At 40.9% G+C, this 72,089-nt stretch overlaps 1 protein-coding gene across 14 annotated transcripts; it reads right to left on the bottom strand.

Annotated features, from left to right (window-relative positions):
• Nucleotides 1-24,718: 24,718 nt before the first annotated feature.
• On the bottom strand, nucleotides 24,719-54,761 carry LOC148041259 (uncharacterized). 14 transcript variants are annotated; one of them, XM_087678637.1, is made up of 6 exons: nucleotides 52,237-54,761; nucleotides 52,010-52,119; nucleotides 27,447-28,587; nucleotides 26,958-27,364; nucleotides 26,711-26,839; nucleotides 24,719-25,087 (listed from the first exon to the last, which is right to left on the bottom strand). In XM_087678637.1, the coding sequence occupies exon 1, from the start codon at nucleotides 54,627-54,629 to the stop codon at nucleotides 52,476-52,478; it is 2,154 nt and encodes a 717-aa protein (XP_087534763.1). In that variant the 5' UTR covers nucleotides 54,630-54,761; the 3' UTR covers nucleotides 24,719-25,087; nucleotides 26,711-26,839; nucleotides 26,958-27,364; nucleotides 27,447-28,587; nucleotides 52,010-52,119; nucleotides 52,237-52,475. The 14 variants fall into 14 exon arrangements, with proteins under 14 accessions (XP_087534763.1, XP_087534851.1, XP_087534859.1 ...); XM_087678733.1 differs by lacking the exon at nucleotides 24,719-25,087 and having other exon boundaries at nucleotides 25,140-26,839; nucleotides 52,237-52,602; nucleotides 52,688-54,761; XM_087678648.1 differs by lacking the exon at nucleotides 24,719-25,087 and adding an exon at nucleotides 51,541-51,677 and having other exon boundaries at nucleotides 25,141-26,839.
• Between the last annotated feature and the right edge of the window lie 17,328 nt (nucleotides 54,762-72,089).

Raw genomic sequence — 72,089 nt, 5'->3', positions numbered from 1 at the left:
AAACCTGCATTTCACCAAACTATTGATTGAACCCGTTTTGTTGGTTATCGCCAACACGTCCCATACCACGGTCTCTCGAAGAAAATCTACCACGTTCCCTTCCTGAACTCGAGTAAAATGCTTGCACCTGTTCACCATTTCTTTCAAACGAATCACCTTGCATATTGATCTCTTCAGTAATCATGAGAGAGATCAACTCATCAAAATCTAAAAATGGCTTTCGTACATATACTGAAGTAACAAATGATTTCCATGCCTTCTCATTATTAATGCCACTCAGAGTTGATGAAACCAAATCATCATCATCCGACATTGCATCAATCGCTGCTAAAGCATCTGCAATGCTTCTCACCTTCACACATACTTATTGACAGACATTTTCCCTTTCTTCAAGACATTCAACTCTTGCTTGAATTGAATCTTTCGTGCCTTTGTATTTACTGAAAATATGCTCTCAAACATTGTCCAAGCTGCATGTGAAGTTTCTGCATTCTTGATATGTCCCAGCATAGTATTATCAATGACTGCAGATAGCCACTACATCACATTTTTGTCTTTCGCATTCCACTCTTTCCATGCTTTTAACTCATCTGCAGTTGGAGGGATACCCAGCTCTCGCTCCTTTTCTTCACTTGAAACAAACTCATAAAGACCCTTTCCAATGAGGAAGTTCATCACACGAAACTTCCATGAAGGGTAGTTGTTCTTGTCGAGCTTCTCAATAATGGAATTTCCACTATTCTTTGCCATTATCACAAACAAGGATATAACACAGCAAGCTAGTCTTCTGCAATCTTTCACAACACATGCATAGCAATACACCAAGCAACCTTTTTCACTAATTGCTCAATAGTACATGTAATCTGCAACCTGTTTGCAGATAAACCTTATGTTTGCTTTCTACAAACACCTCAAAAATTACAGATTCGCAATCAACAATATGCGCACTCACTTTTGGTCAATACAGCCGAAATCACAGTGCACCCTGAAACTGTCGTTCGCAACCTTGCGGCTCTAAAACGGGGCCTAAAACGGCCTCAGACGTCCAAAATAACAGCGGAATGGTCCTAAAGGGCTTATCTGCAGAATATTCAGTGATTTGCTTGCACACCAAATCTCATAGCAATCTGAGATTTTTGCTCAACCTATTTCCGGTGCCTCCACAGACACTATCCAAGAGAGAGAGTGGAAGAATGGGAGAGCTTATTACCTATTTCTTGCTTGCTCAAACTTTGCTTCTTCTCCTTCACTTCAACCTTCAAAATCAGCCTCTCTCAGTGGTGCGGCTTTGATACCATGTCAAGAATCGCGTGATAGGAGGATTTACTTGAGCTGCTGTGCAAAACATACACTGTATACACAAGAGGAAGCTCACTCAAAAACACAAGAAGAGAGATGGAGGACAAAACGTTTTCTTGCTGATTTTTCTTATTCTTCCACACACTATACAATATACACAAAGTATAGATAAGATACAACATAAAGGAAAGTGGCCTTCTAAGTCAAACAATGCATAACCGACTACACTAATCGACTGGCATTATATATTTGCCAGCTATAGGTAGGTGTAACAAACTAAATATAATAAGTGATAAGTCAATGGCCATGTGAGTATCATAATGACCACCAACATGCTAAGTGTAGACGCGTGGACCTATCTAGCCAGGCGGTCCATCATCAATGCCCGCAAGTATTGAGCTTGACATCTCAACAGAATAGACTCTTTCTTTCTACTTTGGCTTTTGTCTTTGGCTCTACTATGGCCATATAATAGGGAGAGCAATACATCCATGCCTCTATCTCACGATCAGAGGTAATTTCAAAAGTCATTTGTAATCTTAGTAGGAGGTATTCACCCATCAACAATAACTTGACATCTTTCGGGAGCTGGCTTCCAATGCCCACTATTGTCGAGATGTGCGAGATCTAGAGCATGGCAAATACGGAAGCTATGGAGGTTGAAAGAGGAGGAAGAAACTCATGAATACATTGACCTTGACAAAGAAAAATTGTCATACAAGTGAATTAGGTTCCAAGATTGAGACTTGGACTCATAAATACAATCTTGTGTATGTGCAGTGACATTGACACTTTACTAGAAAGAAAAAAATACTGTCATTGCATTAGAAAAAGAGTGCAAGTACAATGCTTTATAGGAATTGAGTGGTGGTACTTTCTCCTACTGTGCATATGGGATTCTAGTCATGAGTTCTCACTGCTCCTCACAAAGGGACTGAAGCAGTTGTGATTGCAAATATCTCAACACCCCTCCTCAATCACAACCAAAAGTACAAAGTGTATAGAGGCTTTAGTGAAAGCAACACCTGCAAAGTGTGGACACACCATAAACATGGCAAAAAAACACCAAAGGCTACTATCGTAGAAAAGGCTAAGTGTGGGTACCACAAACATGATGGACATCCAGAGACTGTAGCAGGGGCCTCACAAAGTGTACAGAGGCTTTAGTACAAGGATAAATGAGGAGTTTACAAGTTTATGTTTGAGGCATTAGGGCTAAGAAATACACAGCTAGAAAAGTCTGTCTGAATAGAAGGACTGATGAGGTTTGTCCTTCTCCTGGTGGTCTTCTTCTTCTTCTTCTTCCTTTGCTCCATTTTCTTCTTCTTCTTTGACTACAACTAGATAGGCCTTTTGGGACCTTTTTCTTGCGTGGCAAGACTTCTCTGTGTGTCCGGTCCTTTTGCAGAAGTCATAGAAGAGTTGATCCTTCTTGCCTTTGTACTTATTGCAAATATATAATGCATGCTCATCTCTAGAGGTACTTGGTTCTTCCTTAGTTTTCAGCTTCTTTTCCCCTTCTAACAGTGATGCCTGGATATCAACAAGTTCAAGATTTGGCATGTTGATTAAAGTTGTTGATACATTATTATATTCAGGAGGCAAACTCTTAAGTAGAACATTGATTTAAACATCTTCTTCCATTTTAATGTTGATTTCTGCAAGTTGGGTTAAAAGTCCTTTCATGTAATTTAGATGTGTGGTAAGTAATGTGTTGGACTTCATTTCAAGCCTGAAAAACTCAATCAGGAAACCATATTTTCATGATTTAGACTATGCACCGAACAAGGTGTCAAGTCTCTTCCATGTATCCTGTGAGGTCTCACAGTTATCCACATGGTGGATATAGCTATCGTCTAGCTCCAGTTTGATAATGGTCTAAAGTTGAGCTCTGAGGTGATAGAGAGGAGCTCCATGAGCAAGGCTATAGTTCTCTAGAAGAAAGCTTGTCAAGATCTTGTCTGATTGAAGAGATCTAAGAGCCTGAAGCAGGATAGGTGGAGGGTGGCTATAGCTGCCACAAGGTCGAATGGAGAAGGAGGAGTAGAAGATGAGCTCCTAGACTTAACTTGAGCTCGACTGAGCTCAAGCTCACCCAGATGAGAGTACAATAGAGCTGGAGGAGCAGTGCCATGCCCAACTGGGCTCTGATACCATGTCGAGATGTGCGGGATCTAGAGCATGGTAGATGCGAAAGCTATGGAGGTTGAAAGAGGAAGAAGAAACGCATGAATACATTGACCTTGACAAAGACAAATTGTCACACAAGTAAATTAGGTTCCAAGATTGAGACTTGGACTCATAAATACAATCTTGTGTATGGGCAGTAACATTGACACTTTACTAGAAAGAAAAGAGTACTATCATTGCATTAGAAAAAGAGTACAAGTATAATGTTTTATAGGAATTGAGTGGTGGTACTTTCTCCTACTGTGCATATGGGATTCTGGTCCTGAGCCCTCACTGCTCCTCACAAAGGGACTGAAGTAGGTGTGATTGCAAATATCTCAACAACTATTAGGGATTGTGTTGTAGGTTTCTTTGGAAAATTTTTCTTGATAGTATCGTCTTCAGCTAATGTTCCATCCTCTGCTTCATTGGGAGAGTCAAAGGAGACTTCTATGGAGGTGGATCTATTTCCTTTCCACAAACCATAGAGCTTCAACACCACTTCGTTGGGTCCCCTGGTTAGGGTTACTTTAAACTAATATGCCTTACTCGTGCTTCAAATAGCCATGGTCTTCCAAGTAACAGAGGTTAGGATATTCTATAAGATTTGGGCTTTACCACTAGGTATGTCATCCAATAATCTCATCCCGTGAGAGTGGATTTCAAAGCCAAGATTTAAGTACAAAAGATGCCGAGAGATGTAAAAGAGTAAGTTTTCATAGAAAAAGAAACGATTGCGAATCACGGATCTGGAGCTTTTCTAAATGCATTTCGACGCCAGGAATCCAAGGCAAGTGTTCATTTGATAATCAGAGTCTATTTGACCTCCTATTTAATGGCCGCAAGGTTTGGTATTATGAAGCAGCTGCTTAAACTGGAAGCCAGAAAGCATGTGACAGATGTCTTAATAGATTTTGATGCCAAAAAATTACATGTCTAGTTGGATCACAATTCCGAGCTCATTTGCTCCCTCGATCGAGTTAAAACCACTCAAAATGAACTAGTTATTTGAGGGGTTAAGTATAAAGCTTGATTAAGAAGAGAAAATTCATGAAAAATGAAATATTATCGGGGGCACTATTTTTTCAATACCTCCTCAAATCTTCCAAAAATGGCATTTTCGGACTTGTCACTATTCCCTTCTTGCTCTTGGGCCTAAGATCCACAAATTTTTCACTCTACATTGCTCTAATTCTCGCGATGAATAATATAGTATTCACAAGATTAAAAATTAGTATTTCTCTCTGCTCTCTCTCTCTCTCTCTCTCTCTCTCTCTCTCTCTCTCTCTCTCTCTCTCTCTCTCTCTCTCTCTCTCTCTCTCACCATAAACGTGGTTCTTATGCGCTGACAGAATGAAAAATGGATGGCAATTCGCGATGGAATGCAAGAGATAGATCAAGGAAGCGTCAACAATTATAAACGAGCCTCAGCGGCTTCCCGTTCTCGAATTACAAAGCATGTGCAATTTTATGAGTAAGTGGGCTTCCACTTCATTTTATTAAAATTGTCAACATAAACAGTAAGTCTTAATCATTTACACATTTTATTCAAAATATGCAAATATTAAAGTGTCAATTTTATGAGTTCCATTATGGAAAATTGTGCTCCCATTGAGAAAAATAGAGTGTAATAATAAATCTCAATATTCTTAAGTGTTCCACATCAAAAAAATGTACAAATTTTAGAATTTTAATTATAAATCATTGTTTAAAAAAAAGAGAAATTTAAGTTTTAATTGAGAAAAAAATAGATATTGAGCGTGAAAAATTAGGGCTATTTTTGTGCAAGTATAATGGAGGTAAGCTATGAGTATTTGCCTCAACTTACCTCCATTCATATGTTTTAGTGTATATTTATTACTTACATTATGAAAAAATATACATGGAAACATCCCTTAACCTACTCATCGTAAGCAAAACCCTAGAGAGAGAGGGGATTTTATGTGTTGAATATGGTTCAAAATCTGAAAAAAAAATTACACTTTTCATGTAGTCTTCGATCTTATTTTAAATTAAGAGGTATAGTGGTGGGAGTAGTCAGACAATACTGCCTTATCATTGCAGCAAAGTTATTAGTGAAAGAAAATTATGGAAAGAATATTTTAGCACATTCACAATACTGATTTCGTTTAAGTAAAATGTTTGTGCACTCAACGTCATCCATTTTGTATTGCATTGCATCAACATAGTATAAAGAGAACTATCTCTTGTGGTGGATGTATACCAGTTAGTTTTAAACTATTGACCCACAATGAGTGCGAGGCTCCCTATGATGTAGATTTAGTATAATCACTTCCTTAGGAAACTAATTTGGTGAGACATATATACTCTCTTGGAACAAATATTATAAAGAGTGGACTTTGTACATACGTGTTATATATTGAGATGGTACGTCCTACGACATCCTGGGGTGAATCCCTAGGGTGTAGAAGAGCTGTAGTGGGGCCACAACGATAAGCTAGGGGTGCTCCCTTTGTTTGTGTTACAAGGTGCTAGTCACCTATTGAGATGGCAAGCTCAACATGTGCAGACATTGATGATGGATCGCATGGGTAGATGGGTTTGCATGTCTACACTTACCACGTTGGTGGTCATTATGATACTCACATTACCACTAACTTATTACTTATTATATTTAGTTTGTTACAACTAGCAAAGATATGGCATCAGTTGATTAGTGTAGTCTATTATGCATTGTTTAACCACACTAATCCACTTTTCTTTATGTTGTATCTTATCTATACTTTTCTTTATGTTGTATCTTACCACACCACTAAGAGGCTAATTTTGAAGGTTGAAGTGAAGGAAAAGAAGCAAGGTTTGAGCAAGCAAGCAATGAGTAAAAAGCTCTCTCATTCTTCCACTCTTTCTCTTGGATAGTGCCTATGGAGGCACCGAAAGCAAGGTAGAGTGAAAATCTCAGATTACTATGAGATTTGGTGTGCGAGCAAAGCACTGTATATTCTGCAAATAATCCCTTTAAGACAATCCCATAGTTTTTTTGGGCATCTGAGACGATTTCAGACCTCATTTCAAGGTGCATTGTGATTTTGACTGTATTGACCGAAAGTGGGTGCACATGTTACAGATTTCAAACCAAGAAGCAAACATAAGGTTTATCTACAAACAGGTTTCAAATTACATGTATTCTCGATCAATCAATGAAAAATATTTCTTAGTGTATTGATGTGCACTTATGAAAGGTTGCAGAAGACTAGCTTGTTGTGTTGTATCATTTTTATGATAACGTCAGAGAACAATGGAAATCCCATTATTCAGAAGCTCGACAAGAACAACTACTCTTCATGGAAGTTCCGTATAACAAACTTCCTCGTTGGAAAGGGCCTTTATGAGTTTATTTCAGGTGAAGAAAAGGAGCCAGAGCTAGGATTGCAAATGAATTAAAGGCATGGAAAGAATGGAATGCAAAAGATAAAAAGGTGATGTACTGGCTATCTACATTCATTGATAATACTATATTGGGACATATTAGGAATGCAAAAACTTCACATGTAGCTTGGATAATTTTTGAGAGCATGTTTTCAGTAAATACAAAGGCATGAAAGATTCAACTCAAGCAAGAGTTGAATACCTTGAAGAAAGGAAAAATATCTGTCAATGAGTATGTTTTGAAGATGAGAAGCATTGCAATGCTTTAGCAGTGATTGATGCAATGCCTGATAATGATGATTTGGTTTCATCCACTTTGAGTGGCCTTAATAATGAGAATGCATGAAAATCATTTGTCACTTCAATATACGTACGAAGCCATTTTTGGATTTTGATGAGCTAGTCTCTCATGATTACCAAAGAGATCAATATGCAAGGTGACTCGTTTGAAAGAAATGGTAAATAGGTCAAAGCATTTTACTCAAGTTCAAGAAGGGAACATGGTAGATCCTCTTCAAGAGGCTGTGGTATGGAACGTGCTGGTGATAACTAGCAAAATAGGTTCAATTAGCAATTTAGTAAAATGTAGGTTTCAGAAGGCCAAGGAAACTTTAGAGGCAAGGGGAACTCTAGAGGAAGAGGCGGATGGCAAAACAGAGGTTCTAGAAATTCTGCTATTGTTTGTCATTATTGTAGCAAAACAAGTCATATTGCAGCCCGTTGTTATGCTAAGAAGGATGATATTCACAATGGTAAATTGCAACAAAGAAACTATACATCATTTTCATGATAAAATGAAAACAAAAATGAGCATTTATTTGTTATGCAACATATGATGAATGTAATTATAGGAAAGAGGACACATGATGATGTATAGTATGTTAATTCAAGTGCATCTAATTGTATGACATGTCATGTTGAATGGTTTGGAGAGATGCAGGACTTACAAAATCTAGGTTATGTGCAAACGAGTGATAATTCACATACCACCCAATTTCACACATTGGAAAGGTTTCCTTGTCCTTGCATGATGGCTAGACAAAAGATCTGACAATGTATTACATATGCCTTCAATTACAAAGAATCTAGTGTCTATTGGCCAAATGGTAGAGCAAGGGTTGCATGTCTGGTTCAATGTAAAAGGTTGTTTTGTAGAAGACTTTAATGATTAGTAAAAGTTGGTCACAAAAGGAATTAGAGTTGGCCACATGTTCACTTTAGATGCTAAAATTTTTGCAATGGATGCTACTATGTATACTAAAGGAAAAGGAGTGGTGCAAACATTGAAATATGGCATAAACGTATTGGACATGCAAATATGTAAATGCTGAAATTAATGCAGTCCAGAGGATTGGGGTTATAGGCTTACATTCCTTTAGAGTTACAGAATTTCATAAAGCTTGTGAAGCATGCTAGTTTGGTAATAAGCAGGCAAGGCAACCCTTCTCACATGATAGAGAAGTGAGCAGAAATATACTTGATGGAGTACATAAATATGTGTGGGAGCCTACACAGAATATATCTCTTAGTGGCAGCAAATACTGTCACATTTATTGATGATTATTCAAGAAAGCTATGGGTATATTTCATGAAGGAAAAGAGTGATATATTTGAGCACTTCAAATCTTTCAAGGCAGTTGTTAAAACAAAAACAAGCTTGAAAGTGAAGTGCTTGAGATCAGATGGAGGGGGAAAGTACCTCTCTAATGAGTTTAGTAGCTTCTTGAAGACTCATGGGATAGAGGCAATTTACTTGTAGGTATACTCCACAGTAAAATGGGGTTGCAGAAGAAACAAAAAATAGGCATATTGCAAAAGTTGCATGGGCATTAATGGCTAAAAAGGATATACCAAAATATTTTTTGTATGAAGTTGTCCATACTGCTGTCTATATTATGAACACAACTCCCACAGCTGCAGTTCATGGGATGACTCCCAAAGAATGCTTTACTAGCAAGAAGCCTGATGTATCACACTTGAAGGTATTTGGCTGTGTTGCATATATTCATGTGCCATATGAGCTATGGAAGAAGCTTGATCCAAAGGCTAAAAAATATATTTTTATTGGATACCCTTTAGAGCAGAAAGGGTATCGTTGTTATAACCCTATCATCACATGTGAGTTCAGAGTGAGCATGGATGTTATTTTTTATGAGATGAGCAGTTGATATGCACTTGCTGGTGATGTATTAGATTATGATAATGATCATGATAGCTATGTGTAGAAAAAAAAGCGAGAATCACGGAGTCTTAGTGGACCAGAAACATCGTCTGGTACTACATCTACAATGAGCCCTTGGTCTGGGAGACTAAGGAGTAGCCCCACATCTTTAGGTGGATCTATAAGTGTTGCAGGCAAAGAAAAAGAAAAGAAAAAAATGTTGAATGGTAATGATGTATCTCCTAGTCATGTGGGATTTGATGGAGATTCTAGTGGTTCAGAGAGTTGGATGATAAGCTTAATATTCCTTCAGGACACCAGGTATACAAAGAGCTCATAGTAATATAAAGGCTCCATTGAGTGATCCAATGGTACGCAAGTCTAACAAGGTCAAATACCCTATCAAAAGATTTGGTTTTGAAGGTTATGTAGCTCACCATTATGCGAATATGGTGAAACTAGTTGAGGATGTTGAGCCCACTTATTTTGAGGATGCTGCTGGTCATATTGGGATGCAGCAATGGATGAGAAGATGGCTGCATTAGAAGCCAATAAGACTTGGGATTCAGTACCCTTGCCTAAGGGTAAGAAAGCTATTGGTTGTAAGTGGGTTTACAAAGTCAAGCATAATACAAATGGTTCCATTAGCAGGTATAAGGCTAGGCTGGTTGCAAAAGGCTATGCTCAAACATATGGCATAGATTATAAAGAGACATTCAGTCCAATTGCTAGGATGGAAACTGTTAGATACGTGATTTCCTTGGCAGTAGTCAAAGGTTGGAGTTTGCAGCAAATGGATGTTAAGAATGCCTTCTTGCATGGTGAATTGCAATAAGAAGTGTAATTGGAGCAGCCATTAGGTTATGAGGATTTAGAGCATCCCACATATGTGTGCAAGTTAAAGAAGAAGCTCTATGGGCTGAAGCAAGCACCTAGAACATGGTCTGACAAGATTGGAGAGTATCTTGTCAATATTTGATTTTGCAAAAGTTCTTAAGCTTACTTGGAGTTGCAGAGATAGAGTTGAGCTTAAGGGGGAGTGTTGAGATGGCAAGCTCAATACGTGTGGACATTGATGATGGACCGCTTGACTAGATGGGTCTGCACGTCTACACTTAGCACATTGATGGTCATTATGATACTCACATGGCCACTGACTTATCACTTATTATATTTAGTTTATTACACCTACTTACAATTGGCAAAGATATAGCGTCAGTCGATTAGTGTAGTCTGTTATGCACTGTTTGACTTAGTAGACTACTTTTCTTTATATCGTATCTTATCTATACTTTGTGTACATTGTATAGTATGTGGAAAAAGAAGAAAAAATCAGCAAGGAAACGTTTTGGCCTCCATCTCTCTTTTTGTTTTCTTAAGTGAGCTTCCTCTTGTGTATACAATGTGTGTTTGGCGCAACAGCTCAAGCAAGTCCCCCCACCACGCGATTCTTGACATCACCTACATGTTTGGGTACTCCCTCTACTTTGGAGTCCGGAGAAGAATATCTATAAACGCGTTCTTTCGATAAATCAATTCATAGTAACTATACACTCTTGGCTACAAGGCCGTGGGATTGTTTGGGTAAGTATAGAAGGCCTAGCTAGAGCCCTAGAACCAACATCAGTGAGAACAGATTTATAGAGCCCTTTTTGAAGCGGAAAAGAGCCAGGAGACCATCAAAGACCAATTTTTCATGCAAAACGAAATGGTTGTGGATTGATGAGCTAGAGTTTTCCTAGATAGAGTTTGATGCCAAGAATCCAATGCAAGTCTTGGTTCATCAATTAGAGTCCATTTGACCCTCCATTTAATCCCCGTAATGTTTGGCGTTATGAAGCAACTATGTGATCTAAGAGCTGAAAAGTGCATAACAAATGCCAAGTTTATAGATTTCGATGCTCTGAAGTCAGCCAGCTAGACGGATCACGAATCTGAGCTTGTTTACCCCACCAAAAGTGAAAAAATCACTTCCTCCGTAGTGTGAACAAAAAAAGTAGAACTAGTTTGGTGGTTTTTAACTTAACAAGCTAATTAGCTTGGAGGATTGAAAGGTCGCGAATTTTTGAAACATGGAAGGGGGAGGGGGGCAACATTTTTTTTTTTTGCCCCATTTTCGGATAAAATTTTTATCATTTTTCTGCTGTTGATGATGCAAGGAATGCTCAAAGCCTTGAGATGCTTAATTTCCTCACCCTTCATTGCAAAAAATGATTCAAAAATTGATGCATTCTATGAAGAGATCTAATTTTAGTTTTTTTATCTCCTCTCTCCTCTTATTGCATATTCTCTTAGATTAGTGTATAAGATAGAATGGGATGGACTAAGATGAATAATTTTGATCATGCAATGATGTGGAAGTGAAAAGGGACGTAAATTGAGATTGGGATCATAAGTGGATCTCCAATTTCGAAATATATATGTCATAAGATACAATTTTATTAGTAAGTCATCAATTTTATTGTTTTATGATAAAGTTTAGTTGAAATTTATTAGAAATGATTGTATTGGGTTGTCAATGTTCTAATTTGTCAATCATGTTGAAGAAATCACAAAAAAGCAGTTATATAATAATTTTATGCTAAACACGCAAAATCCGAGACTACGATTTAAGGAAAATTACGTGGGTTTTGGGTTTTTATCGTGCGTATGTTGTTTCTATGGATTGAAACATGAAAAGAAAATCATTTTTAGTAAGATCAATCAATCTAAATCAGTAAATAAGTAAATATCATTATTTTTTTATAAATAAATAGCAAAATTTTAGAAAAAATAGAGAAAAGTAGATTTTTCGCATTCAAAAAATTAAAAAAAATAAGATTCATATATTTGAATGTATGGTAGAGCTGAAGCATGAGGTTCCTCAATTCAGTCCTCTCTCTTTGTTAAAGTAGATTGTTATTGTTTTCGTTTTTAAAAAAAATACGCACGCTGAATTCTAATGTTTTATGATGCATATCATATAAGGTTCGTTGTTGTGTAAATTTAAAAGGGTCTAGTAGCAAAAGAAAGCTCGGTATTCTTGAGATATTTGCAATCACACCTACTTTAGTTCCTTTGTATGGAACAGCTAGGCTAGGAAGATGCAGTCCATTCTAGGAAGAGAAACAGATCCCATAAGCACAGTGGATGTTAAGTGCTACCAAAGAACTCTATATAATGATGTACTTGAACTATCACTTTCACATGATGATAATGCAATAGTACTTCTCTCTTTCTGTGAAGTGTCTGTATCATTGTTGTCCATACACAAGATTGTGTTTATGAGTTCAAGTCTCAATCTTGAAACCTAATTCACTTGTGTAACAATTGTCTACATTGTTATGTCAACATAAGTTGTGTCTTTATCTTCCATCCTCCATAGCTTCCGCATCTGCCATGCTCTAGATCCCACACATCTTGACATGGTATTAGAGCCTTCCTTGGCAGCCATAGCCAGCAGCACCCTGTCAACTTGAAGCTCTTGGATCTCTCTCCACAGGTCATATCTGAACCTGCTCTCTTCTAGACATTTGTTCCTTGACTCCCAAGGCTTCTCTGTATCACTTAAGAGCTTGACATTGGCCACTCCATAGCTCAGCATTGCTCAAATTGTCAGTCACTGCCATAGCCTAAATCTGTGACCTGCAGGACATACCTTGATTGGAGTCCCTAGATCTCCCAACAAAAAGCATATCTCCTCTTGCTTCCTTCTAAGGAATCATTCCTCACAACAGGGTGCTTCATCCTAGTACCAATAACCATAACATTGGCCACTGTGTGCATCAGCATTGCAAGAATTCATGCTCGCAGTTCTGAATTGCGTCTGTTCACGGTCTTCTTCTCTGTGTGCGCAGTATGGGCGGCGATCTGGACGAGGAGAATAGGGTTTTGGTAGAGCATCACATAAGCTTCATTTCTATTAAAAAAAGTTTTTAAAATGATCCACCATAGCTCCTGCAATGTCAGAAAAACCAAGCCCCTGTCATGAAACCCTAAAATCCACCATAGTCAATTTTTCACTCAAGCTCAAAAATCTCATCATTTTCTCTCTCCTGCCACCTGGAGCAACACACTGCCACTTTAATCTATTGTCCCAGCATCAAATCAAGAAGGGGAAGTACCTGGAAAGATTGAAGAAGGATCGAGGACCCCGAACAAAGAAGATTCAAGCTCAACATCAACACAGACATAGTCTCTGCATAGTGTGTTTTCACACTGTCATTACTTGTGTCTCTTGACACATTGTAATCTGCTCTTCCACTGATAAATCTCAAAATTATGAAGTTGATTTGCTACTGTTCCCGTAAGTCTAACATGGGCAAAGACTCTCCAACTGCTCGCGTCAAAGGAGTCGAGTTTCACACCTAGCAGACCCGCATCAAACTCATCCTGATAAAGAAGGGCCTCTGGGCCATTACCACTGGAAAAGAAAAGAAGCCTCGTGATGTGGATCTTGATATAACTTGGAAAAAGAACGATGATAAGGCCCAGGCCATTATCAAACTGGAGCTAGACGACAGCTATATCCACCATATGGATAATTGTGAGACCTCACAGGATACATGGAAGAGACTTGACACCTTATTCGATGCACAGTCTAAATCATCAAAGTATGGCCTCTCGATTGAGTTTTTCAAGCTTGAAATGAAGTTCAACACATTACTTGTCACACATCTAAATTACATGAAAGAATTTATAACCCAACTTGCAGGAATCAACATTAAAATGGAAGAAGATGTTTGCATCGGTGTTCTACTTAAGAGTTTGCCTCCTGAATTTAATAATGTATCAACAACTTTAATCAACATGCCAAATCCTGAACTTGTTGATATCCAAGCATCACTATTAGAAGAGGAAAAGAAGCTAAAAACTAAGGAAGAACCAAGTACCTCTAGAGATGAGCATGCATTATATGTTGGCAACAGGTACAAAGGCAAGAAGGACCAGTTCTTCTATGACTTTTGCAAAAGGACCGGACACACCGAGAAGTTCTGCCACGCAAGAAAGAGGTCCCAAAAAGTCTATCTAGTTGTAGTTAAAGAAGAAGAAGAAATGGAGCAAAGGAAGAAGAAGAAAAAGAAGACTGCCAGGAGAAGAACAAACTTCATCAGTCCTTCTATTCAGATAGATTTTTTTAGTTTTGTATTTCCTAGCCCTAACGTCTCAAACATAAACTTGTAAACTCCTCAGTTATCCTTGTACTACAACCTCTGTACACTTTGTAAGGCCCCTGCTACAGCCTCTAGATGTCCATCATATTTGTGGTACCCACACTTAGCCTTTTTTTAGATAGCCTCAAGTGTATTGCCATGTTTATAGTATGCCCACACTTTGCAGATGTTGCTTTCACTAAAGCCTCTACACACTTTATATTTTTTATTGTGATTGAGGAGGGGTGTTGAGATATTTGCAATCACACCTACTTTAGTCCCTTTGTATGGAACACCTAGGCTAGGAAGATGCAGTCCATTCTAGAAAGAGAGACAGATCCCATAAGCACAGTGGATGTTAAGTGCTACCAAAGAACTCTATATAATGATATACTTGAACTATCACTTTCACATGATGATAATGCAATAGTACTTGTCTCTTTCTGTCAAGTGACTGTGTCATTGTTGTCCATACACAAGATTGTGCTTATCTTGAGACCTAATTCACTTGTGTAACAGTTGTCTACATTGTCATATCAACATGAGTTGTGTATTTATCTTCCATCCTCCATAGCTTCCGCATCTGCCATGCTCTAGATCCCGCACACCTTGATAGGTACTAGTCCTAAAAGCAACAAAGCAATCATGTATTAAAAGAAAAGCATGAAAAAATTATCTTTACACTTTCACCTTGCTAATTGTTAATGAATAAACTTGTTTGAGCACGGTAGTCATACACAATTGCATTGCATGCACCATATGGTATCATATCTTGGATGCATAATACTTGTTTGTATGACGATGATTTACGTTGAGAGTGCGAGGTATCCGAAGCTGTAGGGTTCAATATTTAGTTCTTTGAAAGATATTCGGTGTGGTTTATCTATGATTTCTTGGATCGATCAATCAAAAGAGTGGAGATTGTTTCGAATGTATTTTATGTTCACAGCACATCTTGGAGCCAATTGCCAAGGTGTAGGAGAGTCATATTGGAGCCGTGGTAATCAACCGAGGGATGCTACCTTTGTGTATACTTACATGGTGTATAACACCAATATTTTTAGGGACTCCCTTTAAAGAGTAGTGGGAAGGATTATTCATTGGACTACAAAATCATACAAATGCAAAGTTCTTAAACGCTCCTAGCCGCAATGCCACATGGGGTGGTTTAAGGTAAGTAGTAAAAAGGTCTGTGGCTAGTGCCTTAGAGCTAGTGTCAAGCTTGTTTTAGATCCTGACAATCAGGCCCATTTTTCATCCCATCTTGCAGTTGTGGTCTTGATATAAGGAAGAATACCTAAATCTTGATTTTGCTATGATCAGCCAGTGTGATGAGAGCCACTGGTGAGTGGGTTACATGCATTGCAAGCCTAGGTCTTTCATCGTCACATCCGTCATGATATTCACTGAAAAGCCTCCATCTATCAATGCACTTGGAATAAAGCATCCTTCTATCTAGACACCAATCTATGGAGTGCCATGATCCAAGAATGTGTTGGTCACTTCCACTTCTTTCACAAGCTGTAAGGCCTTACTACTTTTGGTAATAGTTGCAGAGTTAGCAATCCTTAGACCACATCTTTGGGTGAAAATGCTTTTAAATCTCTTTCTGTAATTGGGAGATAGCATCAACAGTTGTCAAAATTTCAAATTAGGGTGAAATGTATCTATTATATACTCCTTTATAGGGTCCATGGGCTTTTCTAAGTGGCTAGGGAATGGGATGATACCCACTTTCATTTTTCCTCTTTTTTCAAGCAAAGACTGCATCACCACTTTATCTATCATTGGAGGTACATCCATCTCTTTCAATATCCTAGTCCTCTAGTTCTACATCCTATACTGTCTCTATAATCTTCTATGGCACTGGACTATTCAGCACTGCATTGTCATATATTGTACTACTCTTGGCTTTGTTGGGAGCTTAAACTTGATAACTTTTGTAGATGGAACATTCTCTTTTGGAACTGTTGGTTCTCTTTTCTTGGCATGTGTAACTGCAGCTACCTCCAATTCTACCAAATTGGAGTTAGGCTTCTGATTCTTTTGTTGGTTATTTGTGGCATCTAGACTGCGACAATCTTTAGTAGTGTGGCCTTATCCTTTGTATTTCTACAAAGAGGCTTGTAATCCATAGATCTTCTAGGATTTGGAAATTTTGCGAAGACGTGACACTTCTCTCTGTATCTGTAGCATTCCACTTCTAATCTATATCCACCACCAAACTATCTTTCTCTGTAACTTTAGACAAAGAACCTTCTTGGACCAAAATTAGAACCAAACTCTTTGGGCTTTAAGCCAATATCATAGGTTGTCATCTTGGATTCCAGCATGTTGAACCTTGCTCCCTCACCTTTCTTCCTTCTATCATACATCTCCTTCAGAGAGCAGACATCCTATATGTGGTTCTTCCTTAAGAAGCAAGAACAGAATGCTCCAAAGATGGTTGATTTTTAGGTACATTTAGTTGCTAAATATCTCGTTTAATGACACTTTTCACACCATGTGGCCTTTTCGCACCATGATATTCACTAAAAATCCTCCATTTAGTGGCTAAATATCTCGCTTGATGGCACTTTTCACACCATGATATTCACTGAAAAGCCTCCAAATTCTATTCACTTTCAGTATCTCCGATTGTTCTATCATCACATCCATCAACGTTACTGATACTTCTAATTAAATTGGACAAATAGTTCTTCAAATTTTACCCTCCTAGAGTACTCACCGTAGGGTCTTGAAAAGTCTCTGTAATCACTGCATAGACTGTTTAGGTTGGTCCAAAAGGTCCTCTGGTTTTCTGATCTACTTCAAAGCTCATGTTAGGATTGTTGGTTGTTTGTTGATTCTAGTTAGTAGGGTTCTACTATTATTGTTGAGTTGCCATTGGGAGAATTATTTGAGGCCAAATTGATGTGGTTGATTGAGGCACTAATGTCTACGACCACTATGGATTCAATGCACTGTACTGCGACACTATTTGCATCTAAGGATAGGAATAGAGAATAATCCTTGGAATTGCATTTGATAGATATACCATTCCTAGCATGGGAGGAGATAAGACTCCTCTTCCTAATGTCATCAATAGCCTTGCTTCAACTTCATCATATAGTCTTGCACCTTCCACTACATCTTACAGGTTGACTAGTCTTCTCAACTCCACAAACTTACGAACTTATGGTTATAGGCCTCTAAGAAAAACTCTCTTTTGGATGGCTTCCTTCAAGTTATAGTTGGACCATCTATTCAGTATGGATTCAATTCTAGAGATATATGCTTCCATACATTCTCTCGAGAACTAACTTAAGTTCATGAACTCCTCTCATATCCATTCTTCAAAATCTTTGCACTTGAATTTGGTGAGAAATGCCACCTTTAGGTCATCCCATCTGCCAAAAGTTCTTGTTGCTTGTCTCTCATACCACTAAAACATTGTGGCTTTGAATGTGGTGGAAAATATGGCCAACTAGTGCTCTGGGGTTTTGGCATTGTTGGCTATACATGCTACCATGAACTGGACTACATGAAAATCAAGGTCTTCATTGTATTCTCCCTTAAATATTGAAAAAGAGACTACATTCGTTGGTCTTTGTCATCAACATTTCCAAGATGAATCAGACTTGGAAGGGGACATTGGTTCACCATTGGGACTTCTATAAAGAGTACCACAAGGGTGTCAAAAGAGGCTTCTGCTGCTAGCATGTTCTTAACTTTGATTTTTGTCGTCTCTTCTCACGTACACCTGGATTCGTTCTAGTATTTGCCTCTTAACCGCATCATTCATCAAGGAGTTGGCTCCACGCAATTTATTTATTCTCAATAGAAAGAAATCAAAAGGACTTCAACCTCTGGAGAACTCTCTTGTTATTTCTTCTACTTCCTTATTTTCACCGTCTCTAAATTCAGCTTTCATTCCACTACAAATAGAAGATTTTCAATTTTGAAGGTATCAAAATTCATTCTCTGAGGAATCACCATATTAGCATTGTCCTGATAATATTAACTTCAGAGGGTTTCAATAGTATAGGTTGTAAAGAACACTCTATCTACTAGCTTCTAGTGGGTTTCCAATTGGACATATATAAGGTTATCAATATATCAAGAATCCAATGTATCTTGTTGTTAGGTATCCATGAACAAATTCCAACTCTTTTCCTTCTTATTCTTGTGAACCTCAATAGACCATGACTCTGTTTTGCTCATCGATTTTGTGGTAAATAATTGACTATAGTGATACAGCTTTCTATAACTTTAGAAGACAATGAAATCATTCTATCATATAGATCCCATATCAAGATAGTGACATGTTTCTTCCATAAGAAAATGCACTTCTTATAGAAAGTGGATTTGGCAATCGAATATCTCAAATTCTTCAATAGTAGTAGAAATTCTACAATCCTCTATTACTTTTCTTCCTCTTCAACAATACCACTACTTCCATTTTCGGTCTCTCTGTTGTTGGTGTTTTTTTATGGCAATTTTCCTACCTACGCATCAAAAACATAGAGTCCCAAGAGCAACACCAAGAAAACACAAAAACTACTACAAGAAAAACTATCTTGTCATACTAACAAGCATATTCTTTATACTTTAATCAATGATAACAAGAAGAAAAAAAACACCAAGAACAACCAATCTTTACCCAACATCATATAGTAAATCTCCCATGGATTTATCATGGCAAATCTTCAATATAGAAACCATCAAAGAATCAAAAGAATATTAAAAAATGATAAACTTTGAATAAAATTCATCATATTTCACGATCTTCATAGTCTTCATAGTTTTTCTCTCAATCTCTCTCATGTAAATATAATGTTTCTTCATAGAAATTAGCTCTCATACACTCTCTCTCACATATACTCTCTCTTAATAATGCATGAGAATAATAAAAAATGATACTCAATAATCCTCTCTTAGTCATGGATACCCCTCCCAAGAGGTATATCTGATATGAAGGGACATCAGAGCCACTACAATGTCCCTTAGAAGCTCATCAATGTTACTGTCACTTCAGTTTTCAATTCAAGTCTTCATCATCTACTCCTATTTCTTCAAGCTATTAAGAAATTCAATTATTCTCTTTTCAAGATTAGAAAACATCCCCAAGCTAAACATCCATCCATTAGAACACTTACAAAAGTATACAAAAGATACCAAAAGACATATATAAGCTCAACAATACGCTATCGAATATTCTACAAAAGATATCAAAATCATATAACTCAAACCAAACCAACTCAAATTATCAAAAACCATTAAAAACACTCTCAATTATTCCCCAAACCACTCATTCACAATCATAACATCTCAAACAAAAAGAAAACATATCCATTAAAACCAAACAGACATAATATAAAACCAATCAAAACATCATAACTCAACTAAAAGCCACCATGAGTTTCTCAAACCTACTTAATCCATTCCAATGCACTTTAAAATACTTTCAAACCATCCAAAAACCAATCAATCAACCATAAAATCGAACCAAAATCACCCAAAAATCCAATAAAAACTAGCTAAAATATAATCATTTAAGCACTCAACAAAAACAGAGAAGTATAGAGCTAAGGACACTCCTTGTAACATTGTAGAGAAATTCTAACATGTTTGTGAGATACGTAATCTCAATATTGATGTTTACAAGAGTCATATCTTTAAACTTTTCTTGAGCAATCAAGGAAAAACATGGTTTACCAAGCTAGACACAAATATGATGCATAGATCGGATGCCGTGAGCGCGCGTAGTGAGCGCCAGAAGATCCCCAAGAACAAAAGAACTCTACTTTTTGCACAAAACTCAAGGTAGAAAGCATGCACGACATGAATAAGAGACCAATTGGGTGCAATCTCTCCCTATGCCTTGTGTGAGCACTCGACAAAGCATGTATTTTATGTATTAATAATCTTCAAGCTCAAATAATAGCTCAAATTACAAAATAGCAAGCTTTTGGCTTTTGAGTTTTCTTTAGTACCAAATAGAAATAAAGCTAATAAACGACGATCAGAAATAATAACTTTTGGTAATCCATAGTTAGTGAAAACAGTTTTCAAAAACAATTGAGCTGCTTGAGATGTTAAAGTTTTCTTACATGGAATGAAATATGCTTGTTTACTAAACTTGTCTACAACAGTCCAAATCATATCATAGTTAGTTTTAGTGTTAGGTAAACCAGTAATAAAATCCATAAAAATCTGTTCCCATGGTCTTGATAGAATAGATAAAGGCATTAGTAAACCATATTGTTTACCATTATGTCTCTTAACTCTTTGACAAATTAAACATTCAGAAACAAAGTTAGATACATCAGTGTCCATATGTGGCCAATAAAAATCTTCAGTCAATGTACACAAAGTAGATATAATATCTCTATGACCTTGATATGAAGGACAATAAATCTCATTCAAAACAAAAGATCTAAATGGAACTATAACATATAATCTCTTTTCATAAAACATGAATCCATCATTGTAAGACAGTGAATCAATAGGAATCCAGTTATTTCCAACTAATTTATTCCAATCAGCTTGAAAAATAATGTCCTGATGATAAGTATCTTTCACAGAGGTAAGAGAATCAAATGATATGACAGAGATATTATAAATGGTCGATCTTCTACTTAAAGCATCGATTACTACATTCTCTTTACCTGGTTGATATTGGATAAGGAGATGAAAACTCTAAATGAAAGCTGCTCATTTGATATGTCAGTCAAAGATTTGGGGTTGACTAAGGAGATGTCTAATACTTTGTTTGTCAGTCTTAATCATAAACTCAGAACCCATTAAGTAATGTTTCTATTGTCTTAAAGCTTATACTACAGCTAACAATTCTTTATCATATGTAGAATATTTAAGTTCAGATGGTTTCAGTTTACAGCTAGAATAGACTATGGAATGATTATCTTGCATAAGTACAGCTTCTATTCCAGATCCGCTAGCATCAATAACTACTAAAAAGAATGGTCTATTGAAATCAGATAGTTGTAATACATGAGCATAGATTAATGCGTGTTTTAATAAATCAAAAGATTTTTGTTGAATATCAGTCCAGTTATACACAATACCTTTCTTTAAAAGTTTAGTCAAAGACAAAGCAAGTAATGAAAAATTTCGCACAAACTTCCTGTAAAAACTAACAAGACCTAGAAAAGAACGTAACTCATGCAAATTTTTAGGTATGGGCCACTTTAATATTGATTCTATATTCTTAGAGTCAACCTTAATACATTCTGATGATACAATATGACCTAGATATTCAATTTCCATTTAAAAGAACTCGCTCTTTTCTAGATTAGCATACAATTGATTACCTTTCAACAGCTTGAAAACCAAAGACAGATGTTCATACTGCTCTTTATCATTTTTACTGAATATCAATATATCATCAAAGAATACTATGACACAATGCTGATATTTCAAGAATATACAATTCATCATTCGACTAAATGTAGCAGGTGCATTAGTCAATCCAAAAGGCATCACTAGAAATTCATAATATCCAAATTGTGTTCTAAATGCAGTTTTGAATATATCAGATTTATCTAATCTCACATGATGATAACCAGATTTAAGATCTATTTTACTGAATATGACAGAACCTTGTAGTTTATCTATAAGATCGTCTACCCTAAGAATTGGATATCTATTCTTTACAGTAATTTTATTTAGGGCACGATAATCAATGCACATGCGATAAGTATTATTCTTCTTCTTTACCAATAAAACAAGTGCGTCAAATGGAGAACTACTAGGTCTAATTAATCCTCGATTTAATAATTCCTCTATTTGATTTTGAATTTCTTTCTGTTCAATCTGATTATGCCTATATGGTGCTTTACATGTGGTTGTGTACCAAGAATTAAATCTATTTTGTGGTCTTCAGGACGTGAAGGAGATAGTCCAGATAGTAAATCTTCAGCAAAACAATCTTTAAATTGTGCAAGAAATTCTTTATGCCTAGGGTGCATATGTTTTTCTTTAGCTTGAAGTTCATTAACCCAAATTAGATAAGATTTCCTACTTTTACATAATGCACGTTTAGCTTGAGTATGAGTAAACAGTGAAAAATTATTAGATGCGTATATACCATGCAATGTAATTTATTTTTCTTGAAAATGAATTTTAATGGAATGCGTGAAATAATCTATGTCAGGATTATGCTGATGACGTCGAGATATACCTAGGATAATATTACTAGACTGTAAAGGTACAACTAGAAAATTTCTACATTCAGTGTATTCACCAATTTGAATTTCTAAATCATGCACCTCTTGTATTCCATTATATCTTATGCCTAAGAATGCTACTTTAATGCGATAATGCGTAGAAACAGTTTGTAATTTCAATTCTTTCACTAACTTTACAAAAATAAAATCATGTATACTTCCATCATCATGCAAAATAATCTTTTTTTTTCCATGCACTAAACATTTCATTATCAACAAAGAATGTGGAGTTAGTATACCTGGTAAAATATCTGAAGGAGTAGCAATGTCGTCCTCATCTTTCGTAAAGTCATGTATTTTCTTACGTTCTTCATCTTCCATTGCTCCAAGTTAATTGATATGGACATGTGGTTTCTTCAATTGACAATTGACTGCTAGATGTCCAAGTTAATGGTATTTGTAGCACACTATAGGTTTGGCTTTAGATACATTGTTGGCAATGGCAGAAAGTCTAGGAATATTAAGATTTGGCTGTGATGATAGCTTAGGGTTTTGATTGATATTTGATGGCAAAGCAGGTGGTTTTGTCCAAGACTTACGGAAAGATAATGAAGGAAAACGACTTTGATTGAATCTTCTAAAATTTGAATTGAATTGCTTAGAACCATAGTTACCATTTGCTTGAAATTATTGTGGATGCTTGTCTCTTCCTCGAATCTTGTCTTCAGTGTCATAAGCCAAAGAAATTGCATCTTCAAGGGTTGTAGGCTTGAACATATTAACTTCAGCGTAGTAATGCCCAAGTAATCCAGACATAAACTTACGCTTGTGAGTCGCTTCAGGTACGTCTTCAAGCATTCTGAGTTGCAATAAGGCATTCCAAAAACGTTCGGAGGCTCATGATCTCTTTGCTGTAGAAGATCCCATTGCTTTATGGCTTTTTCATGGAATTGAGAAGGAAGGAAATTCTGCATAAACTTCTTTTTGAAACTCTCCCAGATAGTGGGACAATCTATGCTCTTATGAACCACAGTCCACCAAAGAGATGCTCGATCAACTAAGTGATTAGTGACACATTTAATTGTCTTTTTCAATGTATGTCTCTTCATGAAAGTAATCATCAAACTAACTGATGAATGCAAGGACAGTCTTTCCATCTCGAGTTCCATTGAAAGTATGAAATTTGAAATTTCTTTTACTTATCTTTGTTTCTTTACGGATGAATTGAGCTTCGAGAGTTGCATCGATGGTTCGTCGGATAAGATCTTCGGATTGTGGTCCATCTTTGTCGATGGTCGATCGTTACAAATTGGCCAATTGAACTTGCAAAGCTTGTCAGGCTCTTCGTTCTTCATCAAGCTGCATCATAATTAAATCCAATTTTTGTTCCATTGTAGGTTCGGGAAGATCGCCTTCAGCCATTAAATCGTCTATGTTTTGTTCCGTCATCCTGTAAAAATCCAAAAGACCTCACTCTCTCAAAATCCAATTTGCGAGATAAACGTAGCTCAAAATCCGGTATACAAGGCTTATAGATTTTTGTTTAGCTATCACGGTCTTCATCTTTTACGGTTGCGAAATTTGTAATCTTCATAAAATCTGTGTATTATATTCTACGTGTACTGAAACTGGTTCAGCAAGTCTGCGTATGCGAACAAAGTTTTCTAGGGAACAACTTTGTAGTTCTGTACTTTTGCACAAGAACAATCCTTATGGGAGTTTTTGAAATAAGTCAGTTTTGATCTTTGGTGACTTACAAGACTTGCAAAGTAGATAAATTTGAACTTGCAGAATTTAAGTGATTAAGCTTGTTTAAAGCTCAAGTAACTTAAGCTTATAAGTAACTAAAACTGATGACGAATTTCAAGGGGGGAGCCATTTTCAGCTGTCGAAAATCACGCTAAGAAGTCGCTGCTGCCGTCGATTTTAAAATTGAAGTAACTAAGCTTTTTAAAAGCTTAGTTCTAAGCTTTAACTTAAGCTTATGAAGTTTTAGATATGGAAGCTTATCTCCGACCACTGTTACAAAACGTCTTGTTGAAGGAAATATTAACATCATCCTCTGCTTCCTTACGCCGGTCCTTCGCGATCAGAGGCTGTAGACAGAGGCTCTTGACCGCCAGGAATCCACCCATATCGACCGTTCGCGATGAAACTAACTGTAGAGCTCGATCGTTCCAAGAGCTCCGCCTTCGCACAAGATGGGTAGCGATTGGAAGCTCAAGATCTCAACTTCGCTCTGATACCACTGGTGCACAGATCGGATGCCGTGAGCGCGCGTAGTGAGAGCCAAAAGGTCTCCAAAAACAAAAAAAAACTCTACTTTTTGACAAAACTCAAGATAGAAAACATGCACGACATGAACAAGAGACCAATTGGGTGCAATCTCCCCCCATGCCTTATGTGAGCGCTCCACAAAGCATGTATTTTATGTATTAATTATCTTCAAGCTCAAATAATAGCCCAAATTACAAAATAGCACGCTTTTGACTTTTAAGTTTGCTTTAGTGCCAAATAGAAATAATGCTAATAGACGGGCGCCCAAGAAGTCAAGCATACCCAATACAATGTTCAAATACAAATATCATAATCGTACACACATGCGCATACAAAAATAATAAATAAATATCCAACGCCTTAATAAATGGGCGCAACAAAATATAGGCGTCATGCTTAAGGCATGCGCCCATCAAAATATAGGTGATAACTCGAATACACGCTATGCTCCAATGCTTTCCTCTTCCACTGCTGCTATCTCTACACATCAACTGAAGCATTCACAATTGTTAGTAAAACACTTCTATTTTTTAAGGTGGTAGCATTCAATTATAAAAAACAGAAGACGCGAATCGAACAAAGACAATGCTTTGGGTGGCAAGAATAAAACACAAGTAACAATTCATATTCTAAAGGGCAAAAACAACGATCGAAGTGTGACATAATGGCATTCATAGCTAATGGTGAACAGACATGGTGGCAAACGTGCAAGAGATTCGATAACATTCTAAAACGTACCATTGCGGCTTAATTGACGGCCATGATTTGAGATGTCGTGACGTGCGTCCACCATTGCTACAAACTCGAGGGTAGAGTTTTTCACCAGGAATTTGAACTCACTAGTCAACATCATTAGAAATTTGTTTTTTGTTGTGTATGTTTTTTTGTTTGCCGTTCAGTTTGGAGTGTTAGTTTGAAAATTTGATTGCTTAGTTTCATCCTAAATTTTTTGTATTCATCGAGTAGTACTCATGCGTAAATAACCCGTATGTATGTTTTGTTTGTAGCACCCTTGTGACTATGTAAGGTTGGAAATGAGGAGCCCAAGCTACCATATTATCTTGCTATCTCTCTATCAAAACGTGAAATGTGTGAACTCAATTATAGAGCTAGGCCTTTTAAGTATCCAATTGAAGGTTTTGCACCATTGCAGCCCCTCCTACATTGAAGGACAAGGATCATTATTTTTCTGCACTATTGAGAGCTCGGTATCCGATAGGATGCATTGATCCTAGGGTTGTGACGCCTATGGTTATTTTTACCATTCCACATGTTCCTTGCAATCTACGGCCTATTCATGTGCCTAGGGCTCACTTGTCTAAATTGTGGAGCATTTGAATGAGTGGATCAAGATGGGGATTCTAGAACCATCTTCAGCTCCATATTCTAATAGGTGGTTCATAGTTCCCAAGAAGAATGGGGCACTCATATTCATTCAGGACTTACAGCCGGTGAACAAGGTTACTATACGGAATGTCGGTACAAGACCTAGTGTGGATGAGTTCGCAAAGGCTTTTGCTGGACGTGGTATCTATTCTCTTGGCGATCTTTATTCCGCGCGACATCAGTGAGGGCACCAGATCGGGCTGAAAATGATGATAGCAACAGCAGCACCAAATATGGAGGAGTATGCTGGAGACAGTGTGCAAATCAGCAACCTGCAGAAGAATATGATCTGCCAAGTGTGGAGGACAGCTATAAATAGCCAAAGTCCCCAATTTGGGCAAAAAAATATGGCCAACCTACTGATGAAAAACTGCCAACTGCAGTACATGCAGTCTTGACTGCACAGGCTGCCTGTGAAAATGATGATGTGGCAGTATGGATGCCCTGACATGGCAGGCCAGATGATGATGTGGCAGTCATAGTGTGACTGAGGGCAACAAAATGACAAAAAAACTAGAAAACACAGAGCAAAAGCACACCGTGTCTCTATCAAACTCTGACAGGAGCTCACAACTAGGAGATGATGACAACCCTAAAATAGGTGGGCTAACACATGCATCCTTTTCAAGCATTTCCTTTCCTGAGCTTCACCATCAATTAACAAGATTGTCATAGTTGTCACAGGTACACTCAACATCAGGGGCTGCAATGGCAACAAGGTAGTAGACCATGCTTGTGTTCGACTGCTTCTTTGACATTGGTGCTCTCCCTTGTATGGCCTGCCAAGATGATGCTATGAGAAATGTCACTGCAACAATGGCAACTGCTGCATCTCCATCCTCTTTTGTATCATTGAGCTGGAAGGAAGAGCAGCAATAAATCAATGACAAGGAAGTCTGCAAATAGCGCATCACTGCGGCAGTCTTGCTCATTAGGAGGCCAATAATCACCTTACTAAATTTTCAAGAGAATCACCTTGCTGAATTTGCACTCTTGAATGAGCTTGGTATATATAGAGAGGCAGTTCCATAAAGGACCAGGAGGACTGGAATACTGCGAATCCATGCCTAAATACAAACATCTACAAGGCCACATACCCTTCAAATTTCAAAAGGGATTGACCCAAAAGGAGGGAATAACAAGCTTTGGTTTGGGCAGCAGGAACACCACTGGGAGATCCACAATAGGAATTCTTGTTGAGGGGATGATCTTAAATATCTCATGGCCAGGGTCGTGATCCAGTGTAGAGATCTGTTCAAAGCTATATGAGAGCTGATGTAGCTTTAGACAATGCCAATGAAATTGCAGCAACACATACATTAAGATATTCAGCCAACAAGAAAAGGCAACTCATTCAAAGGTAGTGGATTCCCCAATTCTTCCTGTTCAAAAGTCACAAGATTGAGTTTAGTGAGGCTACAGCAAAGACCAGCCTATATGGAAGTTTGAAAGCTGGAATGTTACCTGAAATCATCTTCTAAACATCTCTCCGCAGCAAACTGACGTTTAGTGCTACTCACAATCAATGCTCTGCCTGCTCTGCAGATACAGCAATGTATGATAAGGCAAACCGTCTGTCACACCACCAGCAATGCAGAAGTTGATTGGTATTGTGCATAAATAAAACATCCAGAAACCTAGAGGCTAGCCCTCACCCAGAGCTTGCCTGCCTGTCTACGCAAGAGAGAAGGAATGCACACATGGTTAAGCATGAGTATTCAACAGGTTCACAACAGGAGTAGAAAGTTTCTTCATTGCAGAGAACTCCTTCCCATACATGAAAGTAAACATATTTTGAACTTGCAACTGCTCAAACTGTTAAGAGTACAACCTCTCAGCAAGTTAGCTGTGATGATGGAATACAACAGCAGCACATCTTGTTATTGAAGTATCTCAGCTTGTTAGCTACTGCTGGATCTGTTGCAATGTGAGATGAGGGCCCTGTTGTGCCATCTGAAATAGCTGGACAGACATACTTCTCTATGAGGCCATATACAGTGATATCAGAAGTTGAAAGATCTTGAAGGGAAGTTTTAGAAGGTAACTGAGAGATCCGATTCTCAGCAACAAGTAACACTGGAGATCTTCTGATACTCTGGTGACTAAACTAGTCCAAGCACTGATTCTTTCAGTACTGAGGGACCAGAAATCTTGTGGATGTGTGGTCTCCAATCATGTTGGCAAATAATACAGCAGTATCTTTGTGCTTCTCAGTAAGTCCCACAAAAGTCCTCTCAATTATTCTCTTGGCAACAGTAAAAACATGGTGGCCATGATCTAGATAACTAATGACACACAGAGCTGGGCACAGTTGTGGGGGGCAGACATACTTCCCCAAGCTCATGATGAGGTTGAAGCTTCCCAGGTCTGATCACTTCCTGGCCATCGAAAGCACCATCTGCTAGATTTTAAATTTCACTGTTTTGATCTACTCCAGAGCCCTAGGGACAGGAGCAAGAGCAGCAGAAGAATTAGAATATCAATCACTCCACGTGGCATCCCAACTACTTCTGCATTGCACCTAACAGGTCAAATTGAGGTACCACCATTGTCAAGATTCTGTAGGTGATGTTGGAGGCTCAGTATCAGTTTCCACTTTCCGCTGCTGTGAAGAACATAAACAGGACTAATAGGTTTGTTAATTTCGAACTTGCCAGTTACTTACTTGAGGAATTACTAGATAATAACAACTATGAGATGTTTAAGACAGACATGGCTGTTGTCAATATTTTTATTGAGTCACTTATTTTTGTGGGGGAGTTGGCCCAAAGGTTTAAAGCAGTGGTTGAAGCTGAGCAGGAGCGGCTTGATGCTATTCTTGTCTTTCACTCCATGCCAAAGGTTATGAGCCCGAATCTTGAAAACTTTCTCAAGACAATTGCAAGTACCTATCTGCCTGCTTTTCAAATTGCAGACATCAGTTTTGAGGATTCTGTTAATCTCTTTGATATAGGTACTTCGCATTCAATGTCTCCTCACATGTTTGATGATATTGGAGATTACATGGACTGTTATAATACAAGAAAAGATCCATATGCCAAACTCAAAAACCCAGATGCTTCTTTCATTGGTCTGATTCACCATAGGAGCCACATTGTGATAGGTGGATTTTTAAGGCACGGTTCTACAAATCTGGCTTGGTCATATGAGGATAAAGAACTTTACTTTTCTAATCCTGCTAACATTGGAAAGAACTATGATCATATTGCTTATGCTCGAGAACAATTGCAAAGTTGTATAGCACATAAGCAGCTTGTTTATCAACCACCCTAGTCTGTTAGTCTTGCTTATCAACATGATGACACAACATCATCTTGAAGGACAAATAATTCACAACAGCTAGGTGGCTGAGGATCAATGGTTGATTCAGGAGAAAGAGTACAGAATGTATGGATAACTTGCAGAGGGGGAAATGTAGGGGGGATTTAGCTGATGATACCACTTATGTTAGAATTCAGCAGAATTGAGTCCTACAGTGTATTTATGATGATGGCACAAGAAGCAATTATAATGAATATGGTAGAGATGGTCACTCTGAACCTTTGAGAAGCTTTGATGTTGAGCAAGGGATGTTTCAGGACATGAGAGAACAATATGAAGTACTAGTACGGCACCTCCTATTTCAAACAGTGAGAGGGCTGATCCTAACATCTATGAGCAGCAGTCTTTTAATTTTCAGCCACATAATCATCATGAGCACCATGGACAGTATATGACAAATCTACTACTGAACTAGACAATGATAATGTGGGCAAAATCAATGTAAGGAGCTGCATTAGGGGCAAGCACATTTGAATAAATACTTAGTGTCACATTGACCTAAGTATAAAAGGTGTAAAGAACACTTGTAAACGCATGTACAAGCACCATTTGAATAATACAACTTGTCCTTTCACCTTTTCAAGCTTCCCTCCTGTCCTTTCATGGCTGCCAGCTATCTCTCTCTTCTTTCCCAATCTTTCCCTCTCCATTTCTGGTCTTCCTCTCTCCTCATTCACTCTCTCTCTCTCCTCTACACTCTCTTTCTCTCTCTTTTGTCATCTTCTCTCTTCTCTCCCTCTCTCTCCTCTCAAGTCCCTTCATTAGAAGTGGTATCAAAGCACAAATTTTGATCCACTTTCCCTCTCTCTCTCTCTTCATTCTCTCTCCTCTTAAGTCCCTTCATTTCAAATAGTTAAGTTTATTACTCATTCTGGTGACAGAAAGAGTTATTCAACATTCTTCAATTTGCAAATGCTATGCTCATCATATTTGCAATATACCACCACATATGTTTGGATGTCTCAAATCTTGAAAGAATCAACATCAAACTCAACAAGTAACCCCAAGTTGCACATCTTGCTCATTGATAGATAACAAGTGGAAGCCAAAACCTGGCAAACTGTGGAACTACCTCTAATGCAAATGTAACTTACACCGAATGCAAATGCAAAATCCCACCCTTTGAGAAAGCTATATAGGGAAAAGCAACACTATCCATGATCTATTCCTAAGCCAAGGGAATCATCAATGTCACATCCATGGAGGGTGATGACTCTAGAGCCTCCAATATAGAAACATTGATAATGATGATGATGATAATGATGAAGTGGTTGCCAATCTTGATGACTCAAAACCCTTATTGAATATATCCTTGTCTGTTGGGGGTAAAGGCGCCTCTGCCTAGCCACCCGTGTATTACTACACTGACAGTCATTACCACTGCACACTGCAGGTGGCGGGCGCCCGTCACCGTCACTTTATTCTTTATTCTTTTAGTGACAGTTTGAATAAAGGAAGGCCCGGTCACACATTGTGACTGTTGGAGTTCCTATTTCTAGTCTCTCCCTTTCTTGCTCTTGCTCTCCCGCCATAGCTCTCGAGTCCAACCTTCGATCCGTCACACCCTTTCAACTGGTATCAGAGCTTTGCTTTCCAACTCTTAAGCTTGGTTCATGGCATTCTCAGCATCCCATCAACTCCCTACTTGCATTGGGTCTCCTTCCAGGCAGCCATATCCGACTCCTTCGAGCTCCCGTCACTCCCCCGCTTCCCGAGCACCTTCCCAACATTGTTGGGCACCTTCAGGGCATTACATCAGAGGTATTTGATCATTTTTTTCAGGGTTTACTTCAGTTCTCAGGTCTCACAGGCTGTAAACAAGTTGTGGGCAGCCATAGCTCACACCTCTTGGAGCTTCCTTTACCTGGATCTTGCTTCCAGCCTATCAAGGCTTGCTGAGGCTTAGTGTAGGCCTTCTTTGGCCCTCATTTGTGCCCCCTTTGGGCCCCATTGTTGACATGTGGAACAGCAGACCCCCCCAGCCAGCTCACGTTTTTTTTGCGCCTGTTTCAAAATCTGGCCCAAAAATCACTCTTTTTGTCATATCTCGGGCATTCGGAACCCGATTCAGGCAAGGTAAGAGTCTAAGTTGGGATTTTGGCACGCTCCGGACGCGATGGTAATGTCGGATTTGCCAAATTCTGATGACAGAATCTTTTGCAACAGATTTCAGATCTGAGACAGCATGTATTTGTATGCCTATGCTTGTTTGAGCATGACTATATAACCGGTTTGATGCCTATTGCATCCCAATTGATTGGGGGATTGAAGCTACATGTAATGCTATGATATTGGCCTGATTTTGGGGCTGGAAATACACAATTTATAACAGTAAATGCATGCTGAATTCTCTTGGGCTGACGCTATCTTTCATGCTTTGATATATGCCTATTGGTTCCGGATGTATGTCTTGGGTTATGCTATGATGTATTGATCATCGAGGAACGACTTTGAGCTTGTCATTGAATCCGGATGCTTTTGGAAGCTTGAGCTTATTTCAGCCCGCACTTATTGATATTGGTATATGCTTTGACAGTGATGCTTCTTGGGTTTATGCATACCCGTTGCCTACGGCTTGATGCTCATGTCACGGTTGATTACCCTATGCATACGTTGAGCTTGAGTGCTCATTGAAGCTCCACCTTGGATGCATTTTGGATTATCTGGAGTAGTCTTGGATGTTACTTGGCTTGTCAGAGTTTGGATTGGAATGTATTTGATGTCTTACATACTTACGGATGCTACATATGGATGCTCTACCGCCTATATGTTCGGGATGTACTATTGATGTATTGTCTTGGACTTATGTCATTGGCACTATGTCTTGCCTTGGCTTGAGCTCTTGAGATCGTACATACAACTTTTGTGCCAGTGGGAGCATTCTTGAATGCTTATCAGACATTGAGCAGGTGGTACTTTTATGCCTTGAGCCGTTACATGCTATTGAGCAGTTACAGATACTTGAGACTTTGGGACTTCTTACCTTTTGGGATGATACATCATATGTCTTGGTTCACTATATGCTTATAAGCTAAGTCTCACTTTTGTATCCGTATCTTTGTGAACTGACACCTACTTGTATCAAGTTTTGGTAGTGGCAGGAACACTTTGCCCCGTTGCCTAGGGGGTGTGCCTACTCACTGGCAGATGTTTGTATGACATACTTGGGTGTTGGATTCATGCTTATCGACCGTCATATGCTTATACTATGCCCGCATGATATCAACTTTGGTCTTGGCAGTATCTGATTGCCTTGGGATCCGATTTTGGCACTGTTAGCTCTCTTTTACTGAAATCTGAAATTTATTACAGCAAGCATATATGTATGGACTGACATGGATTTTTCATGCTGAAACACTCTGAAATTATGTATTTTCACTAGTACTTGGTGGGCAGCAGCTTTGGTTCCACTTTCCTCGCCATTTTCCCTCGATTTTGGTGATTTTTTGGTCATTTTCTGTAGTAAACAGCAAGCAGTTTTGAACTGTCTACAGTCTTCCAGCCTGCATTATGGCGAGTTCGTCCACTGATCATGCTATTTTAAACATCACTAAGCTTGATGGTACGAATTACTCTTATTGGAAGAACCAGATTTGGCAGGTGTTGGTGCAGAAATCGCAGATCAAACCTTTGAGGTTAAGCAGGCATCCGCCTGCAACTATGCCAGATGAGGAATAGCTTGAGCTTGATGAGTTATATAAGTCCACTATTATATTGTCTCTCACAAAACAGGTTCATTACAATGTCTTTGAGGAAGAACAAAGTGCATGGCAGTTGTGGGAAAAGATCAAAAATCTCTATGACAAGAAAAGTCCAGCAAGTTAGATGTATTGGCTGAAGCAGCTTATGGATCTGTGCATGAAGAAGAATATGACTATGTCTGCTCACTTGAGCCAGTTCCATGCTATACTCAAGAACTTGACTTCGCAGGACATCACTTTTACAGAGGATGTCACTCCTCTTTTCTTGCTTGGTACTCTTAATGAGTCATGGGATGTATTCCGCACTGCATTATGTGCCTCTACTACTACCTTGAAATTATCTGATGCTGAGAGTGCTTTTCTGCAAGAAGAGGTTAACCGTAAGAATTTGGATGCCTCTCTTGTGTCGCATGCTATGACAGTTAGAGGCAGGAATGATGGATATGGAAAGCATGGCAGTGGCAGTGGCAGTGGCAGTGGCCGTGGACGGGATTCTCAAAAATCTCGGTCCAAGTCTCGTGGGAAGTCACGTAGCAAATCCCGTGGCAGGAATGCAAATGTTACTTGACACCATTGCGGGAAAAAGGGCCATATTAGGCCACAATGCCATGAATTGCGCAATGAAAGGCGCAAAGATAAGGGAAAAGACAAAGTGCAGAATAAGTCTTCTAATCGCAACATAGTGCCTGCAAAGTCCAGTGTTAAAATTGAAGAGATCAATGTTATGCAACCTGAGGATGTTGATGATGATGATTATATCCTAGCAGCTTCTTCTAGTGCTTCGCAGATGATAGAGATACACTCTATGTATCCACAGTGTTGGCTCTTGGACTCAGGTGCGTCCTTTCATGTGTCACCTTGCCGAGAGTGGTTTCATTCATACCGTACTGTTTCGGGTTCTGTGCGCTTGGATGATGACAACTCTCTTGATATTGTGGGCATTGGTGATGTTAGGCTGCAGTTTCCTTCTGGCAGTAGTTTTGTTATGCAGGATGTACATCATGTACCTTCTTTGACACGCAGTCTCATGTCAGCTGGACAGCTTGATGACGCAGGTTATCATGTATCTTTTGGAGACTCTGCATGGAAGATCCCTCGTGGCAGACTTGTGATTGCGAGAGGTGCCAAGGCTGGCAGTCTCTACCCCTTGATTGTATCAGCTTCTTCCCTTGATCATGTTTTGTCTGTGGGTTCTATCCCACATGTATCTCTTTGGCATGCCCGTTTGGCCCATATGTATCTTGGCTGTGTTTCAGAGATGACTTGCATTGGTTGAGAACCAGTCTGGATATAGGCTAAAATGCCTAAGGACAGATAATGCGAGTGAGTATGTCTCACGTGCTTTTGAGCAGTTATATGATAAGAAGGGTATTAAGCGTCAGTTGACCGCCCTCTACATCCCTCCCCAGAATGGTTTGGCTGAGCGGATAAATAGAACCATCCAGGAGAGTGTACGCAGTATGCTTAGCCATGCAGGCCCACCACAGAGCTTTTGGGCTGAGGCAGTTAATACAGTTGTGCATGTCATAAACAGATCACCCTCTAGTGGTTTGGATTTCCAGGTTGCAGAGGAAGTATGGACTAGAAAACCCCCCTTTTATGCGCATCTCCGTGTCTTTGGATGTGAGGCATTTTGCCATGTGCCCAGGGACAAGAGAAGTAAGCTGGATTCCAAGAGTGTCAAATGTATTTTCCTTGGTTATGGGGATATAGGCGAGATGGGTTACCGTCTCTGGGATCCGCAGGCGCGAAAAGTCATCCGCAGTCATGATGTAGTCTTCCATGAAGACAAAATGCATAGGCAGCCTGAGAGAGTTGTTGAGATCCGCAGGGTCATATTTCAAGAGGAGTTGAGAGCTCCCGCACAGCCAGTCTACAGCTGCAGCAGATGCTCATGGTCAGGGTGTTGGACAGGCAGCTGGGCAAAAAGCAAAGCCTGCCGTGAGACGGTCTACTAGAGACAGACATCCATCTGATAGATTTCAGCCCTCGATGCATTATGTATTGGTTACAGATACATGAGAGCCATCACTTATGATGAGGCTATGCGCAGGGGTGACAATCACTCCTGAGAGAGGGCTATGCAGTCTGAGATAGACTCCCTGCATAAGAATGACACTTGGGATTTGGTTTCCTTGCCTACGAGCAAGAAGGCTTTGCCATGCAAGTGGGTGTACAAGCTAAAAAGTACCCCTGGATACCCCAAGCCGACATACAAGGCTAGATTGGTAGCAAAGGGTTTTAAGCAGGAGCATGGTGTGGACTTTGATGAGGTCTTTTCTCCTGTGGTTAAGATGACCACCCTACGCTTAGTCTTGGCTTTGGTTGCTCAGCTTGACTTGGATTTATACCATATGGATGTCAGGACGACTTTCTTACATGGGGACTTGCATGATGAGATTTATATGGAGCAGCCTAAGGGCTTTGCAGAACCTGGCACGGAGCACCTAGTATGCAAATTGAAGAAAAGTCTTTATGGCTTGAAACAGGCACCTAGAAAGTGGTATCATAAGTTTGATGCCTTTATGCAGTCACAGGGCTACAGCCGAAGTGCTATGAATCCGTGTCTTTACACGAAGAAAGCCCGTGATGGTTCTTTATTGATTTTGGTACTCTATGTGGATGATATGTTGATAGCAGGGAAAGCTCATGATGAGCTAGATGCTCTTAAGGCTCAGCTCAAGAAGAGCTTTGAGATGAAAGATCTGGGACAGGCCGCTCACATACTTGGTATGCGCATTAGACGCGACAGGCATCAGGGACTCCTCTACTTGTCACAGAGGGAGTACATTCATAAAGTCCTTGAGCACTTCCGCATGCAGGATATAAAGCCTATTGGTTGTCCATTGCCTTCTTATGTGAAGGTATCACAAGCTGATTGTCTGCAGACAGATAAGCAGAGGGCCGAGATGGCTAAGATTCCCTATGCATCCGCAGTGGGCAGTCTTATGTATGCCATGATAGCCACTCGTCCAAATATTGCCTTTGCAGTTGGTGTTGTGGCATGCTATATGGCTACACCTGGCAAGAAGCATTGGGATGCCGTGAAGGGTATCATGAGGTACCCGAAGGGCACTGCAGATATATGCACATGCTATGGCAGCCAGGATACAAGAGTCGTGGGGTACACTGACTCTGATTATGCAGGACATGCAGATAGTAGGAAGTCCACTTCTGGCTATATATTCACCTATGCTGGAGGTGCTGTTTCTTGGATATCTAGAGTGCAAAAATGCACGGCCCTTTCTACTACAGAGGCTGAGTATGTTACAGCCACTGAGACTTGCAAGGAGGCCATTTGGTTGGGTCGTTTAGTTGCTGACCTTGATATTGATGCTATCCCTACACTGCATTCGGATTCTATGAGTGCTATTCAGTTAGCCAAGAATCCGGTCTTCCATGCGAAGACAAAACACATTGAGCTGAAGTATCACTTCATACGTAGAGTCGTTGAGGACAAGTTTATTGATCTTGTCAAGATCTTGACTGACCAGAATCTTGCAAATCTGCTTACGAAAAGCCTCTCTACAAAGCGCTTTGCCTTCCTCACGAGGTTGATGGGCGTGGGATGAGATGACGTCTTTCCTCATCCTATTGTACATGTGTACATGTTGTATTGTCTTTTTTTTTTCTTTTCACTCCTCATTGGGGCAGATTCGCCTTTAAGTGGGAGATTGTTGGGGGTAAAGGCGCCTCTGCCTAGCCGCCTATGTATTACTACACTGACAGTCATTGCCACTGCACACTGCAGGTGGCAGGCGCCCATCACCGTCACTTTATTTTTTATTTTTTTAGTGACAGTTTGAATAAAGGAAGGCCCGGTCACACATTGTGACTGTTGGAGTTCCCATTTCTAGTCTCTCCCTTTCTTGCTCTTGCTCTCCCGCCATAGCTCTCGAGTCCAACCTTCGATCCGTCGCTCCCTTTCATTGTCCTTGTCCAAGCTATTATTCTTGAATGATCAATCTTGTCACACTTGCGGTAGATGGAACCCTCTTTCTTCTTAGATTTGTCATATTTCTCCTTCCTTTGCTTCTTTGCATTTGTGTTTTAACTTGCGAAAGCATCCAAATTTTCCTCAAGGAAAAAATGTTTCTTAAACTAATCCTCCTGGTCTACCACCATCGATATCAACTGTTTCTATATAATGATATCAATTATTGGGTGTAAAGTCCCTTCGTCTCCATGTATATAGTCATACGGGTGTGAACACACTCTTATTGTACTCTAACATATAAATATTCTGGTACACCTATCTATGCGTTCACTCTCTCTAACTCTTAGCTCTGCAACTTGCGCCTCGATCTCGCACTCATTACGTACGCTCTCCCCTTCAAACTGGTATCAGAGCATTGGTAACGGTGTTCGCACTCCCCAAGAAGTGCAAATCAGGTCTGCACAAGAGAAGAAGCTTGCTTTTGCACAACAGCAGCCAACTGAGGTACCACGTGTACAAGTGTCAATTCCAAGACAGGCAACGGTCAACAAGTGACAGGGCAATCCTAGCAAACAGTGGGCGGCAGGCGTGAGGCAACAGGCGTGTGGCGACCAGCAGACACCACGACTGGTTGGGCAAGCGCGACATTGTAGACCAGCGACGACGACAAGGCAATAGGGCGCCAGTACGACTAGCAATCGCGACCTGCAGGGCACGCGGGCACTAGACATGATACGCCAACGACCAGGCGCCAGCGCGACCATCACAGGGCGGTGGTTGGCTAGGCAACGTGACACCTGACAAGTCACGGACCTGGATAGCGAGTCAACAGACCCCTCTTCCGTATTTTTTTATCAAAAATTTCGAGTTATTTTATCTCCTCTCTTCGAAGTGTTTGCACGCACAAGCACAACGTGCAGATTTGTGCAAATTTAGGCCCAAAATTTTGGGGCTTTTCTAGATTTAGTGTTGTTCATGCATAATTGAGGTATCTGCGATGGAACTTGCTATCATTGTGCACGTATAAATTAGGAATTTCGCCAAATTTAGTAAAATTTTGCTCATTGAGTAAAATTTCTGGACATTGGACCCGTAAAATTTGGGGCTTTTACTGTATTGGTGAAATTTTGTTCAATTGAGTCAGATTGGCTAACATTGGTGCACATTTGGACCCAAGAAATTTGGGGCTTTTGCAAAATTTTGTGAAATTTTGCTAATTTTGCCCGTTTTATGCTTTTAAGAACATGTATTAATGCAATCGGGGCAGATCAATTAGTGAAATTTTGGGGCTTTTGCTGAAATCTGTGGATTTTGGCAAAGTTAATGCGTAAAATGCACTTTGGGAATATTGCTGAAATAATTTTGTTGCCATAAGCAGAGTGATTTGAGTATTTTTTATCTCCCGCTTGTGCGATTTTGGAGAAATTGCAAAGATTTCTTGGTGTTTTGTGTATTAGAAGTTGATACGAGCATATATGTATGCAGTACACATGTTGGACAGCTCCCATTGAGTTGATGTATTGCTGATTATTCATGTTGCAGCAATCTTAGTGATCATTTGCAAATCTCGGATTGTTGCAGATGTATTTTTTGGTGATATTGCTGAAGTAGGAGTTACCTAGCAGTATTGTATGCATTTAATGTATGCTGAAATTGCAGTCATACTGCTGAAAGTCATTCATTCTACTATTGTACATGTACTTGGACTGAATCTTGCTATTATTTGTTGAAAAATTGGGCTGAAATCAGCTGAATATTCAGCTCATTTTTGCTGTCATAACTTGCAGCATTGAATTTCTGGTGTATTGCTGAAAAATGGCTGCAAAAGCTTCTAGCAGCAGTGACACTAAATCCCTCTTTGAAATCAAGAGGTTTAATGGCACTGGCTTTGACTTGTGGAAGGATAAGATGCAAGGCATTTTGTTTCTCAAGGACTATGAAGTTGCTCTCTTGGAGACTAAGCCTGCAGCTATGACAGATGTGGAACAAGAAGGCCATTGCATACATTAAGATGGCAATGTTTAATGATGTACTTACAGACATCAAGCGTCTTGATACAGATTATGCTATATGGAAAAAACTTAAGGACACTTATGAAAATACAAATCTTGTGAATCAAGAGCATCTTATGCGTAAACTTGTGAATATGGAGTTGGATGAGTCTAAGCCAGCATCTGAACATTTGAGTGCTTTCACAAGGGTTTTAAGTCAATTGCAGGACTCTGGCTTGGCGGCTTTCGATGATAAATTGAAAGCTATTTTCTTATTGATGACTTTGCCTGACAGCTCGGAATCTTTGGTTGTGTCACTTAGCAACAACCCCGCTTTGACTTTTGATGGTGTTAGAGGTTCAATCCTTAATGAAGAAATCAGAAGAAAGTCTAGCAGTGAAAGCAATGGCTCAACTTACCATGTAAGAGGCAGGTCTAAAAAGAGAGGTAATGCAGCCAGTAAAGGCAAAAGCAAGGGCAAACAGCAGGATGTCACATGCTATCAGTGTGGGCGTAAAGGGCATAAAAAGCACGATTGCCAATACTTCAAGAAAGAGCAAGAAAGAAAGAAATAGTAGGGTAAGAAAAAGAAGGATGATAAGAAAGATGATGACATGTCTTCCTCAAAAGAAGTTGCAAAGCCAAATGTTGCATCTAGTGTGGTCATTGAAGAGCTTCCTGATACTTAAGAGATACTTGTTGTAGCCTCATGTAATGATACAGATATTATGGCAGTAGCAGGTGATATACACATTACCAAAAAGGAGGTAATCGATGCCTTGCTTTCAACTCATGATGGGATGTCACAACCATGGATAGTGGACAGCGGTGCCTCTTTTCATGTTACCCCCTCTTTGGAGTCATTTTCTGAATACAATGCAAATTGCCTAGACAAGGTTTACTTGGGAACTATGCATGTGAGATAGAGGGTGTTGGCACCATTCACTTGGCCCTTGAACATGGCCAAGAGCTGATTTTGCAGGATGTCAGATTTATACCTGGCATAAAGAAAAGTCTACTATCAGTTGGGCAGCTTGATGCTAAAGGGTATTTTACTACATTTGGTGGTGGATCTTGAAAGGTCCATAAGGGCTCTATGCTGATTGTTAAAGGCAGCAAAAGGGGGACTTTATATTACTTGCATTGTAAAGCATTATCTGGCAAGTTCTTGGCTGTGGCTGGAGTTCATTCACAGATGGAGCTTTGGCACAAAAGACTTGGTCATATGAACCAGAAAGGCCTTCAGGTTCTCTCCTCTTTAGGGAGATTTAAAAGTAAAAGGCTCTGGTCTCGAATTTTGTAATGATTGCTTATATGGAAAACAAGTGAAGTCTCCTTATTACTCCGGTGTCGTTAAGAAGCTTAATGCTCTTGACTTAGTACACTCTGATGTGTGCACTATGCATGTTAATTCGTATGGGGGTGCACGCTACTTTCTTACTTTCATTGATGATTTTAGTAGAAAGACATGGGTGTATAAACTTAAAAGTGTTGGATACTTTTAAAAAGTTTCATGCTTTTGTTACCGCACAGAAAGGGCTTAAGTTGAAAGCTATAAGAACAGATAATGGGGATAAGTATGTCTCAAATGAATTTAACAAGTTTTGTGAGATGCATGGCATTAAGAGAGAGTTGACAGCCCCTTATAATCTTGCATCAAATGACGTGGCTGAAAGATTTAATCGCACACTTTGTGAGAGAGTCAGATGCATGCTGTCCACAGCTAATCTCGAAGCAGTTTTGGAAAGAGGCTCTTAAAACTGCAGTTCATGTATGTAATCGCTTTCCCAATCGTCCATTGAAAAACGGCATTCTTGAAGAGGTTTGGTCTGGCAAACCTACTTCATATGACCATTTGCGTGTCTTTGGTTGTGATACCTTTGTGCACGTATCTGTAGAACAGAGGACCGAACTAGACATGAAATCCATCAAGGGCATATTCATGGGATATGGAGATGAGGGAGAGATGGGTTATAGAGTTTGGCTTCCTCAAGGCAGGAAGATGGTATGCAGCCGAGACGTAATATTTAATGAGGCAAAGTTGCTGAAAAATGCTACACATGGTGATCTTGACAAAAAGAAGGTCAAATTTCAGCATGAACAGCCAGCCATTCAGCAGCCATTAGCTGAAGTTCTGTCCCTTTTGATGCTGAAAATGAGCAGCAACCTATTGTGCTACAGCCAAAAGATCATGGACAGCAAATAGATGCACAAGATGAAATAGGACAGCAAAAAGAACATGCTGAAAACAAATTACAGCAGCAAGAAAGTGCTGAAAATCAGCCACCTAGTGATGGTGTGTGCATTCCTCAGGATGTAGGCCCACTGCCTGATAATACAAATCATTGGGTAAGAAGGTCTACACTTGTCAGAAGGCAACCACAGAGGTTTCAGCCATCTTTGGATTGCATTTTGTTGACTGATGAGGGTGCGCCTCAAACATTTAAAGAGGCACAGTCATGTGAAAACAAGAGAAAGTGGGAGCTTGCTATGCAGGAAGAGATGAAGTGTCTATATGCAAATAACACATGGGAGCTTGTATCTTTGCCCAAGGATAGGAAAGCTATTCCTAATAAATGGGTTTACAAAGTGAAATGTATTGATGGGAAGCCTAAACACAAGGCACGGCTAGTTGCTAAGGGCCATACACAGAAGGAAGGCATAGACTTCCAAGAGATCTTTTCACCAGCTGGTTGCTAAGGGCCATACACAGAAGGAAGGCATAGACTTCCAAGAGATCTTTCACCAGTTGGTTAGCTTAAAGGTACCACTTCGGGCCTTCAAGTGGGAGGTTGTTAGGTGTAAAGTCCCTTCATCTCCGTATATATAGTCATATGGGTGTGGACACGCCCTTATTGCCCTAACATATAAATACATTCTTTCATTCTTTGTGTACCATCACGATCTGGTACACCTATCTATTGAGCTAAAATCTATTGAGCTAAAATATGCATTAGTTGCTGATTAGCCTCTTAAACAGCCCCAAAACACACTAAGAATGCTCTTTTAGAGTAAAATCCTAAAATGGGGAGCGGTTCGAGAGAGTTCAGTGAAAACCCTAAAACGGGGAGCGGTTCGAGAAAGTTTAGGGAAAACCCTACTTTTTGGGGCGCCCTTCCACATCTATAAATAGACAGGCTGCCCCCATTCAGCAATCATCCTTGTTTGCAGGTTACACCAGCCCACACACCCTCTGCTGCTGTTGGCGCCAAGTTTCCAGCCTGGAGCCCGCCTCCATCTGCTGTCCAGCCATCATTGACTGCAGCCACATCATCTTCAGCCTGTCCATTGTTGTAGGCGACAGCTCTTAGCTGCTGGTGACTACTCCAAACTGTCCCAGACTACTGTTCAGCCTGCTGTCCATCATCTCCAAGGTCAGCCAGCCTGCGTTTTCAGCATTGCAGGCCCTGACACTCTCGAACACTGTTTCAGCCTGCTGTTTACAGCAGTCTGTGCACAGTTTCCAGCCCCCGATCGGTGGTACACTGCTGCGTTTACCAGTTTTCAGCCTCCAGACTGCTGCGTTTTGGTGACCAGCCTGCTGCCATTCACTATTCAGCACTCCTACACTCCGACTGGTGGTCACAGACTTGGGATCTGTCTTCGGTGGACATCACACTCCGACATTGCTTTGCCCTTGAGTACACTGTACACTCTTACATTCATTTACAGCATTCATTCACTTCAGAGTTGTGTTCTCTCTCTCCCTTCTTCTGTTTGTGTTTGAGTTTTTGTGTTTCAGTTTTGAGTTTTGCGTTTATGGTTTGAGTTTTGCCCTCTGTGTCTGTGTCTGTGTCTTTGTGTTTCTGTCGTGGTCGTACACTCTAGGTATCCTCAGTGCAAACCCTAGCAGTCTTCTTAACATGGTATCAGAGCCGGTGCTCTTGTAAAGAGTATCCTGCGGATATTGTTGAGCGCTAGTCTTTGAGCAAAGGCACACAATACGACTCGTAATCGAATCACAATGTCCCAAACACCTTCTTCTCCAGTTCCAATGATGTCTTATCAGGCTTCTCCATCATTGGAGGCCCTAAGACGGCATAATGGACTCGGTGAGGAGGACGACACTCCACCTTCACCAGACTTCACTAACATAACAGAGGAGGACTTTGAGGAGTACTATCGCAACAAGTATGGTGATGTTTACACCCCTCCTACCAGTTTTGCTACCACATCCGGACCGGTTGGTGAGGCTGGCCACCTCTCCGATTATGGAGGACATACGGCATTCGGAACGTCTAGCAATCCATCTTCATCATCTCAGCCAGGTCCAATGTCAGGTTTGTACAATTCTTTTGTGTTGCATGAATCAAAACCCTCGCTTGTTTCTTCTTTTGAGGTACACGATCCAGATGGCTTTGCGTATGTGAACTTCAATAAAGGGGGCTCACGAAGCAGACGGAATTCAAGTACATCTACAGCTTCTGTTTCATTTGAGCATATCACACACGCTTCTCACTTCCCTCCCATCCCACCCTCTTCTATATCACACCTTGATCATCTCTCATCATCTTTCCAAAATCTTGGATTACACTCCACATCTGCTTCACACACCCTAGGGGTTGGATCTACCATCTCCGCTCCTAGCATCTTTGCCTTCTCCACCCCATTCTCTACCTCTTTGCACCATGGTACTTTGTTAGGGGGAATGCCACCCTTTAACACAGTGCCTCTCACCTTTCAGCAAATGAGCACACCCATCACTCCTGGGTCGACTGTAATGGGCATCCCCCTCACTATCCCCGGCTTCACATCTCCCATGACCACTCATACGCAGGGGTTTCCATCCTCAGCTTATGGTGCGTCTTCACACTCTCCTTGGGTTACACCTACGCAGGGATTCCCATCTTCTGCTCCCCGTGTTCCCATCCCACCTCCTTGGGTTCCTCATGTGGCTACTATGCCCATGCCTAGTCAGCCCGTCCCTACCTATGGATCCACCTTGCACACTACCCGCATCCCTGGTGGGCACTCTGGGGCCCATTCCCAAGTGTACTCCACTCCCCCATCCTACCCCCACTACACTTTTTCACACTATCCATCTCCGAGCACTACCACTCCTGTTGCAACGGCCAAGAATGCCTTCACGGATAAGACACGTTTTAACGGGTCAAATTTCACTATTTGGTCGAATTTCATGCAACAAGTGCTTGAGTCTCAGGGTCTTTGGGACCTCGTCATTGGTCTAGAGCCTATGCCGGACCCTCGACTAGCTCACCCTGACTACATCCGTCAATGGAGAGTCCGCAATGCTACAACCAATGTTGAGCTGATGCAGGGATTGCTTCTTGAGTTTCACTCTCAGTTGCAGCACTTCCCGCTCGCGTTAGAGCATTGGAGTCCCCTTCTCAACCACTATGCGGCTCGTGATCGTACTTGGTGCATCAATCTCGACTTTGAGCTTCAAGAGTTCTCTCTTAAGGAAGGGAATGATCTGAAAGTCAAGCCAGCTGACTATAGGCGGTTACTTGCCGAGTTCACCACTATTGGCTCTCCAAAGTCAGATGATGATTAGATTACATTCTTCTTAAATAAGTTGCCCGCAAAATACTTCGATTTCATTCAACGCATCATCTCCCAACCTCGATTGCCAACCTTCTATGAGTTTGAGTGCCAATTCTTGCGTTACGCAAGGTTGCATAATCAAGTCCACAAGAAATCCTTATCACAGCCTTATTCAGAGCAGAGGGGGTTGGTTGCCTTTTCTTTGGGAGGGAAAACCACCAGTGGCAAGAACTCGCTAGATGCGAAGGCAAGCCAATCAAAGGGTGACTCCTCTTTCTCAGATGGAACCAAAGAATCAAGACCTATCTGGCAGCAACTCCCTAAGAAAAACCGGTTTTACACACTGCCAGAGGGTAGGCCATGTGGACGAGGAGTGTCGCTCCAAGGCCCAAGGTCTTCCACCTAAAAAGCCTCAACAAACCGCTGTGACTTCACAATCCAGTAGGGCTATGCCTTCCGCTGCTACCCCATCTGATCCTCCAACCCCCACAGTGATTGCTGAACATGTGGCACCCGAACAGCCTCAGCGGCCATCCTTCTCTACTCCTGAAGGATTGATTGATTGGTCTACAAGTTCGAATCTCGTTGCACTTCATGCATCTATCCCACCTTCCTCCCCACCTCGTCAGGCGTTCCCTTGGCAGAGCCCTGCTACTAGACGTACGCAATGGTGGCCATCTTCTTAGACTAGCATGTCTCTAGGTCCTTTCAGATACTCTAGGTCAATCTAGCATTCATTTTTCGCACTCTTAGAGTCGGGCCCATAGGATTTTTGTCTCTATATTTTAAGTATTCCGCTGCATTTACTCACACACAGATACACATTTGCATCTTTGCACTTGTTCCTTCAATTAGCTTTTCATTTTTGTTTTGTTTTGTTTTTGGAGCATCTCACTACTGACTTCTGTGATTACAGACTTTGATCTCCTTTGCAGGTTTTGTTTTCAGTGTAGGGCTAACATGCAGGTTTGCCCAATCCTACCTGGACTGGAGACTTGGGATGTGCGTCGTTCCTTCATGGTTTCATCATCCTTAGAGTTTTGCTCTTCTACCAGCATGGAGGCTTTCCCTCCCGAGGCAGATCGTGCAGCGTCTCTCTTGATGCTATCATGGCAGTGACTTCTACCTAGCTCTTCTAGCTGGGATGCTTCCTCCTCCTCTTCATTCCTTATGGTTCTCGGCACCACACGAAAACCGACATCAGGCTCCTCTTCCTTCTTCGGCATCTACATCCAGGTTGAGAGGGGGTTCCTACTCTTCTTGGTATTCTACAGGCCTCAGCACTTTGTCATCAACATCGGCTTCTCCCCCCTGTTGTACCTTACCCTTTGCATTGCATGATTTCATCATCTTTGTACTAGGACGCTTGGGCAAGTGAACAAATTCCCCATGAGGAACATTGTCCAAGTGGCACCTGCTGCATGAACATTCTTCAACATGTAGCATACTTTGCATCTCATTGTGCAGAGCACCACTTGAGCGGATCCTAAGCTATTTCCGCCGGCGGCTGTTGTTACCACACCACCATCTTTCTTCATCACATGGATACCTCATCACCTACTTTTCCTCGTCATCGACACCTTGAGTGAATGGGTTAGCTTGTACTGTTTTGTGATGTGTTGGGTGTACCCTCCCTAATCCCATCTTCTGGATCACTATTCCTCAATTGGCCGCATCCCATAAAATTTACCACACTTATTCAAAAAAAAAAAAAACAACACACAAGTTCCATGTCGTTCCATCCGCCTTTGTAGGGCTTGGTAGGCCACTAGGCAGCCGATGTGCACCCTTTGTCCGATGCCCCGTCGTCTCTAAGGTGACTACTTGGATTCCTTTGGTAAGATAACCATCGCCTTTGTAGTCTTGGTAGGCCACTAGGCAACCGACGTGCACCCTTAGTCCGATGCCTTGGCTGCTTTGGGGTGGGACGCCTTGGGGTACATCAACATCACAATGGCTGGCCTAACCTTTCGGCTCAATTTTGGGCCTAAGAGGGAGCGTTGAGCTAAAATATGCATTACTTGCTGATTAACCTCTTAAACAGCCCCAAAACACACTAAAAATGCTCTTTTAGAGTAAAACCCTAAAACGAGGAGCGGTTCGAGAGAGTTCAGTGGAAACCCTAAAACGGGGAGCGGTTCAAGAAAGTTTAGTGGAAACCCTACCTTTGGGGTGCCCTTCCACATCTATAAATAGACAGGCTACCCCCATTCAGCAATCATCCTTGTTTGCACGTTACACCAACCCACACACCCTCTGCTGTTGTTGGCGCCAAGTTTCCAGCCTGCAGCCCACCTCCATCTGCTGTCCAGCCATCATCGACTGCAGCCACGTTATCTTCAGCCTGTCCATTGCTGGAGGCAACAGCTCTCAGCTGCTGGTGACTACTCCAAACTATCCCAGACTACTGTTCAGCCTGCTGTCCATCGTCTCCAAGGTCAGCTAGCCTGCGTTTTCAGCATTGCAGGCCCTGACACTCTCGGACACTGTTTCAGCCTGCTGTTTACAGTTTCCAGCCCCCAATCGGTGGTACACTACTGCATTTACCAATTTCCAGCCTCCAGACTGCTGTGTTTTGGTGACCAACCTGCTGCCATTTACTATTTAGCACTCCTACACTCCGACTAGTGGTCACAGACTTGGGATCCATCTTCGATGGACGTCACACTCCGACATTGCTCTGCCCTTGAGCACACTGTACGCTCTTACATTCATTTACAGCATTCATTCACTTCAGAGTTGTGTTCTCTCTCTCCCTTCTTCTGTTTGTGTTTGAGTTTTGAGTTTTGCCCTCTGTGTCTGTGTCTGTGTCTTTGTGTTTTTGTCGTGGTTATACACTCTGTGTGTCCTCAGTGCAAACCCTAGTAGTCTTCTTAACACTATCTCTGCGTTCACTCTCTCTAACTCTCAGCTCTGAGCTCGCGCCTTGATCTCCCATTCATTGCCCATACTCTTCCCTTCATCAATCCTCCCAAAGGTAATCAAAGAAGAGTAAAATTGTCACAGGGACGTGAAATTTTGAGATGCTTTAATCTTGCCGATAACATTTGATTAAGTTATTAATCAAATGTGCAAGGTTATTTAAGCACATGTGATGTACATGGCAATTATTTCATAGTAACAAGCCAAGGACCTCGAGGATGCAATGGGTACCAAAGGCAAAAGTTATGATAAGTTATGTCAACTGGATCTTGGTGGTTAGTTGGTATTAAATTTGACCCTAAGACAATTGTTTCGCCAATAAGTCTCAGTGGTGACACTAGGGACTAGTATTAATTAATTAATTAATGCCAGTCTGAGGATCTACATTGGTTGGGGACCACTTTAGGTTGCAGATGCCAAGCTAATTTAATTATGGATGGATACATTTAATTTTGGGCAATATCAAAAGAGCTTAAATTAATTTTCAGAATTATTTAATTTGAAATTTATTTTAATGGCTAAATTCATTTATTTTAATGGTTGGATAATGTTGAAAAATGGATTTAGAAAGCTGCCACTTAGCAAAAATGCCCATGAAAGACTAAATAACGTTTTTGGGGACTAGGTCTCAGCCATTCAATTAGTTTACAATGTGGGAGAGAGAGAGAGGGAGCTGTGATCCATTTTCTGATCAGAGAACAATGATTTGCTACAGAAAATAGCCATCAGGAGATCTCAACAAACAGGGGACAACAAAAAGACACCTTCCAAGGGCTTGCAACATCATTGTTGATCAGGTGGCAGCATTTTGGAAGTGCCCAACAGTAGGTGATTGCATTAAATGCAAGCTGGAGAAGGAAGAATTTAGGGTTTTCTCAAGAAGAAAATCAGATTTCTTTCTTATCTTGGCTTTCTCTCACCTTCTCCAACCCATTCTTAAGAGATCTCAACATTTCTCAGCCATTTAGAGTAGATCTCAATCAAACTTGGTGAACGATAAGAGGATTTCTTTTGTAAACCCTAAATTTCTACAAAAATTAGGATCTAACAACCACCTTGGGACCCATGCTAACAAGAGAGGACATCATACATTAAAATCAACTCCTGAAATACATGGAATTAACAGGGATTTCAGATGCCAACCCATCCATTGTAAATTAGGACAGCATTTAGCTAGTTGGTGGTTCCATTTGTGCAAGTCCTGGGTGAAAATCAAGGGGTAATCGGCCCAAGCTGCTTGTTGATTGTATATACAGCAAGGGACTTTTGGATCAGCAAAGGAGATTGTGAAATCTCGACTTGTACTCAATCCATTAACAATTAAAGTTAAAGAAATATCAAAAGAGGCGCCAATTTTGGAGCCAACTAGGTGTCTATTGTCCAAGATTGTTAAGATAATGTGTGCATTTCAGCTTATGCCCAATTATTAACTGCTGTAATTAAGTAATTGATTAGGTTTTACCACCCTATCCAAGGCCGGTTTCAAAAAACCACCATAGTAAGAGGATAGCTATACAAGAAGATTCACAAGCGTGTCTTCAAAGGAGATCACATTTCCTGTTGTCTAGAGGATCTCCTATTGTAGTTATTATAGTGCATTGATGTGATCTTTCATCAATACAAACTTTGATGGGTGAAGAGTTTGTATTAGCTCCTCCAAGCACATTCGTTTTATAAGTGTCATTCTATTATATAGCTACTCAAAATACAGTTAAATATGTCTACCACCCACCATATGCTTGACATGAGCAATGATTGTCGGGCTACATGAGAAAAACATGAAGGAACATATGTGAGCATTCAATTTATTTCAATGTGCATTGGTCTTCTCCAGATCAGCTTTCTAAGATGAAGAAAGAGAACTTGGACCCTTGATTGTTGAATGGTTGATCTTCTCAATCACCATCTCCACAAGATTATAAGCCTTCAAATTGGCCTCCATCATCACCTTTCAGATGTTGAAGCTGTCTCCATCTGCTTTTGATCCTTGAGAACCACACGTAAAATACCAATCTTATGGTTCATCAAGCCTTGAAAATCCATATCCACTTCAATAGTCATCCTTCTTTGCCTATAAAGAACAACAATTCATGGCCCCCACTGAACTCAAACAATGCAACCAGCTAGACTTCCTCCACTTAACCACAAGATCTTCTTCACCTCTGAAGGTGATGAAAAACGCAAAATCTACCCTCATTTGTTAAAAATGTTGAGTCCTGAATAATAAAGGCAAAGAAGAGTCGATTCTCTAACAATGTCTTACTTTCAAGTCAAAAATATGAAACTGAATATCTTTTGGAAAAGAAGAGGAGTTATTTAAACAATTTTCTCCATCTTTTGCAAATTTGGGAACATCTCTAGGGGTGTGGGAAGCAAAGGTCGAAGTCAGCAAGCATCGGTGGTGTGTCCGATGATGCTACAGTAGGAGCACCCAGTAGTCTGGTCATCTGTTGGTAAAGAAGCCATGGGTACGAGTGCGCCTTGCTAAAGAAGGAAGGGGTCAACCACGAACCATGAACTGCAATGTCCACCTCAAGGGCTGGGAGGGAAATGGAAAGGCTAGAAGTGAGCTACCAGCTCTACAGGGAGGAGCTGCCAGCTGCCAAGGAGGAGCCGCTAGCTGCAAGGAGGAGCCGTCGGCTGCAAAATATCACTGTCAGCAATCTGGCTGAGCCGCCAGCAGCAAGGAGAAGCTGCTAGCAGAGCAAAGAACAACCGCCAACAATCTAGCTGAGCCGCCAACAACAAGGAGGAGCCGCCAGCAGACTGGGAGGTGGAGGCAGCGGCAACAGCCTTGAATGTAGGCTGGAAAACAGCATACGCAAGAGGGAGCAACCGCCAGTTAGGATGTTGATGCAGCGGAAGAAGAAGAGAAGTGGATGCTGAACCCGCCACCGGTCTTTGCCTTCATTAGAGTGGAGAATCTTTGCCACTGTTTGAGCGGATCCAGCTCTGATACCACGTTGAAAGATGGCGTACTAGCAAGACAGTAGGGTTTGCAGGAAGGAACACAGAGTGAACTCGGTAAACACTGAGAAGAGAAGAGAGAGAGAGAAGAAACTATGATAAATGGAATGATGATCTGAATCATGGAGTGAATGTAATACAAGGGAACAAGGGTGCCATAGCACAAGGAAGATTATGAAGACAACCACAAACCGCAATGTCCTCCTGAAGGGGTGTGAGGGCGGTGGAGAGGCTGGAGAGAAGAGCTGACAGACTGAATGAATCAGCCGCTTTGAATGAGTGACAGAGACAACCTATATCATTCAACAAAGACAGCCTATAAATAGGCAAGAGACTGTCTAGGGTGGCGCTTGGAGAGAGGGCATTGGCTGTCTAGGGTGGCGCCCCACTATGGGCACCCAACCCCTTTTTGGGGCTATCCATTATGAAACCCTCAATGCAAAACGCAGAACACAAAATTGCGGGCGAAGGGTTTCTCAACAGTGGTTATTTAACAGTTTTCTACATCTTTTGCAAATTTGGGAACATCAATTGATTGCCATATAGAATAGGTGACAACCATGTAGGATAGTCAATAGTCTTCAAAAATTGTACAATAACAAGATAGTATGCATGTCACATGTGACAATCTTATTTAGCCCAACTATCAAAGGTTGTGGTACTTGATGTGTGGCACTACCTAAAAGATTTGGATTCAGGTCGACCGATCTTAGTCCATACTTCATAAGTCAAGATGTTGTAGTCTGAACCTTCTTTAATGAGAGCATCGATGATAAGCTCTCGCTTGGCAATTAATTTGACCCTAAGATATACAGGAGGCATTAGTTGTATTAGCTCTTCATCTTCTAGGTCAATGTTTGTGGCTTTGATCTTTTGAATGTTAGGCTAGGTAGACCATATTAGGGTGCTATTGGATGCCATTCGTATTGGACAATTATGATACATGTGAGTGATGCCACACTCAATGCGTCTAAGGTGGGCTTTTGGGAATATGTTGGTGGTCTCCATCCGGTTTGCTAGCTCTAGCTCTAGCCCTTATCTCACTAGCTTGGTTGTTTTGTGATCAGATAGTTAGATGGGAACATACGCTCTTTGTTGACTTATCAAGTTTTAGCACTATGACCATCCCTCCGCTATAGTGAGGTTTTGATAGTAAGTTTCACATTCTAAGGTAGAATTTTCAAATAGGAAACCTGTATTAGTCACTTCACAACCTTTCTTTGGCAAGGAGACCTTTGATAAAGCAGCATGCTTGCAGCCATCCTTAGAGATGTAAAAGAAGAGTGGCCTGCATTAGCAACCCAGTTTTCTCAACTGCTGCCATTCCCTGCCATAAGTAACACATCTCCACCTGAAAAGGCATCAAGCTACATGAGCATAACACTATAAATGTCAGATAATATGAGACGTGGTCAATAGTGCTGCTAAGCCAAAAGGAGTTGAGGACACCTAAGACCATTATGTCCTTCGAAGTAATTGAACATCAATCCTCAATGCCTACTTGCAAGCAGCTCACCATCACCAAACATTGAGAAAAGTTGGCATGAAAAACCGACCCAATAACCCAGAATGGATGGCCTGTCTTTAGCAGTGTTTCAAAGGGTGTTAAAATGTATTGATACACTGCAAACCTATCACGTACAAGAGATGTTGCACATAGCAGTCATGATCAGTCTGTATTACCTCATGGTGGATGTTCTCTCTTCCCCAATAATAAGCATATTATGTTTTGACCATAGTTTTGGAAACATGATTCCCTTGTGTGTCCATGGAGTATCAACAACGAACAATTTCTGAAAATCGGTCAATTCAAAGAAATATGGCATTCTTAAAAGACTGAATCAATTTGATATTACTGAAGACAGTCTGCATGTAATCAAACCCGATAGAGCAGGTTCAAAAAAACTTACAGGCTGGTTCCCAGCTGTAGATGCTAATTTGGCACCCCTCTCTTGCCCGTCATCATGAGAGAACCTGTCTGTTTGTTGATTTTTGCTTTTTGCACAATCCTTAGTCTGTAGAGATCTGCCTGGAGAAATCAGAATCCATGTCCTGTATCAATGCCCATAACTCTGTGGGCCTGAAAGATGCAAAAGATTCAGCAGATTACGATAGAATGGATGATGTATGCGCTCAAATTTCAATGGATTCAGCTCTGCATAGCAAAAGCGTGGTAATGTGGAAACTCCATAAATTCCCCCATTGACTTCAGTTTCAAAAATATGTTGCATGCTTTGTCAGTTGGGCCCTCTCTAGACAGAAATTCCAGCAGCTGTCTACAAATATCAGATGGTGGTTTCAGACCTTTATCTAGCATGTGATTACACAACTTTATTGCATGTTCTATCTTTCCATCCTTACCAAGGGCCAGAATCAGAGGAACATAAGTGCCACTATCAGCAATGAACCCAGTATCTTCCATGCCTTTCGATAGCCTAAAAGCCATTTTCCAATTCCTCATGTCTGCATAACCAGCAATGAGCCGGTTGTATGTGCTGACATTAGGGACACAAATTTTTCCACCCAACCTGTTGAAAATATCAAATGCTGACTCGATGTCTCCTTTCTTGCAAAAAGAACTGATGAGTTGATTAAAGATGTGAGTCTCGATTGTGAGATCCTTATCTATCATTTCCTCAAGGAAACGAACTGCCTGATGAAGAGAACCAGTCCTGACAAGACCTTGTACTATACTGCTGTATGCAACCTCATTGGGAGGGCATTCAAGGTACCCCATTGCGTAGAAGATTCTAAAAGCACCATCCAAATTGCCTGCTTCACTTAGTTTGCTTACAAATTGAGCGAGCTTTGAAGTGTCAGGCTTTTGGCCTAAAGCAGCCATTTCTAGAAGAAAACTGTGTGCCTGGTCAACAGCACCAACAAGGATGAAATTATCCACCAGAACAGCATATGCATGAGCATCAATCGCACCCTGTTTAATTGTCTCGCTTATGAAAAGATTGCATGCAGCATGCATATAACCCATTTGACAAAGCCACTCCACAGCTGTTGCACAGACAATTTCTTTATCAGTAAGCCGTCGTGTACCCATGTCCTCAAGCAGTCTGTGAATATCATCTATTCTGCTCATCTGTCCGAGTATAATTACAAGAGTCTTGAAACTGATAATATCAGGCTGTAAGCCAAGCTTGTCTATTTCATTAAGAACCTTGAAAGCCACATCCACTTTTCCAGCCTTACCAAGAGCATGAATTAGTGCATTGCACGTAGGCAAACTTATTGAAAGATGTTTTCCCGTTAATTCCTTGAAAAGATTGTAAGCTTTATCAGTGTCACCAACATTCATATGTGTGTGGATGAGAGCAGTATAGGTGTAACCATCAGGCTGTAGCCCAGAATCTTGCATCTCTTTGAATAATTTGGTGGCCATATGAACATTCCTCTTTCTTCCAAACAGGTTGATGAGGATGTTGAATCCAGTCCTGTCTAAGCAGCAACCCTTTATCCGCATATCGAAGTACACTTCACTTGCCTTGTCTATATAATTATGTTTAGCAAGGACATCTATGATGCAGCTATAAGTCGCAACCCCAGGTTCCAATTGCAAGTCTTGCATTTGAGTGTAGAGGTCCAAGACTTTCTTAGGCTGTTGAGCTCTGCTGTAGCCCCTGATGAGGGTACAAAACGTTATCTTGTCTGGATCACAATTATCTGCTGCCATCAGGTCCTGAAAACGGCCCCAAGACACAGGTTTTTTCGAGCCTGCTAAGACCGCAGCCAGTGCATTATAGGACCGCGTGTTGTGCCGGAACCCAGGCTGATTCCTGGCCCACTGGAAGATTGCCTCTGCAAGGTCGGCCCCTTGGACAGTCTTCAGGATTTGGCATATGTGAAAAGGTTGAAGATCTGGGATTCTTGCATGCAGCTCCTGTTGTGTGGCGGCGTTCCAGCCCTGCTTTACGATCAATAATGCAATCTCTCGCAGGAAGGCGCCCTCCAAGGCACGCTGCTTCCGGGGGAGGTTGTCAGTGCCGTGCCACCTGCTCCCTGATGCCTTGAGCTGCTGCTCAATATCTGCCTGCAGGAAGGAGGAGCAGGCATCATCCTCACTGTAGCCCCAACAGCTCTGGAAGATCTTCACGGGGTCATCCTCGTCTAGCAGCTCTGCATCAGGCCTATCTGCAAGAGAGATTCGGAAAGGTGGGAAGACGAAAGAATCGTCCGGGTCTATGATAAAATTGGATTGATGATATGTTGTGCCATAACATTTGCTGCCCATCAGAAAGGACTGCCTGTGTCTGCTGCACAGGGCAATAACGCCACCCGTGACTCGCATCATCATCCCCTGATGCTTGAGCGAGCTACAAGTCGCACATTACAACTGAGAAGTGTGAGCAAGCCTGAATTTCGATCAAAATTTCAAACGAGTCACACGGCAGCGTCAAGGCATCTGAGCGGGTTGAGTGAGAAGCCAGGTTCCATTCGAAGGGACGCACTCGTGGATTTCAAGCTAGCTTTATGGGGTGTTATGGCTACCTATCTAAGGGTGGGTTCACACTTGCACGGTGGACAAAAGAGTGAAAAATCCCCTTTTCCACCCATCCACAAGGATTTCCCAAGAGTTGTCCGCCATCTCATTCACATTAGTGGTGGACAAGGAAAGGAGCCAAAGAGAAGACATGGCATGAAGGAGAAGTATACGTGCTAGGCAGGCCGAAAGAGGAGCAAAAACTTGGCCATGACGTGTCAAAAAAGGCCCCTAATTTTTTTGGCCTTCCACCATGTGTGTGAACATACAGTTTTCCATGCTGAAATTTGATTGGCCATCTGTATTTGGGATGCCTGTTTGTCTGCCAGGTCTGAACCCACCCTAAGGTTGGGGTCAAACGAGCGGCAACTGAGATATTTGAAAGGGGCATGTTTTTGATATGGCATTTCCCAAAAAGTTGAGATTTCCCTTCTCTTTCCACCAAACCTACCCTCTTTTTACCGACTCCTCCCCCTTGGAAGAGCCTTGGTACTAAGAAAGAACCTCTGCTTACCTTCTTGTAACACATTTTATCTCCAGCTTCATTGTTCACACAAAGAAGGCAGAAGGTTGGTCATGGTTTGTAGTGTTGCCACCTCTGTCTAAACCTAGCTTAATAATCGAGATTCATCCTATTTTTAGAAAATGGTATTTTGCTCAAAGTTTCAAACGAATCCAAAATCTATGAGGTTTTTTGTCATGCCTCTTATTTAACCAATGTCATTAAGTTTAATATGAATTTTCTCCCCTCGTAAATTAACTAATATTTGAAACACTGATCCATCTTCATTTGACTACATCACTTGGGGGGCTATGGAGTCCCTCACCAAGAGCATGGTCCCACCCCTCCCTCCGTTCATGTTTCTAATATCTCCTAAAGGCAAATAGGTTCAATGGGATTTCCTCGATGAAAAGCTAAGCTTGGCATCAACAATACCCTCATTATTGGAGATTGGAATATGACCCTAAAGGATGAGGATAGATCACATTATTCTAAGAATTCCCTTATCGTGGAAAGAGACAAGTGGCAATACCTTATGGTCTAACAGCTGCAAGACCTCACCATTATTTTTATTGATCACCAAGGACTACAAACACACGGCACAACAATCATTCAAGGAACTCCTAAAGCGTTGTGAGTCTTGAGAAGGTGTATGTTGTTGGGGATAAAGGCGCATGTGCCTAACCACCCATGTATTCATTGCACTAACAATACCCACACACCTATACATTTTAAGTAGCAGGTGCCCATACTGACACTTCATTCTTTATTCTTTGAATGACATTTGAATAAGGAAAGGTTGGTCACACATTGTAACTGTTGGAGTTTTCACATACGGTATTTCTCTCTCTTGTTCTCTTTCTCCACTTACCGTAGCTCTTGCTTTGCTCTTGCTTCCGCTTGTATGCTTCTACTCGAGCTCTACCTTTCAATTGATATCACAGCCAACCATTCAAGGACCTTCTTCATCCTTTGCTTTAGCCCGAATTCAAAGCATCGACTCAAGGTTTCATGGCAGCCATTGTTTCTTTCTTTCGAGATATGCATTGAACCTTTTCTTCTTTGGCTTATTCTAGCTTGCTCTACACTTGTTGAGGAGCTTCCCAAGGCTTATCTAAGCCTTGTTAAGTGCTTATTAAGTTGAGGAGCGATCATTTTATCCATTTTGTGTGGCAATTGAATCTCCAAGTGGCAATCAAACACAAACAATGTAAGAAGCATGCATTTCTGACATATGGGTCAAAGCATGTATTGAAGGGTCAAGCATAGACCATAGGCATAATGACTGTCACAAAGCATGCCACTATAGACTGATATCAATCAAATGCCAACCAAGACGACACTTGATCAAAGCTCAAAAGGCAATTTGGAGCAATACAAGACAAGTGCCACCTCCATATACATCCATGTAGTCATATGAGTCCCCCGAGAAGCACCCATGACCAATAGGTAGAGCATACATTGACCAAATAGGCTTCAGCCCTAGTTATTACAGCAATAAATTCACTATGAAAACTAAGTAAAGTGGTCCTTCAATCAAGCTCAAAGCCACCTCAAATCATGGGCATATGATATATCAATGTATTAGCATCAATGGTACACATCAATAGTGCATATAGAACACCCAAATCATAGCTAAAAGCAATAGGCATATAAGATCCTTGTTAAAAGAGGTTCATCCCTGTTGTATGCAACAATGAATACACTGTCAAACCAAGCTATTTCAATACCAAAATCAACTCCAAATCCAACCCATAACACGAGCATAGCATTCCCATACATGTAGACATCACCCTAGCATAACCATGTTAGAATATCAAGCTCACGTTACTCTTCAGTTAGTCTATATTTATGTGTGTGACCGACATTAGCTAGATATAGCTGTACATGTGTGTGACATTCAATAAGTCGGTGTACTCAGTGACTCAACCATAGTTAGTCTTGGTTAGTCATACCTATGTGTGTAAGTCTCTTTTAGTGAGAATGATGGAAGAATAATGGAAGAAGAATAACAATGAGCTAAGGCTCATCTTCTGCTCCACTTTGTCTCTCTCCCTCTCTTTCAACATGGTATCAGAGCCTCAACGCCTGAAGCTTGAAGTCTTGGCAGTGGCCATTTGACATCAGGACATTAGATTTGAAAAAAACATCATCAAAGGAGATTGTTGTAATGAAAGAAGTTGAGAGGAGAGAGAAAAAGAGAAAAGAGGAGAGAAGGAAGAAGGAAGCCATGGAAGCTGGAGATGAAGGTGAAGAGTGTGATCTTGATAATAACTGGTTGCCCTAATCTGGGACTCTTACACCTGAAATACCCCAGTCAGTGTGACGGGGTGTCTAAACCCTAGCCGGTGTGTATCCCACTTGTTACAATCCATCCCCACACGAAAGATTTTTGCCCTAAAAAACAAGGAGAAATAGACGGGAGTGATGATGGGTAGGCTAAGGAAGGGTTGTAGAGTACTACTCAGAGCCCTTTGACAATGAAGATTAGGTGTGGAGAGACTAGGGACAGCATGTAGTCCTGAACCAGTCTGCTGAAGTAAACTGGTTATAACTTTTGATAGGCTGCTCCAAATATGGCGTACCATATGTGGAAACTGAGCTTATGACAAGTACTTTCAACCTATGTAGAATGCACATGCATGTGATTTGAGTAAGTACAAAGTTGTTCTAAAACAGTGTGCAGTCTTCTGCGGGCAGAAAGTGGGCAATTTGGGGCATGACCAGCTAGTCTTCCAGCCGTTGGGGTTCACGGAGGTAGGGAAATTCATTGAGGATGGTTGCTAGTGGGCACCAAGAGGCTTCTTCCAAGGGTAGGCCTTGCCATTTGATGAGGTATTCTTTGATGGATCGGGATCGTAAGTGCTTATCTTGCTGCCCAATGATTGCTTCATGAACATATTGAGTGATGCCCTCTTCATCTATGGGGCGAAGTTCTTCCACATAGTCCACTGAGGAGCCTACAAAGGGTTTCAGCTGACTGACATGAAACACATTGTGGATTTTGGTGGTAGGGGGGAGTTCTAAGTGGTAGGCCACGTCACTAACTCTCTTCAGGATTCGATATGGGCCATAGAAGCGATGGGCTAGCTTGTTACTACTGCCCTCTTTGAGAGTGAAGTAGCGGGACTTAGGCACTTTCAAAAGGACCAATTCCCCCTCTTGGAATTCCAAGTGCCTTCGTTTTTCATCAGCATAGAGTTTCATGTATGTTTGGGCCTTCTGAAGATTCATTTTGCATTGCTGAAGTAAAGCTTGCATGCGATCCAATTCAGCTTGACTCTGAGGATTGATCTTATCAGTAAACAAGACTGTAGGAAGGGGAACCTTATACCCATATAAGGTCTCAAAAGGGGAAACTCCAATGATAGAGTGTGTGGAGTTATTATATGCAAACTCAGCCAAGTGAAGCCATGTATCCCAACTGTGTTGTACATCATGGCAAAAGTGCCTCAAATATGTCTCAAGCCATTTGTTCACTCTCTCAGTTTGGCCACCAGTCTGAGGGTGGTATGCAGGGGATGGAGTAAGCTTGGTCCCCATGGAGGTGAAAATTGGTTGCCATAAGTTGCTCATAAACTTTGCATCCCGATCATGTGCTATGACTTGTGGTAAGCCATGCAACTTGAAGACATTTTCCATAAACTGAGTGGCCACTTGAGAGGCAATATATTGAACCTTAGTGGGGATAAAGTGGGCAGCTTTGGTGAGGCGATCAACTACCACATAGATACTGTTCCACCCTTTCTTGGTCACACGAAGGCTAGTGATAAAGTCTATTGTGATGTGAGTCCATTTCCCTTCAGGGATAGGGAGAGGCTGCAAGAGGCCAGTGGGCCTGAGTGTACTATCCTTGTTCTGTTGGCATGGAACACATTTGGTCACAAAGTCCTTGACGTCCCTCCATAAACCTTTCCAATGAAAGCTCTTGGCAATCCTATTATATGTTTTGAAAACACCCAAGTGATCGGCAGTGGGGCAAGAATGCATTTCTTCCATGATATTCTGCGTGAAGGGGGAAGTGTGTGGGATGACAATCTTGCCATGGGACCAAATAAGGCCATGCTTGAGCTAATATTGGGAGTTTTCAGCCATAACCCCATGCTGTAATTTCTGAAATATGTGGCTGAAATGATCATTTAACCAAGCAAGCCTCTTGGAGCTCTTCAACCCAATCACTGTGCAATTCTGAGATAGATGACAAGCTACATATCCACATTCGAGAGAGAGAGAATCAACCACAATATTATCCTTGCTCCATGTGTGTGAGATGTCGAAGTTATAGTTCTGTAAGGTTGCCACCCATCGCCTTTGCTTAGGAGTCAAAGTAGACTGAGTCAAGAAGTATTGGAGGACTCGGTGATCGCTTTTTACTTGGAAGCGGCTGCCATACAAATAGTGGTGCCATTTTTTGATGGCATGGAGGATGGCCAACATCTCTTGGTCATATACATTCATTTGCATCTCCTTCTCATCAAGCTTGCGGCTTTCAAATGCAATCACACCATGTAACAAGACTGCACCAATACCCCGGCCAGTGGCATCACAATGAATGGTAAATAGCTTAGAGAAGTCAAGGCAAACAAGGATGGGGACTGAAGTAAGTGTGTCCTTTAACTGTTTGAAGCTATGATCTGTAGTGGCATCCCAAAAGAATGACTCTTTTTTCAAGCGATCAATCAAAGGTGCTGCAATGGTGGCATAGTGCTTAATGAAGCATCTATAGAATGAAGAGAGACCAAGGAAGTCACGCAAGGAAGTGGTGGTGGAAGGAGTGGGCCAATCCTTAACACATTGCATCTTTTTCGGGTCAACATGTATACCATTTTTGTTCACAATGTATCCCAAGTACTCCACAGATGTCTGCATGAATATGCATTTGCTCTTTTTAGCAAAGAGTCGATGCTCTCTCAATATGTCAAACACCCTCCAAACGTGTGTCAAGTGCTCCCTAGATGACTTGCTGTAAATGAGGATGTCATCAAAGAAGACAAGCACGAACTTGAACAGAAAGGGCTATAGGATTTTGTTCATGAGGCCTATATACCATTTTTGCTCACAATGTGATGCTAGGAGGCATACTACATGGTGGATTCCGTGCCACGGTGGATTTCGTGAGGTTTTACGGTGGATTCCGTAAACTTTTATTACCAAGGCTCATACACAAAGTGGATTCTTTGTGCGAGAAGTCGATGGGGACGCCTATCCTTTTCGGGCATTTTGTTAATTTTATGTGTATATGGGTGATTCCATAGCGGGTGATTCCGCAAAATACATATTTAATTAATAAATGTTTATGAGTTTAGAGTGCGCACTCATGATAAATTAAGGTTAGGATTGATTTCTAACCAATTTATTTATTTATGTAGCTAAAGACTGCTAGGTATTCACTTTTGTCGGTTTAATTGTATTATTTTACTAACGATTGTGAATGCTTCAGTTGATGTGTAGAGATAGCAGCAATGGCGGTGGAAAGCATTGGAGGATAGCGTATATTCAAGTTATCGTCAATATTTTGATGGGCGCATACCTTGGGCATGGCACCTATATTTTGTCGCGACTATTTATTAAGGCGTTTGATATTTATTTATTATTTTTGTATGCGCATGGGCGCACGATTTAGATATTTGTATTTGGATATTGTATTTGGGTACGCTTGACTTCTTGGGCGCCTGCCCATTAGCTTTATTTCTATTTTGCACAAAAGCAAACTCAAAAGCCAAAAGCGTATTATTTTGTAATTTGGGCTATTATTTGAGCTTGAAGATGATTAATACATAAAATACATGCTTTGTGGAGTGCTCACACAAGGCATGGGGGGAGATTGCAACCAATTGGTCTTTTGTTCATGTCGTGCAAGCTTTTTACATTGATTTGTATGCAAAAAGTAGAGTTTTTTTGTTCTTGGGGACCTTTTGATGCTCACTACGCACGCTTACGGCATCCCATCTGTGCACCAGTGGTATCAGAGCGAAGCTGAGATCGAGAGCTTCCAATCGCTTACCATCTTGCACGAAGGCGAAGCTCTTGGAACGATCAAGCTCTACAAACAGTTTCATCGCGAACGGTCGATACGGATGACTTCTTAGTGGTCAAGAACCTCTATCTGCAACCTTTGATCGTGAAGGATCGGCATGAGGAGGCGAAGGACCACTTGTACATCTTCATCTTCAAGTCGTTTTTTTAAACAAAGAACAGTAAGCTTCTTCCATATCCAAAAGCTTTAAAGCTTTAAGTCAAAGCTTAACAAGCTTATTAAAAAGCTTAATAAGAAAGCTTAAAGCCCCATAATTCAACGATTTACGGCAGCAGCATCCTGGCGTCAAAATCAGCGCAAAAAACGGGGCCCCACCTAAATCGTCGACAGTCAGCTTAACTATCCTAAAGTCTAAGTCACTTAAGCTTTAAAAAAAAGCTTAATCACTCAAGTTCATCAATTTCTATTACTTCTGCAAGTCCACAGAAGTCAAAACAGACTTACTTCAACTATTCCCATAAAGACTATTCATACGACGCAGAAGCACAGAGTTCGTTTATTGCTCTCTGGAAGACTCTGTTCACACACGCAGACTTGCTGAACCAGTTTCAGCAAACGCAGAAGTTCATACGAAGGTCATACGAAGATTATACGCCATTTTTACTAAGATAACGAATCCCGCAACTGCAAAAGACAAAGACCGTAAAATCCAAACAACATTTATAAGCCTTGTATACCCGATTTTGAGCTACACTCATCCTGCTAATCAGATTTCGAGAGTGTGAGGTCTTTTGGATTTTACAGGATGACAAAACAAAATATGGACGATTTAATGGCTGAAGGTGATCTTCCCGAACCAACGATGGAACAAAAATTGGATTTGATTATGATGCAGCTTGATGAAGAACGAAGAGCTCGACAAGCTTTGCAAGTTCAATTGGCTAATTTGCAACGATCTACCACCGACAAAGATGGACCACAACCCGAAGATCTTATACGACGTACCATCGATGCGACGCTTGAAGCCCAATCCATCCATAAAGAAACAAAGATAAGTAAAAGAAACTTCAAATTTCGTACTTTCAATGGATCCTGAGATGGAAAGACTGTACTTGCATTTATCAATCACTTTGATGATTACTTCCATGAAGAGACATATGTTGAGAAAGACAAAATTAAATGTGTCACTAATCATTTAGTCGATCGAGCATCTCTATGGTGGACTGTGGTTCGCAAGAGCATTGATTGTCCCACTACTTGGAAGAGTTTCAAAAAGAAGTTTTTGCAGAATTTCCTTCCTCCTCAATTCCATGAAAAAGCCATAAAGCAATGGGATCTTCTACAACAAAGAGATCGTGAACCTATTTTCCAATATATTGAACATTTTTGGAATGCTCTACTGCAACTACGCATGCTCGAAGATGTACCTGAAGCAACTCACAAACGCAAGTTTTTGTCTGGCCTACTTGGACATTACTATGCTGAAGTCAATATGTTCAAGCCAACAACCCTTGAAGATGCAATTTTCTTGGCTCATGACACTGAAGACAAGATTCGCGGAAAAGACAAGCGTCCACAACAATTTCAAGCTAATGGTAACTATGGTTCCAAGCAATTCAATTCAAATTTTAGAATATTCAATCAAAGTCATTTTCTTCCATCATCATTCCATAATTCTTGGACATGACCACCTGCTTTGCCATCAAACACCAATCCAAACCCTAAGCCATCCTCATAGCCAAATCCCAACATTCTTAGACTTCTTGCCATTACCAACAATGTATCTAAAGCCAAACCCATAGTTTGTTACAAATGCCATCAACCTAGACATCTAGCAGCCAATTGTCAAACGAAAAAGCCACCTGTCCATATCAATTATCTTGGCGCAATGGAAGAAGAAGAACGTGAGGAAATGCTTGACTGTACAGAAGATGATGACGACATCGCTACTACTTCGAATACTTTGCCAGGTATGCCAACTCCACATTCTTTGTTGACGATGAAATGTTTAGTGTATGGTAAAGAAAAGATTATTTTGCATGATGATGGTAGCACACATGATTTTATTTCTGCAAAGTTAGTGAAAGAATTGAATTTACAAACTGTTTCTACACATTATCGCATTAAAGCAGCATTCCTAGACACAAGATATAATGGAACACAAGAGGTGCATAATTTAGAAATTAAAATTGGTAAATACACTGAACATAGAAAATTTCTAGTTGTACCTTTGCAGTCTAGTGATATTATCTTAGGTATGCCTTGGCGTCATCAGTATAACCCTGACATAGATTATTCTACGCATTCAATTAAAATTTATTTTCAAGGAAAACAAATTACATTGCATGGTATGCACGCTTTCAATAATTTTCCACTACTTACTCATACTCAAGCTAAACGTGCATTACGTAAAAGTAGTAAATCTTATTTAATTTGGGTGAATGAACTTCAAGCTAAAGAAAAACATATGCATCCTACGCATAAACAATTTCTTGCTCAATTTAAAGATTGTTTTGCTGATGATTTACCACCTGGACTACCACCTTCACGACCTGAAGATCACAAAATAGATTTAATTCTTGGTACACAACCACCATGTAAAGCACCATATAGGCATAACCAAATTGAACAGAAAGAAATTCAAAATCAAATAGAAGAATTGCTAAACAAAGGATTAATTAGACCTAGTAGTTCTCCATTTGGTGCACCTGTTTTATTGGTAAAGAAGAATAATAATACTTATCGCATGTGCATTGATTATCGTGCCCTGAATAAAATTATTGTTAAGAATAGATATCCAATTCCTAGGGTAGATGGTCTTATGGATAAACTACAAGGTTCTACCATATTTAGTAAGATAGATCTTAAATCTGGTTATCATCAAGTAAGATTGGATAAATCTGATATATTCAAAACTACATTTAGAACACAATTTGGACATTATGAATTCCTAGTGATGCCTTTTGGATTAACTAATGCACCTGCTACATTTAGTCGAATGCTGAATCGCATATTTCTGAAATATCAGCATTGTGTTATAGTATTCTTTGATGATATATTGGTATTCAGTAAAAATGAGCATGAGCATTATGAACATCTATCTTTAGTTTTCAAGTTGTTAAAAGATAATCAATTGTATGCTAATCCAGAAAAGAGTGAATTCTTTCAAACAGAAATTGAATATCTAGGTCATATTGTTTCATCAGAAGGTATTAAGGTTGACCCTAAAAAGATAGAAGTAATTTTAAATTGGCCCATACCCAAAAATGTGCATGAGTTATGTTCTTTTCTAGGTCTTGCTAGTTTTTACAGAAAGTTTGTGCGAAATTTTTCATTACTTGACTTGCCTTTGACTAAACTTTTAAAGAAGGGTATTGTTTATAATTGGACTGATAATCAACAAAAGTCTTTTGATTTATTGAAACATGCATTAACCCATGCTCCTGTATTACAACTATCTGATTTCAATAGACCATCCTATTTAGTAGTTACTGATGCTAGTGGATCTGGAATAGGAGCCGTACTTATGCAAGATAACCATCCCATAGCCTATTCTAGCTGTAAACTGAAACCATCTAAACTTAAATATTCTACATATGATAAAGAATTGCTAGTTGTAGTACAAGCCTTACGTCAATGGAAACATTACTTAATGGGTTCTGAGTTTATGATCAAAACTGACCAACAAAGTATTAGACATCTCCTTAGTCAACCCCAAATATTTGACCAACATATTAAATGGGCAGCTTTCATTTAAAGTTTTCATCCCCTTATACAATATCAACCAGGAAAAGAGAATGTTGTAGCCGACGCTTTCAGTAGAAGACCAACAATTCATAATATTTTTGTGATATCATTTGATTCTCTTTATCCCTATGAAAGATACTTATCATTAGGATATTACTTTTCAAGCTGATTGAAATAAATTAGTTGCAAATAATTGGATCCCTATTGATTCACTGTCTTACAATAATGGATTCATGTTTTATGAAAAGAGATTATGTGTTACAGTTCCATTTAGATCATTTGTTTTGAATGAGATTCATTGTCCTCCATATCAAGGTCATAGAGGTATTATATCTACTTTGCGTACATTGACTGAAGATTTTTATTGGCCACATATGGACACTGATGTATCTAACTTTGTTTCTGAATGTTTAGTTTGTCAACGAGTTAAAAGACACCATGGTAAACAGTATGGTTTACTAATGCCTTTATCTATTCCATCACGACCATGGGAACAAATTTCTATGGATTTTATCACTGGTTTACCTAACACTAAAGCTAACCATGATATGATTTGGACTGTTGTAGACAGGTTTAGTAAACAAGCATATTTCATTCCATGCAAGAAAACTTTAATTGCATCTCAAGCAGCTCAATTATTTTTGAAAATTGTTTTCACTAATCATGGTTTACCAAAAGTTATTATTTCTGATGGTGATTCTAGATTCTGTAATAATTTTTGGATTACTTTGTTTGCTAACTTAGGAACAAAGATTGATTTTTCATCTGCATTTCATCCTAAAACAAATGGTCAAACAGAAGCTACTAACATTACTATTTTAGATCTTTTACGTGCTTAACAACTTGCAGGGCATTAGACCACATAAATATGAATGAATAAGAGCCAATGGCTCACCGATGCATGTCATACCAGAATTTTTATGTGTATTATGTGTTTGCTTGTCATATAAACAATGATCTTAAGACTCAAAGCACTTATAGTCAAGGGGTGGAAGATACTGCAAACGAGTAAGCATTTTCATTCCTTTCAAGGACATGTGCCCAAGGCAACAATGCCATAGAGACAATGTGGAACTACATCCATTGTCAAAATATGGTCAACTGACCTAGATACAAGCAAGGAGTAGAGAGTATTAGACTTAGCACCACATGTAATGACAAGATTCCCATAGGTAATCTTCCATGAGAAATCACCAAAAGAAACTGCATAACCTGCATCATCCAAAGTGCTAGAGCAAAGATAAGGCTCTTGATGAGAACCAATACTTATCATGACGTACATCATGCAAAGAAAACATGTGACTTGAATCAAATTGTAGCTGGACATCACCAATACCAATTATCTCCAATGCCAAGTCATTACCCAAACGGATATATCTAGTCATACAATGATAGGAGTGAAACCACTCTATGTGAGGGGTGACATAAAAGGAAGCCCTTGAATCTTTCAGCCAACATCGAGTATATCCCTAAAAAAGCATCATTCAGCTATGAAATATCAAGAGAAGAAGCTGCAAGTATGAAATCATCATCAGAATCAATTTGCACAACTCTTCAATCTTAACGCTTGACTTGCTAGGGACAATACTGTGATTATCATTTTTGTCATGTACTTTATCCTTGCCCTTTTCCCTGTGCTTGTCTTTGTGCATTTTATGGCACTGCAATCGAATATGTCTTGCTTTCCCGTAATAATGACAAGTCAATGAGGACTGATGGGCACGGTGTTTACTGCAACATAAAGGAGCAGGAAATGGAAAAAAGGAAATAGCAAAAGGCGCAGGATAAAAGGAAGAAAAAGACGCCTTAACTGGTAACCAGACCTGAAAAAATTAAAAGCACGGGCATGACCCTCAGGAAGTCTTAGAGTCGCCCAAGGAAAGTAAAAGAGTAAAAAGCGCACCATTAAGTGTGAAAGCGCTCCTGAATCCTTGTAAAAGAGCACCAGGATCACTCCTGTGCAAATTGTATGCATTAGTTGGGAATATGATAGATTATGGGAAATGAGAAATGGGCCTAGGCTAATGACTGGCCATGTAAAAAGGGAAAAAGGGGATGACCGCCCAAAAGGGATTTAGGGTTTTGTATATAAAGTTGAAAAGTGAATGAGAAGCTCATTCTTGTATGTGGCCAAAGCTTCTTCTTCTTCTCTTGTTTCTTGCCTTCTTGCTTGTGCTTGAGAGAGGGATTGAGAGAGTGTGAGGGAGTGATTGTGTGAGAGTGAGGGATCTTGGAGAAGAAGCTCTCCATCTTCTCTCTTCATCTTCCCCTCCTCTCTTCTCTTCTCTTGTCTCGCGCTTGGCTATGGAGGATGAAGCTCATGGGAGAGGGATTGAGGTTGCTTGAGCTTGCCTCAAGGATCGTGGAGCTACCGGTGTGCAAGAAAGAGGAGGGTACTCGATCGAGCATCAAGGTAAGCTGACTACACCCGTAAGGTAGGCATTGCGCGTCGGCTATGTGAGAGGTAGCCACGGCCACTCGGTTCGAAACACTTGAGCAATAAGTGGTCCGTAGGTCTCGGGGTAGAGCTTGTAGCTCCCCTTCATTTTGGTTCCGTTGCCGGGACAGACATAATCGAGCCTTGAGCGCTGCGCGCATCAATTTGAGCATAGAAGTAAGGTTTGCAGCCCGAACCGGTGCTCGAGATAGCTAGGAGATTTAGGAGGTCTTAATCTGTGAAACAAGTAAGTATTTTGGTTTGTTGAAAGCATTAGTGTAGGACTACCATTCTGCATCTCTGTTTTGCATTTTGGCTGCACTAGATTAAGGTTAGATTAGGTTAAGAAAAGAGAAAACAGAAGGTTTTGGCTACTGCTGGAAACAGGGAAACAGGGGACCAGATTCAAATTTCTAGGTAAAACAGGAAAAGGGAACTGGCTTTAAGGTTTTGCAGTGCTAGGGAAGGACCTTAAGAGGCTTGGGAGGCCAGGGCAAACCTCATTTCACTGGTTAGCTTTGTGTGTGAGAGAGAGAGCTAGAGCTTCTAGTTGCCAGGAACAGGGAACGCTATCACGATTCAGGGTGCCATCGATTTGTGCTACTCCAGGTGAGTCTGGTGCTTCTTAGTAGTGCCATAATCATATCTAGAAAGTTTCTTGTGAGTGTGTGTAGCAGGCGCCAAGTGGGATCGAAACGCGTCGAAATCGTGCCTGCCGCCAGACACAGTCGGGGACCAGGTCTCAGTGGTCCGATTCCCAAAATCGGACCACCCGAGTCCTGGAGTCGGACCGTCCGATTCCAAGAATCGGACCGTCCGACTGAGGGAGTCGGACCAGCCCTGTCTGATTCCCAGAATCGGACAGTCCAATTGGACGTGCCACATGGCACTCGAACCGCCCATCATAGTCGGACCATCAGACTTTAGGAATCGGACCTGACCTGTCCTACTGCTGGTCTCGGACCACTCTGTCCGACTGCAAGAATCGGACCACTCTATTTGACTGCAAGAATCGGACCACCGTCTGACTCCTAGAGTCGGACCAGCCCTGTCCGATCCTAGAATCGGACCATCCTGCCAGAAGGAAAAATAAGGATCTTTAGTTGACCTTGCCATAGACCTGACCCCCAGGACACAACCCTGAACACCCCCAAGACCCAGTTTGACCATTAGAACCTCAGAGACCAATCGAACTTAGAGCAGAATAGAAAACGCAACACAGACCTTCAGAAAGACCATAGAATAGCCGAGAACCGAGCTTAGAACTCAAATCAGGCTAAGAATGTGGAGAGAAACAGAGTGGAGTTCGCATTAAATGCTTTCTGCATCAGCACTTCACTCTTGTGTTCCACTAAGTTTGTACTGCAAGAAAAGAGAAAAGCCTGCTTTCGCACCAAGAACCATGAAAGCACTAAGCATAACGTGTGAATAAGGATTGCAGCTGCTTTCAAATAACAAGGAACACATCAGGATATCTAATAACATTAAGGAACCCACTAGTAGGAGAAGACCCCAAGACTTAGATAGGTGCATGAGTGCCCTACTAGTAGAACTTGGAGAAGACACGAAGACACAGAAAGCAACAATATAGGGGATTGGACGCTGCCGGAGCTGCTTGGATTTATTGACAACCTCGTGGAGCTGGAAGCATAAACAATGTTGGGATCAAGGGGCGAACGAGGAGAGGACCAATTAGACTTAGGAGAATTTCCAACCTTAGTCCAGGAATTGGTCCACAACTACGATCTACTCACTAGGACCGTGATCCAAGGCAGACCTGTAGAGGAAGTGATAGCAAACCTGGAAGAAGAGACAAGAGCAATCAAGAGAGGGCTAGAAGGCATAATTGCCTACAACCATGAGCAAAGGGCTAGAAGGCTACAGCAAGACGTAGATATGTATGAGGCTAGATGAGTGCTAGACCTAGCTGGAGCGGCCAAAACTAGACCGAATGTAGAGAGGGAACGGGCAGCAAAGGCTAACATAACATTGAGCGAACTGGTAGCAAAGCGACTCTTGGACAATACGTCCATTGAATAGAGCACTACTGCCCTAGCCACCACGCTACTATCAGGATTGGGAGTCACGCAAGGGGCTAAAGGATAGGCTAGAATCCCCACCGTAGCAAAACAACTAGCTAGATACGAACCTAGTAGTGACCCGTACAGCTTCATGGAGCAGTTTGAGCAAGTATGTGCTGAGTGACCTACCGAGAGGGCAGTGTCTACAGTGTTCATGAACGAGATTCGGAGTGAGGAGCTCTACAAGGCTTTGGCCAGTAACTCCACCTTGCAATGAGACGTGCTAGCTAGAGTTTTCAAGGAGGCAGTACGCGTAGATGATCAACTCAGGGAATGTAGCATGAGGACTACCAACCGAGAGAGTGCAAGCTAGAGGGACCCTAAGAGATCAACTACTTTGGGGGAAAAAAAACTGCTAGTGTGCAGGATAAGGGAAAGAGTGTAGACCACGACCAGGGGATGGCAGAAATGAGAATGGAGATTGTACGGTTGCAAGAGCTGGTAAGAAAGCATGTGAGATCGCATGTACAATGTATATACTATGGCGGCAATCACCTCCCAGTTGAGTGCCAAGATCCTAGATCTCAGTCATTCTCAAATTGCGGTAGATTCGGGCATGATGCAGTGCATTGTAGAATGCCGAGGAGATTCCCATATGCGCAGCAGTACAACCCTCCATACTTAGGTAATAGGCCACCCAATTTCTTTGGGAGGGGAGCCCAGTTAGCTCTCCCAGCATCGACTGACTCAAGACCTGCTGTACCTAGGCTGGAGATGAACCCAACTGGTATACCCAAACCACCAGGGCCTTTTATAACCCACCCATCTAGCGATGCTCCTATTCACTTTGTGGAGGAGCCTAATGACGAAGAGACATATGTCAACCCGTACATATCCTATGACGAGGAGGGCAACCTAGTCCTGATGGACTATCGGCCGGTGCCGGTGATGGCTTTAGGAAGAGGAAGAGGCAGAGGCTTTGAAGGGCCAAGCCAAGATCGAGTCACATGCTAGACTTGCGGCCACCCAGGCCACATTTCATCACGCTGCCCAAAACGAGAACAAGCTAACAAGGACAAAGCGGATCTCCGATGCACAGAGTGTGGAATCACACATCTGTTTCTTGACTGTCCTAGGCGGAAGCCATCAACCAGCTCTACCAACATGCCATCGGTGCCTTTGGGGCTTTTTGGAGTGGAAACCTTTGATAGTGAGGATACACCCATCCCACTACATGTTATGATGCGAGCTCAAACAAAACAGGCAGGCATCTCTTTGCCAAGGCCAAGTAACCTTGACGCAACCTCAATAGGAAAGAAAAGTCGGAGGAGACGAAAAAAGAGAACCGATGCAAAGATAACTCTTAAAACCGAGGGAGCAACTACGTTAGTAACGGGAAAGAGGGTCACAGACGCAGAGGCAGAGACCTCAGCTCCTAAGATAGCCGAGCTAGGGAGTACCAAGGTAGGGGAATATCCCCATCCCAAATGGCATCTCGAGGCTATAGCTAAGGTCAAGGAGTGGGTCAAGGACGCCCAAAAGCACCTCAAGGATGCTGAACCCATATTAGAAGATCCTATTGATGATTTCTCCAGCGTGAGCACACCAATCTCACCTTCAAAACCACAAGCTGCGAGCATACCTGCACCATTGGGAGCAACTTAACAGCAAGGCCAAGGGAAAACTTGCCAGGGCAGACAGAATGCATGGACTAGAAATGCTAGCCTCAAGGGAAGACAAGAGCCCAGTAGCCTCCTCACAACCTTGTTGTCTACTCCAGTAACTCTAAGCTTGGAAGACTTGCTTAGGCAAAATTATTTCTTATGGCAGGAGTTAAAAGACTTGATGGAGGGACACGCAGGACTTGCGGCGGGTGCTGATCCGCAAGATCATGATGCGGTTACATAGATCCCAAGTCTAACTCTACACTCAACTCCTAAGTCTTTGCACATCAATGCTTTTTGGGAAGGCATTGAAATGCATGCAGTTTTACCCGTCCTAGCCTTAGGAGATATGATGCGAAAAGGAATTGTAGACACATGCGTAGGTGTTAGTGTACTAAACCATGTAGTCTTAGAGGCATGGGGAAACCCTCATGTAGAGACTGCTAGGTTTAACGTCACGTTAGCAAATGGAATGAAGGTAAGACCATTCGGGGTCTTAAAGAATTGGCCAGTAAAGATTGCCGGTGTGCAGTTTTTCGTAAACTTCATTGTCATGAAGGGAGTGGATTACGACATACTATTAGGCCGACCTTGGATGAGGAATGCGCGTGTCATTGAGGACTAGGGCAATGGTTTGATTTTCCTAGGGAACAAAACTAGTGCAGTAAGGGTAGAGATGGACACTTGGAAGACAACCCCTGTTGACCTAGATGCCATCTCAGCTATGCTGAAAGGCGATACTCAAACGACCAAACCCTATGGATCGCTCACTAAATATATTCCTTGCCTTGAGGATGAGAGGGATTGGATGCACGTTTTGGCAACCATTAACCTACCATTCTCGGATGAGGAAGAACTATATCGGTAGGCTGCTAAAGCCGCAACCATGTCAATTGAGGAGCCAATTATGCCACTCTGCATGATGG

The sequence above is a fragment of the Lygodium microphyllum genome, chromosome 1 (assembly GCF_053477565.2).
Source record: "Lygodium microphyllum isolate KBCC chromosome 1, Lygodium_microphyllum_v1.1.10, whole genome shotgun sequence".
NCBI lineage: Eukaryota > Viridiplantae > Streptophyta > Polypodiopsida > Schizaeales > Lygodiaceae > Lygodium > Lygodium microphyllum.
This window is presented reverse-complemented; position numbering and strand designations above follow the sequence as displayed.

Excerpts from the sequence above, each read along its gene's own strand:
- LOC148041259 (XM_087678637.1), bottom strand. The coding sequence starts at position 54,629 with ATGATGATGCGAGTCACGGGTGGCGTTATTGCCCTGTGCAGCAGACAC.